General features: G+C 44.3%; 2 protein-coding genes and 3 non-coding genes across 5 annotated transcripts; 1 reads left to right on the top strand and 4 right to left on the bottom strand.

Annotated features, from left to right (window-relative positions):
- Positions 1–17,743: 17,743 nt before the first annotated feature.
- On the bottom strand, positions 17,744–27,728 carry LOC140486103 (large ribosomal subunit protein uL18m-like). The gene is made up of 4 exons (XM_072584758.1): positions 27,644–27,728; positions 27,368–27,542; positions 22,805–23,042; positions 17,744–17,916 (listed from the first exon to the last, which is right to left on the bottom strand). The coding sequence occupies exons 1-4, from the start codon at positions 27,711–27,713 to the stop codon at positions 17,752–17,754; spliced, it is 648 nt and encodes a 215-aa protein (XP_072440859.1). The 5' UTR covers positions 27,714–27,728; the 3' UTR covers positions 17,744–17,751.
- A 5,576-nt stretch (positions 27,729–33,304) lies between these two features.
- trnag-ucc (transfer RNA glycine (anticodon UCC)) lies at positions 33,305–33,376 on the bottom strand. Its single transcript has one exon. It is a non-coding gene; the product is annotated as a tRNA-Gly (tRNA).
- Positions 33,377–36,988: 3,612 nt separating this feature from the next.
- Positions 36,989–37,060, bottom strand: trnag-ucc (transfer RNA glycine (anticodon UCC)). Its single transcript has one exon. It is a non-coding gene; the product is annotated as a tRNA-Gly (tRNA).
- A 3,233-nt stretch (positions 37,061–40,293) lies between these two features.
- On the bottom strand, positions 40,294–40,365 carry trnag-ucc (transfer RNA glycine (anticodon UCC)). Its single transcript has one exon. It is a non-coding gene; the product is annotated as a tRNA-Gly (tRNA).
- A 5,956-nt stretch (positions 40,366–46,321) lies between these two features.
- LOC140486104 (large ribosomal subunit protein uL18m-like) lies at positions 46,322–56,297 on the top strand. The gene is made up of 4 exons (XM_072584759.1): positions 46,322–46,397; positions 46,499–46,673; positions 50,999–51,236; positions 56,125–56,297. Exons 1-4 carry the CDS (start codon positions 46,325–46,327, stop codon positions 56,287–56,289), a joined length of 651 nt encoding a protein of 216 aa, XP_072440860.1. The 5' UTR covers positions 46,322–46,324; the 3' UTR covers positions 56,290–56,297.
- Positions 56,298–72,089: the final 15,792 nt, after the last annotated feature.

Consider the following 72,089-nt stretch of genomic DNA (forward strand, 5'->3'; position numbering starts at 1 on the left):
TGGAAAGTAATGCTGAAATAATAGTAATGGGGAACAAAGAAATGGTGGAGGAATTGAACTAGTACTTTGCATAAGTCTTCACGGTGGAAGACTCTGAGAAAGTGAGGACGGCAGACGCTGGAGATCAAAGTCGAGAGTGTGGAGCTGTAAAAGCACAGGTCAGGCAGCATCCAAGGAACAGGAGAATTGACATTTCGGGTTTAAGTCCTTCATCAGGAATGAGGATTGTGGGCTGGGGGTGATGAGAGATAAATGGGCAGGGAGGCATTGGGGCTGGAGGAAAGGTAGCTGAGAATGTGCTAGGTAGTTGAAGGTGGATAGTAGGTGATAGGTCGGAGAGAGGAATGGAGCAGACAGATGGGAAAGGCAATGGACAGGTCAAGAGGGCGGTGCCAAGTTGGAGGCTTGGGACTGGGATAAAGTGGGGGGAGGGGGAATGTGGAAACTGGTGAAATCCACATTAATTCCATGTGGTTGCAGGATCCCAAGGCAGAAGATAAGGCATTCTTCCTCCAGGCAATGGGAGATTAGGATTTGGTGATGGAGGCAGCCCAGGACCTGCATGTCCTTGATGGAGTGGGAGGGGGAGTTAAAATATTCAGCCATAGGGCGGTGGGGTTGGTTGGTGCAGGTATCCCAGAGGTGTCCTCTGAAGCGATCTGCAAGTTGGTGTCCTGTCTCCCTGATGTAGAGGACACCACATCAGGTGCAACAGATACAGTATGTGACATTTATGGAAGTACAGGTAAATTTCTTTTAGATGTGGAAGGATCCTTTGGGGCCGAAGATGGAGGTGAGGTGGGAGGTGTGGGCGCAGGTTTTGCACTTCTTGTGGTGGCGGGGGAAGGTGCTGGTGGGAAGGGTGTGTGCTGCTGGGGGAGGTGTGGATCTGACAAGGGAGTCGGTTAAAGACACGAGTAACATCCCAAAGATTCAAGGGAGTTGGGGAGCAGAGCTGAATATCATGGCTATCACCAAGGAGAAAGTGCTAGAAAAACTTAAATGTCTGATGGTGGAAAAATCACATGGACCAGATGGACTCCACCCCAGGATTTTCAAGGAGAGAGCTTTTTTTTATTCATTTGTTGGACTTGGGCATCGATGCTGGCCAGCATTGATAGCCCATCCCTATTTGCCCTTGAGAAGGTGGTGGTGAGCTGCCTTCTTGAACCGCTGCAGTCCATTTGCAGTGGGTTGACCCACAATGCCAGGAGGGAGGGAATTCCAGGATTTTGATGTAACAACTGTAAAGCAACTGCAGTATATTTCCAAATCCAGGTGGTGAGTGGCTTGGAGGGGAACTTGTGGTGGTGTTCCCAAGTATCTGCTGCCCTTGTCCTTTTAGGTGGAAGTTGTCATAGGTTTGGAAAATGCTAAGGATCTTTGATGAATTTCTGCAGTGCACCTTGTAGATAGTACACACTGCTGCTACTGAGCATCGGTCGTAGAGGGATCAAATGTTTGTAATGCGGTGACAATGAAGTGGGTTGCTTTGTCATGGGTGGTGTTAAACTTCTTGAGTGTTGTTGGAGCTGCATCCATCCAGGCAAGTGGGGAATATTTCATCACACTCCTGACTTGTGTCTTGTAGATGATGGTCAGACTTTGGGGTGTCAGGAGGTGAGTCACCCACCACATTACCTCTAGTCTCTGACATGCTTTTGTAGCCACTGTGTTTATGTGGTGAGTCCAATTGAGTTTCTGGTCAATGGTAACCCAAGGTGGCGATTCAGTGATGCTAATACCGTTGAATGTCGAGGGGTGATGGTCATTGTCAGGCATTTGTGTGGCGCGAATGCTACTTGCCACTTGTTGGCTCAAGCCTGGAAATTGTCCAGATCTTGTTGCATTTGAGCACGGACTGCTTCGGTATCTGAGAAGTCACAAATGGTGCTGAACACTGTTCAATCATTGGTGAACATCCCCACTTCTGACCTTCTGACAGAGGGAATGTCATTCATGAAGCAGCTGAAGATTGTTGGAACTAGGACATTACCCCGAGGCACTCCTGCAGAGATGCCCTGGAGCTGAGATGACTGACCCTCCACAACCACAACCTTCTTCCTTTGTGCCAAGTATGACGCTAACCACTGGAGTGTTGCCCCCGATACCCATTGATTACAGTTTTGCCAGGGCTCCTTGATGTCATACTCGGTCAAATGTGGCCTTGATGTCAAGGGCTGTCACTCTCACATTCTCTCTGGAATTCAGCTCTTTTGTCCATGTTCGAACCAAGGATGTAATGAGATTAGGAGCTGAGTGACCCTGGTGGAACCCAAACTGGGAATCGCTGAGCAGATGCTGCTTGATAGCACTGTTGATGACCCCTTCCATCACTTTACTGATGATGGAGAGTAGACTGACTGGGCAGTAATTGGCCGTGTTGGATTTGTCCTGCGTTTTGTGTACAGACAGACCTAAGCAATTTTCCACATTGTAGGGTAGATGCCAGTGTTGTAACTGTACTGGAAGAGCTTGGCTAAGGGAGTGGCAAGTTCTGGAGCACAGGTCCTCAGCACTGTTGCTGGAATGTTATCAGGGCCCATTGCCTTTGCAGTATCCAGTGCCTCCACCTGTTTCTTGATATCACATGGAGTGAATCAAATTCGCTGGAGACTGGTATCTGTGATGCTGGGGACCACTGGAAGGTTGTTGCGAATCATCAGCCTTATCTTTTGCCCTGATGTGCTAGGCTCCTCCATCATTGAGGATGGGCATATTTGTTGAGCCTCCTCCTCCAGTGAGTTGTTTAATTGTTCACCACCATTCACAACTGGATGTGGAAGAACTGCAGAGCTTAGATCTAATTCGTTGGTCGTGGGATCACTTAGCTCTATCACTTGCTGTTTATGCCGTTTGGCACACAAGTAGTCCTGTTGGTATTTTCACTAGGTCGACACGTCATTTTTAGGTATGGCTGATGCTGCTGCTGGCATGCCCTCCTGCACTCACTGTTGAACCATGGTTGATCCCCTGGCGTGATGGTAATAGTTGAGTGGAGGATATACCAGGCCATGAGGTTATAGATTGAGCTGGTGTACAATTCTGCTGCTGTTGATGGCCCATAGCACCTCATGGATGCCCAGTCTTGAGCTGCTGAATTGGTTCGAAGTTTGTCCCATTTAGCATGGTGATCGTGCCAAGCAACACGATCGAGGTTATTCTCAATGTGAAGGCTGGATTTAGTCTCCACAAGGACAGTGGGCACTTGTACCTATACTGTCATGGACAGATGCTTCTGCAGCTGGCAGATTAGTAAGGATTTTTTTCCCTCTTGTTGGTTCTTTCACCACCTGCTGCAGACCCAATCTAGCAGTCATATCCTTTAGGACCCAACCAGTTTGATCGGTAATGCTGCTGCCAAGCCCCTCTTGGTGGTGGACATTGAAATCCCCCACCCAGAGTACATTTTGCATCCTTGCCACCCTCAGTGCTTCCTCCATTTGTTGTTCATCATGGAGCAGTACTGGTTTATCTGCCGAAGGAGGGCGGGACGTGGTAACCAGTAAGAGGTTTGCTTGCCCATGTTTAACCTGAAGCCAAGAGACATCATGGGGTTTGGAGTCGATGTCAAGGACTCCCAGGGCAACTCCTCCCGATTGTATCCTCCTGTGTCGCCACTGCTGCTGGGTCTGTCCTGCTGGTGGTGTCTGGGGTATTATCTGTAATGTATGATTCTGTAAGAATGACTATGTTCAGCTTTGAGACAGCTCTTCCAATTTTGGCACTAGCCCCCAGATGTTGGTAAGGAGGACTTTGCGTCGTCAACAGGACTGCTTGTGTTTTTGCCATTTCTTTTCCTGTTCCAAGGTTGATGCTAGGTGGTCCATCCAGTTTCATTTCTTTGTTGTGACTTTCTAGTGATTGATACAACTAAGTGGATTGCTAGACTCTCAACTGCACTCTGAAAGAATCAGTCTGTGACATTTCAGGGGGCAGTTGAGAGTCAACCACATGGCTGTGGGTCTGGAGTCACATGTAGGCCAGACCAGGCAAGGATGGTGAATTTCCTTCCCTGAAGGACATTACTGAACCAGATGGGTTTTTCCAACAATTGACAATGGTTTCATGGTCATCATTTTTAAAAAAATTGAATTCAAATTCCCCATGTGTTGATGCAGTATTCAAACCCAGGTGCCCAGAACATTATTCTGGGTTTCTGGGATTAATAGTCAATAGTCAAATGGCTACTAGGCCATTGCTTACCCTTGATCATAGTGCTATCAAAGATCCTTATGTTGAGGATCACACCTCTGCTCACTGTTAAAGTGAGTCACCAATGGATTTGAACCTAGGTAAGAATAAACTGGGAGATTCAGGATTGAAGCAATTGTTTGTAGTTATGAAGAATCAGGATTGTAAAATACAGACACTTGAATATCAGACTTTCTGAAAATGTTTATCATAATTGTTGTTCGAAATGACTACATTCATCATAAGTGGAATCGGTAGGTGTTTTTAATATACATTACAGTTTTAGTGTCAGTAATAAGGTTATTATTACAACTGCACATTATTTGTGTCATCAGTAGCGTTAATATTAAGCACTGTGCATTTTTAATAGTTCCTGCAATCACTTTTTTGACAAACACCAGGGGTTTCCTCTGATTCCTGTTACTTCTCGCTCTGATTCCCAGGCTGAAAGCTGTCAGGCTCTCAGTTTTCTGTGTCAAGGACTTCACCTCTGCCCTCGGAACTAACCAATCGCTGATGAATCTGAACCCGATGAATAATGTACTGGCGGATTCAGGAATGAAACTGGGGTCTGCAGTTCTGAGGAACATGGCTTGTAAAATACAGAAACTGGGGTCATCTGTGAAGTGGTGTTTTAAAAATGCTGTATATCATTATTATTATGCATAATACTGTCATCAATAAACACTTTTTAAAAAAACTCTGACTCCTGATATTTTTCTCTCTGAACCCCAGACGATGGGGTGTCAGTCTCTCAGATTCTAGTATTGATAATCTTGCCTCCAATTTCAGCACATACTGGTCACTAATAGTTCTGAACCTGGCATCATATACTGTCACAGACAAATCTGTCCCCACAAGCTGTCAGCTGATAATGGTCTGAGGAGTATGCAACAGATCTGAAAAGTTTTGGGTTAGTTTACGTAATAAATAAAATTGGATTAAGTCAAGGTTATGGTCAATGCTATGAAGTATTAGCATAATAACTCCAGTTTTCCTGTATTTTACTCTTGTTCACTCAGTTTATTATTTTAATCTGTTTCAGACTGCAGGAGAATCTGTTCAGTCCATCTAGAAAGAGAGGCTCAGTGTTGCAACAGGAACCAGACCTAGGTTGTGTGTGACAGTATGAGCATTTCACTTTATAAGCTGCTCTCACCATGTGAATGTTGTTGCCTTATTTCCTGCCCCTTCCCTTTAAGCAGCTGCACTCCAGATTGAAATCCTGCTGGTTATTTCTGGGAAGGAGCCAGGGTGATGCTGAGTCTGGCTGCAGTGGCATGCTGATAGTTGCAGTCGATATTCCGGGGTTCATGCTCATGCTTGATGTTCCTTCCAGGAAGGGAACCGGATTGGAGACAGGATCTGTAGGTGGACCCACCATCAGAAAGGGCCCACCAGCAAATACCCGGAGTAACTCAGAGATCGAGAGAGAGCAGCCTTGTTGGCAGGTTTCTGAGATTTATGTAGCCAGGATGGATCAGCAGACCGAAAGAAGAAATGGGGCATGTGCCAAATGGGCGTGCTGCTCCTTGGTATGAAGGAGCATTGGCACTGTTTAATGACTTGGTTTTATGCAAGGGAAATCATGTCTCATAAACTTGATTGAGATTTTTCAGAAAATAATCAAGAAGATTAATGAGAGACAGTGTGGTAGACATTGTTTACTTTGACTTTAATAAAGCTTTTGACAAGGATCCGCATGGTAGACTAATTAGTAAAGTTGGATCATATGGGATTCAGGGTGAATTTGCCAAACGGATACAAAATTGGCTTCACAACAGGAGACCGAGGGTGATAGTGGAGAGTTGTTTTTTCGGACTGGAGGCCAGTTACCAGCAGTGTTTCACAGGAATCGGTACTGGGTCCACTTTTGTTTGTCATTTAAATAAATGATTGTGATGAGAATATAGAAGGCATGATTAGTACGTTTGCACGTGACAGTGGACACTGAGAAAGGTTATCCAAGGCTACAAAGAAATCTTGATCAAATGGGTCAATGCACTGTGGACTGGCAGACAGTTTAATTTGGATAAATGCATTTTGGTAAAACAAACATGGTCAGGAATTACACAATTAAAAGTAGGGTCTTAGGTAATCTTGTAGAACAGAGAGACCTAGGGATTCAAGCACATAACGTTTTGAAGTTTGCGTCCCATAGAGACAAGGTGGTTAAGCACCCTGTTTAGCACGCTTGCCTTCATTGCTCCTTTGAGTATAGGAGTTGGGATGTCATGTTAAGGTTATACAGGATGTTGGTGAGGCATCTTCTGGAGTACTGTGTCCATTTCTGGTTCCCTTGTAATAGGAAGAATATTATTAAACTTGGGACGATACAGAAAAGATGCACCAGGTTGTCGCTGGAATGGAGGGTTTGAGTTATATGGATAGGCTGCGACTTTTTCGACTGGATTGAGGGGTGACCTTACAAAGAGGTCTATAAAATCATGAGCGGTATAGATTGGGTGCCTTTTCCCTAGAGTGGGAATTTCAAAGACATGAGAGGCACGCTTTTAAGCTGAGAGGAGAAAGAGTTTTTTAAAAAAAGTTGCCTCTCATGTCTTTTTTTAGAGTGTTTCATTTGTGGAATGAACTTCCAGAGGAAGTGGTACATGCGGGACAGTTACAACATGTAAAAGACATTTGGGTAAGTACATGAATAATGAATGTTTAGAGGGATATGGGCCAAGCATATGGAATGTGGGACCAGTTTAGTTTAGAAACATGGTTAGCATGAACTAGTTGGGCTGAAGGGTCTGTTCCCTTGTTGAATGACTTTATGATTCCTCTGCCTATGGTTCTTGCATTAGCAAGGGAACCAGACTGGCATCATTGTGAAAATTAACATCTTGTACTTAGCAGACTTAATTTTGAAACAGATCGACCTGAGGATGCAAACCTGAGGAAGCAGGGACCAGTGAATAGATCTCATGTTTGCTGTACTCCTGTGGTATTGTGCAGTGACATGCACCTAGAAATGTTTCTGAACAGGATGTAATTTGTAATATAATGAATGATTTCTGATGCCATCAGAATAACTGAGCCATCGGTTTTTTCTCACTCATTGTGTTATTTTCTTCACAATTAATTGTGTTGTTTAAATCACAGTTATCCAGCAACTTTAACTTTTAAAATTAATTGTTGATATACTCAATATGTAATTTATTACAATTTCATAGAAACCCTACAGCATGGAAGCAGGCCATTCGGCCTATGGATTCCACACCAACCTTCTGAACAGAATCCCACCCATCCCTGTAATGCCTCATTTTCCATGGCTAATCCACCAAGCCGATGCATCCCTGGTCACCGTGGACAATTTAACATGGCCAATCCACCCAGCCTGCACATCTTTGGACTGTGGGAGGAAACCTACTTAGACATGGGGAGCATGTGCAAAGTCCATGCAGATAGTCACCGGAAGCAAGAATCGAACCCAGGTTCCTGGTGCTGTGAGGCAGCAATGCTCACTACTGAGCCACTGTGCTATCCATGCTCATTATGTTCGTGTGTTAATTAAATATTGCCAGTTGACAAGATGTTGTCTGACTTGTTTAAAACATTTGACAAGAAAGATTAAACAGATTTGTGTAGAAGCTTGTGGGGATTTGAATTGAGGATGGGTAAAGCTTACGTATATAATGCAGTCTTGATTTTTCACAAGATGATTCAACAGAACAATCTTAGACATTATTCACTTTTAGGTTGGGAGGAAAAGCACACAAAGTTCCATAGTGATGGTGTATCGTGAAGAGGTAAAGGTTAAATTAAGAAGGCGTCAAGTACAAGAACTGGCAAATCATGTTGCAGCTATATAAAACCCTTGTTTTATATATTCCAGATTTGGAGTATTGTGTGCATTTTTTACAGTCACTCTACCAGAAGGATGTGGAAGCTTTGGAAGGAGTGCAGAGAAGGTTCACAGGATGTTGCCTGGTCTCAAGGGCATTGGCTATGACAAAAGGTTAAAAAGACTAGGATTGTTTGCACTGGAAGGACGGTGGCGAAGAAGAGATCTGATCAAGGTCTACAAAATTATGAGAGGCATAAGTAGAGGCTTTTCCTCGGGTCGAAGTTTCAAGGTGAGAGGGGGAAATGTTTAAGGAAGATGTGCGAGGGAAGCCTTTCATGCCGAGAGTGGTAGGAGCCAGAAGAGGTGGTGGAAGCAGGGGCATTGGCAACATTTAAAAAGCATCTGGATAGTCACATGAATAGGGAGGGAATAGAGGGATATAGACAGAATAAGGGTAGAAGGTTTGTTTGTTAGCTTAGTTAGGGCATGATGATTGGCGCAGGCTTGGAGGGCTGAAAAGCCTGGTCCTGTGCTTTCCTTCTCTTTTGTTCTTTGTTCTAAATCTTCTCCCTTGCCATGTATTTGTTGGAACCTAACAGGATTTATAATACACAGTCCTCTGTTTCAGAAAGAAGTGTCACTGGTGAACCAAAACTAACATTGATATGAAATGTAAATCCATCTGCATGACTGAGCCATGTTACAGATATCAAGGAATGATCAGGTATGTAAGGATAATGTACAAAAAGATCTACAGGATATGGTCTGGACCAAGACTCCAGTTTCAGTCCTGGGAACTGACCCAGTATCTGGTGACACATTAAGTAGGACATGGTTGAACGGCAGGTGCCCAGCTACAAATCTAGGGCTCAGGCTCTCCAGCGAGGAGAAGAATACAGAAATAGAGAACATTTACAGCACAGAAGGAAGCCATTTGGCCCAAAGCATCAGTGCAGATTGGAAAAGGGGTGGAGCCCCTGTCTCACTTTCCAGCTCTTGGTCTGTAGGTTGTGATCTCTCAGGTGTGTATCTGAGGTTTTATATAACTGTGATAAGAATTACCACACTTTCAAATAGTGTTCCTAACACCCACTGCCCTCTGAGTATAACACACCCTGGTAGCATGGTGGCTCAATGGCTCGCACTGCTTCCTCACAGCACCAGGGACCCAGATTCAATCCTAGGCTCAGGCGACTGTCTGTGTGGAGTTTGCATGTCCTCCCTGTGTCTGTGTGGGTTTCTGCCCACAACCCAAAGATATGCAGACCAGGTGAATTGGCCATGCTAAATTGCCCGTAGTGTTCAGTGAAGTGTAGGTTAGGTGCATTAGAGTGATGGGGAATGGGTTTGAGTGGGATACTATTCAGAGGGTCAGTGGTAGACTTATTGGGACAAAGGGCCTGTTTCCATACTGTCAGGATTCTAATTCTAATTCGTAAAGAATCATCTGTGCCTGTCCTCTAATTTTGTACATTATTGTCCCTGATTATCAACCTCTCTGATAACAGAATAGGTCTTTCCTATAGACTGCAGCCAGACCTGAATAATTATTTACACTTCAGTGTCCTCTATTCACAAGAACACAACTTCAGCCTGTCAACCAAGACAAGGCAAGTAGAGGAGGAGATCTCCAAGCACATCTCATTTACAACTTGTGATGGTACTGTGACTTTAAGATGAATTTATATAGTGAATGGCAGAACCCTTAGGAGTATTGATATGCAGACGGATTTCCGTGTGCAGGTCCATAGATCACTAAAGATGACAATGCAGCTGGATAAGATAGTAATAAAGGCCTATGGCATGCTTGCCTTCATTGGAATGGGCACTGAATATAAGGACAGGAAAGTTATGCTGCAGCTTTATAGAACTTTAGTTAGGTTGCATTGGAAATTTTGCGTTCAGTTCTGGGCACCATACTACCAGAAGGATGTGGATGCTTTGGAAAGAGTACAGAAAAGTTTTACAGGATATTGCTTGGTATGGGGCATTTTAACTATGAAGAAAGGTTGGATAGACTAGAATGCAGGAGGTTGAGAGGCAACCTGACTGAAGTTTATAAGATTGTGAATGGCATGAATAGAGTGCAAAGTACGAGGCTTTTTCACAGGGTGAAGGAGTCAATTTCTAGCGGACACAGGTTCAAGGTATGGGATGAGGGAGGAATTTAAAACAGATATGCGAGGCAAATTGTTCACACAAAGGGTAGTGAGTGCCCGGAACACACTGCCAGAGGAGGTGGTGGAAACAGACACATTAGCAGCATTCAAGAAGCACCTGGATGAAGACATGAATAAGAAGGGAATTGTAGGATACTGATCCTTAAATGAAGACAGTTTTAGTATGGAAGGGCAAAATGTGTTGGTAGGCCGAAGGGCCTGTTCCTGTGCAGACTTGTTCAGTTGGCATTTAGAGTTGCCTAGTGAAGCTGGTGTAGATACAGCTCCCTCTACGCTACAGCAAAAAGCCCAAGGTCTGTCTCTGCTGCTCGATTGTTCTGGTGTTCCTTTCTCCTGGTCTGGAAGGGAGATATTCCATGAGAAAAATCTGTTGCATTGAATTTGCCCTCGCCTAGAGTGTGTTTATGAGATGCTGCTATATTGGAATAGTCGATGATTAGTAATTAAACATATTATTTTATCAGGTTTTACAATGGAGTTATGCCAATTCTTCTTTTGTATCATTTTATTTAACTGTATTATAACAATAAACATGTTTTGCTTAAAGCCCTATGTGGACCAATTGAATCACATCTGGAATGCAGTACCTTATACTTGCCTTCAAATAAGGTAGAAATTCGGGTCGAGGCTATCTCTTTGATATATTTTGAGGGGGTTTGGTCTGGTTCATAACAAATCGATATTCAGTCCTGAATACTAGGGAGAATGATGGTGCAACAGGGGGTGCAGCCGGAGATGATGCCTCAGTTGAGTTATCACTAGACTATTATCCCGGCTCAGTCTGGCCTGCCGACGGACACAGACATTTATGCTCAGTGTTCCTGGGTTTGGGTGTAAAGTATCCCAGATTCCCACTCAGTATCAGTGCAATGACTATACCTTGAATCCATTTATGGCAAAGATAAATAATACAGGACTTATTCAACTGGAGCAGGTCCCACCATCTGATCGAGCCAAGTACCCACTATCTGTGTCTCAGAGAATTCTCCGCTCAGACTAGTGGGGTCATTACACAAGTGAAAATGCACAAACTGATCGTGAGAATGCTACTGTTCTACATTCGTGATTGGTTCATCAACAAGTCACAAACATTCTGCGTTTCTGGTATCAACAGGAGAATATATAATGGAAATTAAAGTCTATGTACTTGTTACAGATTTGAGCATTAAATAAAATCACTTCTGTGACCTCTAAATAGGAGTTAAAAATCACACAACACTAGGTTATAGTCCAACAGGTTTATTTAGAAGCACTAGGTTGTGGAGAATAAGGTTGTAAGACACAGTTTATAGCAAAAGTTTACAGTGTGATGTAACTGAAATTATATATTGAAAAAGACCCAGACGTTTGTTAAGTCTGTCATCTGTTAGAATGACCATGTTAGTTTCACTTATTTCATATGTAAATTGCAAAACCTTTTTTAAAAAGTTACATTCTCAAGTGCACTTTAACAACTGGTGTCATGTCGGCCCAGATAAGGTCTTGAAGGTGTTAACTCCCTGTGAGGCTGTCTGTGCCACAATGGTCAAACTGATTCTAATCTAAAAAACATATTTACAGAATCTTACATGGATTCACGCAGTGTTTGAGAAAAGTAAAATGTAATTCTGCAAGTACAACTTCACCCCACAAACTTATATGTGTATGTGTTCATGTGGTGGGTGGGGGGGGGGGGGCGGGTTATGAGTGTCTGTGGGAGGGTGTGTGTATCCAAATCACTCTAAACATGAGATTATGAAAGCACTAAACATGCTGAAGAATATAGAGACTGATGAATGCATTTGTTGTTAGCTGTAGTCATGTGCGTTTGTTCCTGTGATTTATGCTTGGGAATGTCTCCGAATTGTTAACACTTTGAACCATCACACACCATTGTTGCCTGCATTTCCCTTTGCTGGGCACTTGCACAAAACACACACACACACAGTCTCATGTGTATTTCCCTTTGTGTGAATATCACACTGACCATAGTGTATTTCTGTCCCACGTCTCTTCAAATACAACAGAGCTCCTAACACTAATGAGAGCCTGATATTTCATTTCTTGAACAAATTTGTGCTGATTTGTCTTATAAACTTGCTTTCTGCTGCTTTAAGTTTGAAGCTGCAGCTTTTTGCCTGGTATGACATCCAGCTTTCTGATTCTTGTTGGAGGAGGATTCATCTGACGTAAGTGAAGTATTCCATCACTGCGTTGACTTACACCTTGTAGATGTGGGAAAGAGTTTGTGGATTTAAGAGGCAAATACTTACTCACACACAAATATCTGAAGGATTCTATCAAAAATAAGAAATCTACATACTAAAAATTAAAATAAAAAGCCTTATAATAAGATATTGAATCACAGATTAAAAGTAATGTCCCAGAATCCGGCATTTCTATTCTTGAGCATGTTGTTTCACAACAGCAGTGCGGGCAGTATTGTTCAATATGGAGATGTGAGGAAATGATGGTATATTGATATTCTCACCACATCAATACTCTCGAACCCTACATTAATGCTTTGGGGACATGGGTTCAAATCCCACCATGGTAGATGGCATAATATAAATTCAGTAAAAATCTGGAATAAAAAGCAAGTCCAAAATCAACCATGTAAATAATGCTGATTGTCATATAAATCAAACACGTCTGGTTCACTAATGTTTATTTAGTAATGATTTGGAAATGCCAGTGTTGGACTGGGGTGTATAAAATTAAAAATCACACAACACCAGGTTATAGTCCAACAGGTTTAACTGGAAGCACTAGTTTTCGGAGCACTGCTCCTTCATCAGGTTTATTTCATAGTCATCCTTATCTAGCCTGGCCTACAAGTCACTAAAGACCCACTGCAATGTAGCTGACTCATAACTACCCTATGGGCCTAGTCAGTAACATTTACACTCCCTGTAAAGGAATATAAATCTTATACCTCCTAGCTTCTGGAGTAGAGTCAATGAGGGGCCACTTGTGGTGCAGTGTGAGTGTCCTACCTCAAAGGCAGAAAACCCAAGTTTAAGTCCTCACTACTCCAGAGCTATGTCATAACATTACATTACCTACAGGGTGGAAACAAGCTATTTGGCCCAACAAGTCCACACCGACCCACCGAAGCGCAACCCACCCAGACCCATTCCCCTACATTTACCCCTTCACCTAACACTACGAGCAATTTAGCAAGGCCAATTCACCTAACCCGCACATTTTTGGATTGCGGGAGGAAACTGGAGCATCCGGAGGAAACCCACGCAGACACGGGGAGAATGTACAAACTCCACACAGAGAGTCACCTGAGACGGGAATCGAACCCAGGTCTGCTGGCGCTGTGAGGCAGCAGTGCTAACCACTGTGCCACCCATTTTCTGTGTTCTTCCCACTTGATATTTGTGTGTTTGCTGAGGTAGGTGGTAACATTTCTGGTAATGTTTCTTAGTGGTTGGAATATGGGATCTGACTCGAAATGTTTGTTAATGGAATGCCAGGTTGAGTGCCAGACCTTCAGGAATTTCTGTGCATTTCTTTGCCATACGTCAAGGACATTTCTGAAACAAACACCAGACTACTCTGACCCCTAGGTATTATGGTAGCCCACAAATCAGCAATTACGCTACAACAGCTACTGATGAGCATAAAGGATCCCATACCTGCAACTAACACAATCAACATTATATACAAAATACCATGGAAAGATTGCCACAAAAGGCACACTGGAAAAAAAAACTAGCCATCAGGATACATGAACACCAACTAGCCACCAAGATATATGATCAACTATCACTTGTGTCCATACACATGGACAAAGAAGGAGACCAATTTGACTGGGACACACGTACCTATCCACGGACAAGCTAAAGACATGCATGGGAATCCCTGGAGGCCTGGCACCCAACCTAGAACTCCATGAACAAACATGTAGAATTATACCCCATACACCAACAACTAAGAAACAAAACCAGATATGAAACCACCCACCTCAGCAAACCGGGAGACATAAATAACAACCAGGACAGAACACCAACGCTTCACGGGAGATGGACTGATTATGTTACCTAATACGGTGTTGAAAAGTCTGCAAACAAACTTTCCAACAAGCAAGTCAACAACCTCTGATCCAAATCGTTTTGATGAACAGCAGTGGACCCAGCACCGAAACTTGCTGAACACCACTGGTTACCGGCCTCCAGTCTAAAAACAACTCTACAATCTTCCTCTGTTTTCTATTGTCAAGCTAATTTTGTATCCAATTGTATCCCATGTGATCTAACTATACTAATTAGTCTACCATGTAGAACATTATCAAAGGTTTTACTAAAGTCTATGTCAACAACATCTAATGCTCTACCTTTATTAATCCTTTTAATTACGTCCTCAAAAACCTCAATCAAATTGATGGGACACAATTTCCCAATCACAAAGCTATGCTGACTATCCTTAATCTGTCTTTACCTCTCCAAATGCAATGTATTTTATAATTTTATTTTTATAAATATGATATTTTATAATCTCTTCAACAACTGGCTCGAAGGTAGAAGATAGTGTGCTGACGCATGATTGCCTTCAGATTGGGGGCCTGTGACCAGCAGTGTGCCACAAGGATCGGTGCTGGGTTCATTGCTTTGTGTCATTTATATAAATAATATGGATGTGAAGTGTCGTTAGTCAGTTTGCAGATGACCACAGAATTGGAGATGTAGTGGACAGCGAAGAAGGTTACCTCAGATTACAACAGGATCTTCACCAGATGGGCCAATGGGCTTAGGAGTGGCAGATGGAGTTTAATTTAGATAAATGTGAGGTGCAGCATTTAGGAAAGGCAAATCAGGGCAGGACTTGTATACTTAACACTAAGGTCCTGGGGAGTGCTGCTAAACAAACAGACCTTGGAGTGAAGGTTCATAGTTCTTTGAAAGTGGAGTCGCAGGTAGATAGGATAGTGAAGGTGGTGTTTGGTCAGAGCATTGAGTAAAGGAGTTGGGAGATCATGTTGCGGCTGTACAGGACCTTGGTTAGGCCACTTTTGGGATACGGTGTGCAATTTTGCTCTTCCTGCTATAAGATGGATGTTGTGAAACTTGAAAGGGTTCTGAAAAGACTTACAAGGATTTTGCTAGGGTTAGAGAGTTTGAGCAAAAGGGAAAGGCTGAATGGGTGGGGCAATTTTCATTGGAGTATCTGAGGCTGAGGGGTGACCTTATAGAGGTTTATAAAATCATGCAGGGGCATGGATAGGACAAATAGACAAGGTTTTTTCCCTGAGATGGGGGAGCTCCAGAATTAGAGGGCATAGGTTGAGGGTGAGAGGGGAGATATTTAAAAGGGACCTAAGAGGCAACTTTTCCACATAGAGGGTGGTGCATGTATGGAATATGCTGCCAGAGGAAGTGGTGGAAGCTGGTACAATTACAACATTAAAAGGCACAGGATGAGCACAGGAATAGGAGGCATTTAGATGGATCTGGGCCAAGTGCTGGCAAATAGAACTAGATTAGTTTAGGATATCTGGTCAGCATGGATGAGTTGGACCGAAGGGTCTGTTTCTGTGCAGTACATCTCTATGACTCTATAACTCCATGTGGCACCGATGACAGATTCACTGGTCTATAGTTCCCTGGCTTCTCCTTAGAGCCTTTCTTTAAATAAAGGCACATTAATCGACCTGCAGTCCTCTAGTGCCCCATAGATATCTATGGTAGGGGCCCACAATTTCTTCTCTGTCTATCCACAACGTCCTGGGATACACTTGATCAGGTCCCAGAGATTTATCCACCTTTATGTGTTTTTAAGATCTCCAGCACCTCCTCTTCTGTAATGTGGATTGTTTTCAAAACATCAATATTTATTCTCAGTTCTCTCGCCTTCATGTTTCTCCACAGTAAAAACTGGCACAAAATTTAGTATGCCTGCCATCATCTGTGGTTCCACACAAAGATAACCTCATCCATCTTTAAGGTGCCTTATTTTTTCCTTAGCTGCTCTTAACATATGTGTTGAATCTCTGGATTATTGTTAACCTTATCTGCCATGGCTATCGCATCTCCTTTTGTCCCCCGATTTCCCTCTTAATAATGGACCTATCTATCTCTCTTGAAATACTCTTCAAAGGATTCACTTGATCCCAGTTGTCTATACCTAACATATGCCTCCTTATACTTGTTCAAACAGAGCCTCAATGAAGGCAGCATTTGGTATACATGCCGTTATTGCATAGTGCATTGAGTATAGACTTTGGGAGGTCATGTTGCAGCTGTACAGGATATTTGTTAGGCCATTATTAAAATACTGTGCGCAATTCTGGCCTCCCTGCTATGAGAAGGATGTTGTGAAATTTGTAAGGGTTTAGGAAAGTTTTACAAGGATGTTGCCAGGATTGGAAGATTTGAGCTATAAGGAGAGGTGGAATACACTGGGGCTATTTTCCCTGGAGGCTGAGGGGTGACCTTACAGAGGTTTATAAAATCATGAGGGGCATGAATAGGGTAAATACACAAGGTACTTTCCTCGGGTTGGGCGAGTCAAAAGCTTGAGGGCACAGGTTTAGTATGAGAGGGGAAAGATTTAAAAGGGGCAGTTTTTTCACGCAGAGGGTGGTGCATGTATGGAATGAGCTGCCTGAGAAATTGTTGGAGGCTAGTACAATTACAACACTTAAAAGGCCTCTGGATGGGTATATGAATAGGAAGGGTTTAGAGGGATATGGGCCAAGTGCTGGTGAATGGGACAAGATTAATTTAGGGTATCTGGTTGGCATAGACGAGTTGGACCGAAGTCTGTGCTGTATGTCTCTGCGACTTTATGTCTTCACCCACTGTACCGGCATTTACCAGCTTTACTCTAACAGGAACATAATGGTGTCCAGAAAGAAAATCACTGCCAAGGTGCTGCAGGGATTAAAATCCCAAATTTGTGATGATTTTTGCATCCCCAGGATTAAGAGGCGATTGGTGAAATCTCTCATTTTCTGGAACAGTCTCAGTGGAATGGAATTTTTTTTAGTCACTTGTGGGACATGAGCATCACTAGCTGGCCAGCATTTATCACCAGTGCCCAGTGGCTCTTGAGAAGTTGGTGATGAGCTGCCTTCCTGAATTGCTGTAGTCCATGAGATATAGGTAGACCCCTCAGGGAGGGAATTCCATGATTTTGAACCAGCGACGGTGTAGGAATGGCAATATATTTCCAAGTCAGGATGGCGAGTGTCTTGGAGTGGAACTTGAGGGGTTGGGGTTCCATGTATCTGCTGCCCTTGTCCTTCTAAATGGAAATGGTCATGGATGCTTAGCTATCTACTAATCTGTCTCTTCACCTTCAGGGATCTGTGGGCAAGACCCCTGTTCCTCTGAGTTTCCTAGTGTCCTATCATTCACTGAGTACTCCCCTTGTCTTGTAACACAGGAACAGGAGATCATTCAGTTCCTCAATCCTGTTACACAGGAATAGGAAGGATACCAGTCAGTCCCCCAGCAGATAAGATCAGTGAGCTCAGAATAAACCTTGGCTGATGGTAGGGAGATGGAGCAATCTGGGATCATCTTGCTGTGTGTGAAGCCTGCACCCTCACCCCGCATCCCTTATGACAACCCGTGAAAAGAATGAGTTCTGAAGTCAGACAGAATCTTTTGCTTTATTTAGGAATCGAAAGGAACTTGTTGCGATGCCTTTGCCCCATCTCACCTTCGGTCCCAAATTCCCATGCATCGACTGGTACACTCTCCGTGGTTCGCTGAGGATCAGCCCACTGTCTTTTTGCGCAGAGCGGAATCGCTGGACCTACAGAGCACAGAGAGTTGGAGATGAGGTGAGCTTGTTCGCTGATAGCCCCTTGCTGCCCTCCCTCTCTCTACCCCACAGGGTAGCTGTCCCTTCTCAGCCCAATCCTGAGGCAGTGATTCTTCTCCTCCAATCAAATCTACCCTCTTCTTCTGTAATACCTCTCCCAGACAACTATCCCTATGGGATTGTGATTCCTACCTCAATCGATGAGCCTAAAAAAATTCTGATTGTTTCCTCCTCCCCCACAAACTTTCTTTCATTATTCCAGGGTTTTGTGATTGCTATTTGGACTGACAAACCCCCATTTTTATCCCAGGTTAAAACTCAGTTTAGAAGATTGCGATACTGCAGACTTGAACTGTTTCCTGAGATGTAAGGGACAAGGAGAAGTTGTTATGAAGGAATTAAAGGCAACATTCCAATTAACCATCCCTGGGAGAAAAAGGAGTCAAAGCAACATAAATAACCCGTTTCCAGGGTTAGCAAAGTTAATTGTTTGACAACCAGCTGTCTTGTGACTAATAGGTAATTAATATTCCCTGCATGAGGGATGTACTGAAGTGAAGGGGTTACTGGCACAACATGCAATGTTTTGAATAGAAAGTTGGCATCAAGTGTAACAAGGAACAGAAAAGCTACTCCCAATAAGAAGGCAATCCAAAGACTTGAATACTCCCGAATCAATATTGTGGATGAACAAATCTAAAGGAGCATCAATCATGTCACATCACAAGGCAGAAAATTCTAGAAGATTTCAGATTCAGGATTCCTCAGCAGCAGAACTCTGAAGAACGGCACTGTACAAGGATGATACCCTGGACATCCAAAGACAGACATTGTAGGTCGTAATCGTAGCTAAATTCCACCATGAATCAGGTAATACCCAAGCTGGGTTGTGAGGCCTAACTCGCTGACCGGAGGTCCTTATTTTGGCTGCCACGTGCAATAAAGATTAAGTACAGACTAACCTCAATTATCTGTATTTTGGATTATCCGAACAAGGTCTCAAGTTCTAATAAAAATATTACATCAAAGAGGTAGGTGAATTTGGATTGCCTGTACTGAAGAACATGTGAAAACACTGGCAAAATCAAAGAAACACAATCACCTCAAGCAACAATGAGTGGAGTTTTTGGTTTCACGTAAGGATTAGTTACACAGTCCTTTTCAAACGTGTGCTTTATTTCCGTCACTTTACTGGGCATTTCTTGAAATAAATTGCCGAGAAAGTAAACATGCGCAAGGCAGTGCTTCTGATTTCCTACTGTGACACTGAGTTCACAGAAACTTGATAAATGCTCTTGTGATTGTAGAAGCTGTTCAGGACCTTGCTTAATGCAGGGATTTCATATATTTATGTGATGTTAAGGGTTTAAGTCCTTCTCAGTTTAACCTGCAATTTGCAGAATGCAAACATTAGTTTGTTCAAATAGCAGACTCATCAAAATTATTGATTGAAACAAACTGTCTGGTAGAGCACTGCGATCCGAACGAGAAGGTGCTCGCTCAACTCATTCAGATAATAGAGGTTCCTCTGTTTTAAGACTGGATTGTCTTGGAGATTCCTTAGTAAGTAGCCAAATTAAAGGTAGCTTGTGGTAATTCACCCACAAGATCTAATTGAAGTTTGTAAGATGCTAAAGGAGATTAACAAAGTAGACGCAGAGAAGATGTTTCCCCTTGTGGGGCAATGTAGGTTAAGAGGCTGAAAGATTTGGGAGGATGTACTGCAACATTGAGTCAAAGTTAAAATCAGATCGGCCATGACCTTATTGAACGGCAGAGTAAGCTGGAGGAGCTGAGTGGCTTCCTTACGGTCCTCATTCATATGAGAGGTCATCGTTTTAGGCTTAACATGTGGCACGTTTAATAACAGACATGACGAGGGTTGGTACCTGGGACTTCGATGTTGTGGCCATTACAGAGACGTGGGTAGAACAGGGACAGGAATGGCTGTTGCAGGTTCCAGGGTTTAAATGTTTTAGTAGGGTCAGAGATGGGGGTAAAAGAGGGGGAGGTGTGGCATTGCTTGTCAAGGATAATATTACAGCAGTAGAAAGGGTGATGGAGGAAGACTTGCCATCTGAGGTAGTGTTGGCGGAGGTTAGAAATAGGAAAGGTGAGGTCACCCTGTTCGGAGTTTTCTACAGGCCTCCTAATAGTCAGAGAGAAGTAGAGGAAAGTATTGCCAGGATGATTCAGGAGAAGAGTGAAAGTAGCAGGGTGGTTGTTATGGGGGACTTTAACTTCCCAGATATTGACTGGGAAAGCTATAGCTCAAGTTCGTTAGATGGGTCGGTGTTTGTCCAATGTGTGCAGGAGGGTTTCCTGACACAATATGTAGACAGGCCAACAAGAGGTGAGGCTATACTGGATTTGGTTCTAGGTAATGAACCAGGCCAGGTGTTAGACTTGGAGGTAGGTGAGCACTTCGGGGGCAGTGACCACAACTCGGTGACTTTTACTCTAGTGATGGAGAGGGATAAGTGTGCACTGCAGGCCAACAGTTATAGCTGGGGGCAGGGAAATTATGATGCGGTGAGGCATGACTTAGGATGCGTGGATTGGAAAAATAGGCTTCAAGGGAAGAACACAAATGATATGTGGAGATTGTTCAAGGAACAGCTAATGGGTGTCCTTGATAAGTATGTACCAGTCAGGCAGGGAGTAAAGGGTCTTGTGAAGGAGCCGTGGTTTAATAAGGAATTGGAATCCCTTGTGAAAGGGAAGAGGGCGGCCTATGTAAAGATGAGGCGTGAAGGTTCAGTTGGGGCAATTGAGAGTTATAAGGTAGCCAGGAAGGATCTAAAGACAGAGCTAAGAGCAGCGAGAAGGGGTACTGAAAAGTCCTTAGTTGGTAGGATTAGGGAAAATCCAAAGGCTTTCTACAGGTATGTCAGGAATAAAAGGATGACTAGGGTAGGTATCGGTCCAGTCAAGGATAGTAGGGGGAAGTTGTGTGTGTGGAGGTGGAGGAGATTGGTGAGACACTGAATCAAAACTTTTCGTCAGTATTCACTCAGGAACAGGACATTGTTGCCGATGTGAATATTGAGTCACAAGTGATTAGAATGGATGGCCTTGAGGTACGTAGGGAAGAGGTCTGGGGAATACTGGAAAGGATGAAAATAGATAAGTCCCCTGGACCTGATGACATTTATCCTAGGATCCTCTGGGAAGCTAGGGAGGAGATAGCGGATCCATTGGCCTTGATTTTTATGTCGTCATTGTCTACGGGAATAGTGCCAGAAGACTGGAGGATAGCAAATGTGGTCCCCTTGTTCAAGAAGGGGAGCAGGGATAGCCCGAGTAACTATAGGCCAGTGAGTCTCACTTCTGTTGTGGGCAAAGTCTTAGAGAGAATTGTAAGGGATAGGATTTAATGAACATCTGGATAGGAATAATGTGATCAAGGATAGTCAGCATGGTTTTGTGAAGGGCAGGTCGTGCCTCACAAACCTTATTGAATTCTTTGAGAAGGTGACCAAGGAAGTGGACGAGGGTAAAGCAGTAGATGTGGTGTATATGGATTTTAGCAAGGCGTTCGATAAAGTATCCCATGGCAGGCTAATGCAAAAACTACGGAGATATGGCATTAAGGGTGCATTAGAGGCTTGGATTAGGAATTGGCTGGCTGGAAGGAGACAGAGGGTAGTAGTTGATGGTATAGTTCATCTTGGAGCGCAGTTACTAGCGGTGTTCCAGAAGGATCTGTTTTGGGACCATTGCTGTTTGTCATTTTTATAAATGACCTGGAGGAGGGGCTTGAAGGCTGGGTGAGCAAGTTTGCGGATGACACAAAAGTCTGTGGAGTTGGGGACAGCGAAGAAGGATGTGGCAGGTTACAGCACGATATAGATAAGTTGCAGAGCTGGGCAGTAAGGTGGCAAATGGAATTCAATGTAGCTAAGTGTGAAGTCATTCACTTTGGTAGGAGTAACAAGAAGATGGATTACTGGGCTAATGGTAGACTACTTGGTAGTGTGGATGAGCAGAGGGATCTTGGTGTCCATGTACACAGATCTTTGAAAGTTGCCACCCAGGTAAATAGTGCTGTGATGAAGGCATATGGTGTACTGGGCTTTATTGGTAGAGGAATTGAGTTCCGGAGTCCTGAGGTCATGTTGCAGTTGTATAAGACTCTGGTGTGGCCTCATCTGGAGTATTGTGTGCAGTTTTGGTCGCCATACTATAGGAAGGATGTGGAGGCATTGGAACGAGTGCAGAGAAGGTTTACCAGGATGTTGCCTGGCATGGTAGGAAGATCATATGAGGAAAGGCTGAGGCACTTGGGACTTTTCTCATTGGAGAAAAGAAGGTTTAGGGGAGATTTGATAGAGGTGTACAAGATGATTAGGGGTTTAGATAGGGTTGACAGTGAGAACCTTTTTCCGCGTATGGAGTCAGCTGTTACTAGGGGACACAGCTTTAAATTAAGGGGTGGTAGGTATAGGACAGATGTTAGGGGTAGATTTTTTACTCAGCGGGTTGTGAATTCATGGAATGCCCTGCCAGTAGCAGTGGTGGACTCTCCCTCTTTATGGTCATTTAAGCGGGCATTGGACAAGCATATGGAGGTTATTGGGCTAGTGTAGGTTAGGTAGGCTTCGGTCGGCGCAACATCGAGGGCCGAAGGGCCTGTACTGCGCTGTATTTTTCTATGTTCTATGTTCTCATAAGGGGATTTGCTTCTCCAGAGTGTGATAGTCACTGAATAAATTTGAGGTGGTAGACAATTTTTTAGTCAGTAATGGTTTCAAGACAGTGGGCAGGACTGTGGAGTTGAGGCCGGATGCAATCAGCCACAATCCTGTTTAAGTGAGTCACCCATCTTTCCTCCTAAACTAATCAGGACCCTCATTCTCTTAAAGTTCTCGGGACTTACCGACTCTGCCCGGTATTCCCAAGGGATAGCCCGGAATTGGAGGTAGCCGATCCCGGCCTCAAGGCAGCGTTGAGCGAGCACACGGCCCACAGTCTCGGCTGCAGTGACGTCCCGGGTGCTGTATAGGTGCTTCTTGATGGACCACTCTTGGGTCGAAGCTGAGATGACCACCTCGCCCTGACTGCTTGCTGCCTCCACACAGGCTGTGACGTGCCTCTGGCTCTTCCTGAAACGCAACCTGGCATCAAGCAGTAGAGAGACAGAAAAATCAATGACAAAGGAAATGAGAGATATCAGCAGCAAATCATCCTGTGAGGCACCAACTTACCACAACTGCACTCCCCTGCCTTCTTCAATCGTCTTTGTCACTTCATCAAAAACTCAATTAAGTTGGTGAGATACCATTTCTCATGCACAAAACCATGTTGACTATCCCTAATAAGTCCTTGGCTTTCCAAATGCACATAGATCCTATCCCTCACAATCCCCTCCAACAACTTACCCACCACTGACATCAGTTCCCTGGCTTTTGCTTACTACCTTTCTTAAATAATCACACCACATTAGCCACCCTCCAATCTACTGGCACTTCATTCGTGGCTATCGATGATACAAATATATCAGCAAGGGACCCAAAAATCACTTCCCATACTTCTGAGGCGTTAGATAAAGTCCTTGGGATTACAGGAATGAAATGGGATCAGGGAACCGAGTTGGCTGATCAGCCATGATCACATGGATTGTTAAAAGGGGTAAACAGCCTCCTCCTTTGCTTATACTGTATGTTTCTATGAGCCCTGTGTGACCTTATTTCTAAGTCAATGAATGCGAACATGGCGCTACAGCTCGCAATTTGGAAAACAAGTAGTCCTTTGGCCTTTTTATGAGTAGTAGTGAGTCCAGCCGTTAAACTGTCTTCCATTTTCTTCCACGCAATTTTGGTGAGATGGAATATTCCATCTAGTTTTGACATTCCTGATAAAGGGCTTACCCCCGGAACGTCGACTCTCCTGCTCCTCGGATGCTGCATGACCTGCCATGTTTTTCCAGTGCCACACTTTTCGACTCTAGTTTTGAGGCACAGTCTCAGAATAAAAGGGAAGCATGAGGAGGAATTTCTTCTCTCAGAGGGGAGTGAATCTGCGGAACTCTTGACCACAGAGGGCGGTCGAGGCTGAGTCATTAATTATATTGAAGGCTGCGATGAGATTTTTAATCTGGAAGGGATCAAAGATTATAAAGAAAGACAGGAGAGTGGAGTTGATAATTGCCAAATCAGCCATGACCCCATCGGACAAAAGAGTACATTCAATTGGCTGACCTCTGTTCCAACATCATATGGACTGTCAGGTAGATACTGCGGTTACTCAGGGAACACAGCAACTAACGTGCAGACAGCAAGAACTGACTAACAGCACTGTGATATCGGGCTGATTGCCTGTTTTCACCAACTGGACACAAGTTTTAAAGATTCAGATTGGCATTCACAGTGCTTCTTCCAAGGAGGTCACGAAATCTTTAATATGGACTTCAGACAGCAGTCAGCCAGTTAGATGTCACAGAGGGACACAGTCTGGCACTCCCTCAGCACTGACCCTCCAACAGTGTGCTACTCCAGTACAACAGTTCTCACATCAGCCCAGATACCAGTGGTTAGATTTCTGCTCTCCCATCTAACCCAGAATCTCGGAAGTCTGAGACAAGAGGACTATTCACTGAAGAATTTTCACATTCACTCGGCCAGAGGCAGAACTCAGGGACAAAGAGCTGACAGCCACTGGCAATGGAAACGGGAAATTGGCAGAAACTGACACGGCAGTGAACCTGCACAGTTACTGCCTTTGCTGTTTGAATTCGTGAATCACTGGACATTGGAATACATCTGGGAAAACAAACAAGTGAAATTCACAACTAATCTTGGAGGAACCTGTTTGGGAGAGGGGACAGCACAGAAACAGGTAAGTGGATATTTTAAGCATGGCCTTACAGTAAATCTGCAGTTGTGAGTAGAGTTGGTGTTTTATTATTTTTTTTGAGATATGCCTCTTGATTAAACTTAAAATATAAGCCACAAGTATTAATTTAACCTGGAGCAGTGTTTTGTAGAGGAATAAGACAGTGCTATTTTCTGTGTCTGTAGACTAAAAGCAAAAATGGCCTTTAGTAGAGTGATATGCTCTTCTTGTCGGATGTAGGAGTTCAGGGAGAGTTTAAGGGTTACTGAGGACTATATCTGCAATATATGCCGTTGATTAAGAATCCTTTCAAATTGAATGGAACAGTTGGAGAGACAGTTCGAGGTAATGAGGAATTTACAAGAGCAGGGAGACATGAAGGATGGCAGTTATAGGAAGAGGGAAAAGATGCAGATACAGTCACATAGATTGGTTAACTCCAGGAAAGGTAAGAGAGGTAGACAGTTCGTGCAGGAGTCTTCTGTGGCTATCCCCATTTCAAATAAGTATGCTGTTTTGGAACATGTGGGGTTGATGATTCTCAGGGAAACGTAGCAAACAGCCAAGATTCTGGTACTGAGACCAGTTCTAATGCAATGACAGGTACATCAGGTTCCAAGAGATCGATTGAATTTGAGGACTGTCTAGAATTTGAGGACAGATGGTCCTGTGGCCAGCAGCATAAAATCAGAATGGTGTGTTGCATTCCTGGTGCCAGAGTCAAGGATGTCTCAGAGGGGATGCAGAATGTTCTCAAGTGAAAGAGGGGCCAGCAGGAGGTCATTGGAACCAATGACATAGGAAGGGAAAAGGTTGAGATTCTGAAAGGAGATTACAGGGAGTTAGGCAGGAATTTAAAAAGGAGGCCCATGAGAGTACTAATATCTGGATTACTCCTGGTGCTATGAGCTAGTGAGGGCAGGAATAGGAGGATAGAGCAGATGAATGCATGGCTGAGGAGCAGGTGCACGGGAGAAGGATTAAAAATTTTGGATCATTGGAAGCTCTTTTGGGGTAGAGGTGACCTGCACAAGAAGGATGGATTGTACCTAAATTGGAAAAGGACTAATATACTGGCAGGGAGATTTGTTAGAGCTGCTTGGGAGGATTTAAACTAGTATGATGGGGGTGTGGGACCCAGGGAGATAGTGAGGAAAGAGATCAATCTGAGACTGGTACAGTTGAGAACAAAGGCGAGTCAAACAGTAAGGGCAGGCAGGAACAAAGCAGAGAACAGAGTAGGACTGATAAATTAAACTGCATTTATTTCAATGCAAGAGGCCTCACAGGGAAGGCAGATGAACTGAGGGCATGGTTAGGAACATGGGACTGGGATATCATAACAATTAGAGAAACATAGCTCAGGGATGGACAGAACTGGCAGCTTAATGTTCCAGGATACAAATGCGAGGAAGGATAGAAAGGGAGGCAACAGAGGAGGGGGAGTGGTGTTTTTGTTAAGGGATAGCATTACTGCTGTACTGAGGGAAGATATTCTCGAAAATACATCCAGGGAAGTTATTTGGGTGGAACTGAAATAAGAAAGGGCTTGTTGGGCTTGTATTATAGACTCCCTCATAGCCAGAGAGAAATTGAGAAACAAATTTGTAAGGAGATCTCAGAACTAGAGCAATAAGCTTAGGGTGAGAGGGGAAGACATAAAAGAGACCTAAGGGGCAACTTTTTCACACAGAGGGTGGTGCGTGTATGAAATGAGCTGCCAGAGGAAGTGGTGGAGGCTGGTACAATTACAACATTTAAAAGGCAATGAATGCGTATACGAATAGGAATGGTTTGGAGGGATATGGGCCAGGTGCTGGGAGGTGCCAGACTGGGTTGAGATATCTGGTCGGTATGGACAAGTTGGACTGTTCCCATGCTGTACATCTCTATGACTCTTTGACTTGCTATCTGAATGCTCATCATTTGGAGATGCCACTGCTGGACTGAGGTGTACAAAGTTAAAAATCACACAACACCAGGTTATAGTCCAACGGGTTTAATTGGAAGCACACTAGCTTTCGGAGTGCCGCTCCTTCATCACAACCACCTGAAGAAGGACGAGCGGCACTCCGAAAGATAGTGCTCCCAATTAAACCTGTTGGGACTATAACCGGGTGTTGTGTGATTTTTAACTTTGTATCGGAATGCTGTTGACAAACTGAGGGCAGAAGCTGGAAGAGGGGGAAGCAGACAGATACAGTCAAGAGCAAAGCGAAGGAAGATGGAGTGGATTTTTCCCGATAGAGGTGTACAAGTTAATGAGAGGCTTAGATAGAGTAGGTAGCCAGAGACTTCCCCACCCCCCACCCCCGGGCAGAAATGGGTGACACAAGAGGTCATAATTTTAAGGTGACTGCAGAAAGGAAAAGGGGCGATGTGAGAGGTAGGTTCTTTATTCAGAGAGCGGTGGGTGTGTGGAATGCACTGCCAGCGGTGGTAGAAAAGTCAGAGACATTAGGGACATTTAAGCAACTGCTGGACAAGCACATGGACGGCAGTAATTTGCAGGGGGTGTAGATGTGGTTGATGTTAGATAAATGCTCAGCACAACATGGTGGGCCGAAGGGCCTGTACTGTTCTGTCCCATGTGGTGTCCGGTGCTCACCGGTGCCAGTAGCTGCCCCTCGGCCAGGTGCTCTGCCAGCCGTTGTCCTTCCTCGCCAGCGCCAGACGCTCCAGGTTCCGGGGGTTGCGGTTCACAAATCGCGGCGAGACCGTCTCGTTCTCTCGCGTGTCCGGGGCTATCGAGGCTTCAGCCGAGGCCGACATCAACCGCCAACCTTCAGGCCCAGAGAGAGAGACGGGGTTAATGCAGGTGCACATGGGTCATCACTGCTGACAATGGCCGGGTGATAGGGGCATGACTCTGCCCACCCCGTACCTGTTCGAGCGGGAGCCGCCACCGCCGCTCGCTCCAGCTGCAACCCGAGAGCGACCACCACCGCCGCCATTGCGCTGAGAACCCCGCCCCCTGACGTGACGACGGGACACGTAGCCCCGCCCCTCGACCTCACTCCCAGACACTCAGCACTGTCCCCTGAAACCTCGCCCTCCGCCCATGGACACCAAGCCCCGCCCACTTATTCCCCGCCCTGGCAACTAAGCCCCCCCCCGGCAATTAAGCCCCGCCCCCTAACGCCTCACCCGGTTTGCCAACCCACGCCCCCTGGCAACCAAGCCCCGCCCCCCTGGACATCCTCCCCGGACACCTCGCCTGGCCTCCGACGCCTCTCCTGGATACCGCGCCCCGCCCACTGACGTCATATTCCCCAATATCAAGCCCCGCCCCACCCGGAGACCCATCCCCGTCGTCCCGTGACACCACATACTAGTCACTAGCCCCGCCCCCTGAACGCTCAGCCGGAAACTGGCCTTCACGGCAGTGACGGAACCGTCGCAGTGGGCGGGGCTTCCGTTCGTATCCTTCATTTGATTGGCGTTTGGATGAAGTCCCATCTCCAATCCACACACCATCCCCTTCCCTCACAACTATCCTCCAATTTGTCCCCATTCCACACATCATCCTCAATCTCTCAGAACTGGCCTCATTACCTGCTGTTATTAGACTGCTGCAAGGACCCCTCTCAGTTAAAATAATGTTGATATTGCTGTTGTTGAAACTGCTTTGTGCACCTTCTGTGCAGTGTAACGTGTATGCCTGGCTCTGCCCAGACACCCTCTGATCTATATGTCCTTGCTTGTTATGATCTCCATGTACTGCTCACAAAACAAAGCTGCACTTAGATTACGACAAAAAATACTGCAGGAGGCTGGAGGACACAGCAAGCAAGGCAGCATCAGGAGGTCTTGAATAAGAGTTATACCCGAAACATCGACATCTCCACCTCCTGATGCTGCCTGGCTTGCTGTGTTCTTCCAGCCTCCTGCCTGTTTATTTCACTCTACTTGGGTACACGTGTCTACAATAAATCAAGATGTGGAGGCACATTCTCTCCCAGTCAGGGAACACTTCAGCAGTCAGGGACATCCGGCCTCAGATCTTCAGGGGACTGTCCTCCAAGGCCGACTTCGGGATACGCAACATTGCACTGTGGCCGGGCAGAGGCTCATATAAGTTTGGTACCCATGAGGATAGCTTCAACCAGGATTTTGGGTTCATGCCACACTACAGGGGACCGCACTACACAATACCCACACACTGTTACATACTCACATTGACCCTATCATACACACACATACACCACCCACACTCACACCCATGTACACACTCTCTCACAGGCTTATTCTCCGTCATACTCATGCACACACTCTACCAAGAATGCACACACGCAAACACACCCTCTCACAAGCATGAACACTTACATGCACACACTCACAGTCTTTACCACACACCCACATAAAATCACTCAGAGTCTCTGAGACTTACATGCACGCACACACTCATGTAAGTCTATGGGGTGATTTTGCGTTTACAGTATTGTAATTGCAGGTAGATTCTATTTTGTTCAAAAAGCACACAATTTGCAAGCAGTCAATGCAAGCAAGTCAATCCATGTAACATTTTACAAATTCCTACTTTGGAAATAGAACCAGTCTGGCTCAAGATTAAGATACAGACAGGCTCTAACTTCACACAGTTAATGCATTGTCTGAGCTGAAATGTCATCTCTTTTCTAATAAAGCCTGAAGTTATCTCAAGCATGTGACTTGAAAGAAGTTCTGGGATTTACATATTAATGAACTGAAACCTGCAGCCCATTCTAAAAGATGAAAGACTTAACAGCAATCTAGGTTTGTTCAACATATCATTTCAGTTGCATGACACTGTGATCTTTTTCTATAAAGTCTGTGTCTTATAGTCCTGCTCCACAGCTCCCTCATGAAGGAGCAGTGCTGTGAATGCTGGTACTTCCAAATAAACCTGTTGGACTACAACCTGGTGCCGTGTGATTTGTAACAATCTCCATCCCCTGTCTTCATCCTCCACACTATCACATATCTCATATCATCCCCATCCCTACACTGTTCCAAAACTCCACACCATCCTCATTCCACACACCATGTCCATCATTACTCTCACTTTCCCACACCATTTCTCTCATCCCATTGGACAATCTCCACGTCAAGCAACACATTCATCCCAACTATTAGCCCCCATCGAATTGGCCATTCCCCTCATCCAAGGTAACTGTCTATAATTTTCAGTGAGGCCCCACATCATCTATCTACTCAGCCTTGTGTTCTGGCTCAGATTCCTCAACTTCTCCTCATATGACAACCCAGAACCATTCTTGTAGACCTTCTCTGTCACTTCCTTGGGTAACACATCCCTCCTTTGACACAGGGCTCATAGCTGCTCACAATGTAGAAAATGCCGTCTGACCAGAACTTTGTACAGCCTCAACAGTTCACTTCTGCTCTTGTATTCTAGTCCATTCAAAACAAATGCAAACATTGCATTTGCCTTCCTAACTGTTCACTGAATCCACTTGATACCTCAAAAGATTTCTGAATTAAAACTCTGAAATACAGTATCCACGTCCTTCATCCTGTGTCCTACTGCCCACCTCACCATCACTGCTATGTTATTGGCGAGTTTCCATGTTCATCACCAAACCTCCTCTGCACTATCTCCCACATCCTATTGGCCATTCCCAGAATCCAACATTACTGGCATCCCAATGGTCAGTTACCATGGCCATCATAGCACTCCATACCTAACCCACCATCACTCTAAACCCAGCATGCACATCTCCATGTCCAGTCTCCATGTACATTATCACTCTCTTTCTCACATATACCTCACCAACATTCCCATCCTATTGGCATTCATGCCATCATTCCTCTGCCTGACCGCCCACATCATCACACCAACACCAATGGCCAATCACCATGTCAATTATTACTCTGACAGCTCACCATTGTCGCAAGCCCAGTCACTCATCTCCGGAGGCAGCATCATTCTGTCTTCTGTGATGATACTATGGCTTTATGTATTGTAGTATGACACGGTGGTGAACTCCTCTGTTAATTAAACGAAACACCCAAAAAGGTTCACCTCACCTCATAATCTGTTAAAATATGAGTAATAGAGAACATCCAAATTCCACTATTTAGAGAAAATAACATTGATTTATTCCATAACTCTAAAAGTGAACATTAAACAACAAATCACAACTCTAAGCTCCTTCCTCCCTCTCTTAACTGCTTATTGTCTGCCTACAATTCTATAACAATGAACTCTTCCAATTAAAAAAATATATTAATATTACATCAATTTAGTTTCAAAACCATATAGTGGCTGTCGTCTCCGGTGTCTGTCTTCTTTTGGCTGAAGATCTCTCTGGGTTGCTTTCTGCCTTTTAATGTGAAGATATTTCATATGAAGATGATACCTCTGACAGAGAGTGTTTTTGAATGGCAGTCTTTCTTGATAGCAGTTACTCTCTCAATAACAGTTGCTCTGTCAGACTTTCTAAATGCCGGCTTTTTTTTTAATACCCCAACATCAGATCGTCTCACTGGTTGTATGTTTGCAAAAACAATAAATACAAACGCGATTGGGTTTAGGTATCCTGGGGCATAATTCAAAATGATTGGTTAAGTTTGAATTCTTGTCAAAGCAGCAACCAACTCATGTATCCATTTCACAGCCAAATTATACATATTTTCAAATTTCCAATACTCTCTGAAACTGCCATCTAGTCACCACAGGTGCGTGTCAGCTCTCAGTTCAGAACAGCATTTACTCTCTCTTAAACTTCAACTTCATAACAGTTCCCCCCCGGTTAAGAAAAAGATGGACCATCATAATGAAACAACTGCTTCATCTTTTTTCTAATTCTTAAATCCCATTACAATAAAATACATAAGACATTAATTTAAGATCATATTAAATTTCTGCACACATATACATAACATAAGGTATCTGTTCAATCTTAGTTGTAATTTATCTGTTGAATTCACAATAACACGTGCTGTCAGATGAAATTCCTTGATGGCCTTTGTCTTTGCGATCCTTGAGGTCAACCTTCCATGACAGATTTTATGCCCCAAAAGCATCACCTCGGTTTTCGCAAATTCTGTTTTCTTTACATTTATTACGGTTTTATTTCTCTTAATTGTTCAAAGAGCTCTGCCAACTGTACCATGTGATCTTTCCATGACTTGCTAAACATCAATATATCATCCAGATAAACTGCACAGTTTGTTAACTCAGCCACGACTCTGTTCATAAATCTTTGGGATGTGGCTGGTGTGTTCTTCATTCGACTTTGAATTGATATAGTCCACTTGGAATGACAAATGCAGAAACCTCTTTCACTTTCTCTGATAAAGGTACCTGTCAATAACCACACAGTAAGTCCAACTTTCTGATGTAACTAGTTTATCCAACCTTCACCCTACACTCCTCCAATCTTGTATGAGTCTGATTTTGTTACGGCATTGATCTTCCAATAGTCCACACAAAACCATTGAGTCTTGTCAGGTTTGGGAACTATCACAATCGGGGAACTCCACTTGCTCTGACTCAGTTCGAAGTTATCTCCGTTAAGCATCACATCCACTTCCTTCTGGACCTGTGTGGCTTTGAAATGAAGAAGTCTGCAGGGGTGTTATTTTATGCATCAGCATTCCCGACAACGTAGCTTTAAAGAGGTTCTGAGGTTCTTATATTAAAGAACGGAAACTGGCAAACCCATTATCCAAGATGAAAGGCTTAACCTAAATGTGTTTAATATATCATTTCAGCTGCATTAAACTGTAATCCTTTTGCTATAAATACTGCGTCTTATGGTCCTTCTTATCATCAGGTTGATCTACATCGGATACACTCCATCCATTCTTTATCCTTCAAAGAAAATCAGTCACCTTCATCAGACACTACCTTCCCTTAACAAATCCATGATGACTATATCGGATGATGACGTGGAGGAGCCTGTGGTGGACTGGGGAGGACAAAGTTCAAAATCACACAATACCAGGTTATCGTCCAAGGAGCTTTCGGAGCACTCCTAAAACTAGTGCTTCCAAGTAAAGCTGTTGGACTGTAATCTGGCGTTGTGTGATTTTTAACTTTATCCTGGATTAAACTTTCACTCACTGTGTGGTCACTTCTATCATCTCTCAGAGTTTTATCGAATCATTTTCTCATACTGGAAATATAAAAGCAGCTGGTGTCCACTCCTCCTATTTCTGACCTGCACCTAAAACAATAACATTACCGATTCGATATGAGAAATAACGTTGTTTGGATATTTGTGAACTGTCCACCCACATTTCACTTGATATTAGGCTGTAGTTCACAAAAAACAAAATGAGAGTAATGTTGAAATGAGTGAAATCCGGAAACATTTCTTTCGAAATAAGATGGAAAACCAAGGAATTCTGCCATGACTCGTGTTTCTTTGAACCGTGCTCGACTTGACTCCTTAATCCTCCTGGGGACATCCTCAACTTCAAAGTTGTGTCTGCACTCCAGAGGTCTGGCAGACTCAATGCGATGTGCAGACGGAGGTGTTTCATTCCCACTGAATCGATGGGCTCTTTTGGTTGTGGAGTGGTGTTAAAATGCACTGCTTGCGATGGGCGGGAATCGAACCCGGATCAACTGCTTGGAAGGCAGCTAAGCTCACCACTATACCACCATCGCTACAGGCTGAAGTGCTCTAGAAATCAGCTGATGTGCCATAATAGTTCTTGACTCGAAATTTCGTTGTTGTTTTGTTGGAAATTTTGCAGTGAAATATTAGAATTGAGAAGTCATCAAAGACCGAGTTTTACTGAGTGGGTCGGTCTCCTGATGCCCCGCCTCACTTTTTAATACACACAAAGCAGCATTTCGGATTTCTCATCATCTGAAATCAATCAATAAGAGAAATAGCACGAAAATCCCAGGGCAACCCTGGAACGATCACACAATTAAAACTTGTCAAGTTCTCAGAAAGGTTCACCGGACCGAAACGTGAACTCTGATTTCTCTTCATACAGCTTTACCACCGACTTCGGGTTTGGTTTCTGATTTACAGCGTAGACATAGTCATCGAGATAGAGATGTACAGCTCGGAAACAGACCCTTCGGTCCAACCTGCCCATGCCGACCAGATATCCCAACCCAATCTAGTCCCACCTGCCAGCACCCGGCCCATATCCTTCCAAACCCTTCCTATTCATATACCCATCCAAATGCCTGGAAAATGTTGCAATTGTACCAGCCTCCGCCACTTCCTCTGGCAGCTCATTCCACACACGTACCACCCTCTGGATGAAAGCGTTGACCCTTTGGTCGCTTTTATATCTTTCGCCTCTCACACTAAACCTATGCCCTCTAGTTCTGGACTCCCCGACCCCAGGGAAAAGACTTTGTCTATTTATCCTATCCATGCCCCACATAATTCTGCAGTTCTTTCAGTTTCTAAAACTTCTCAAGAGTTTTCTTAGAAAACAAAAACGGCAAAAACAGAGGAACCATTAGACTAAGGCCACGCTGCAGTAATTGTGGAGAGGAGGGAATTCCGGTTAACAGTTCGGGAAGCAGAACCCTCTCGAGGAATATGTATTAATTTGAAGTTCGATCCCGTTGATAGATTTGCAGGTTTCTCTTTTACTTTGTAGAAGAGGGGGAGGTGTCAGTCAGCAGTAAGGGGTTTTCACAGGAGGGCATGATTTGGAGATGCCAGTGTTGGACTGGGGTATAGAAATTTAAAAATCACACAACACCAGGTTATAGACCAACAGGTTTAATTGGAAGCACTAGCTTTCGGAGCGCTGCTCCTTCATCAGGTGGTTGTCCGAAATCTAGAGCTTCCAATTAAATCTGTTGGACTATAACCTCGTGTTGTGTGATGTTTAACTTCACAGCAAGGGGTAGTCATGGGCAGCTGTTTAGTGAAGGTCGCTTCCACTGATGTGGGAAGGCAGTGCACGCAAAACCCTCCCTGCCCTAGATAGGTAACCTGAACCAAGATGGGCTTTCCAAGGTCAGGGGGTGCAGAGTGCTGAGGCCGCTGTCATCATTTAGTTCCCATGGGTCCCAAGTCCTTGGGATGCCGTGGCGCCTTAATGATGAATGGGATTGTGTGCAACCGAGACAGGGTCGTGGCAGAACAGTGTCGAGAGTGTGTTGCTGGAAACGCACAGCAGGGAAATCGATGTTTCGGGCTCCAGCATCTGCAGACCTCCCTGTCTCCGAGCAGAACAGTGTTATCCGCTCAGGTTTAAGCAGAACGTCCGCAGCTACTCCTGCGGGTCCAACGAAACACAAAGCGCTATCCGGGAAGGCAAACGTAGGGGGTGGGGTCAGCAAGCACAGCGTAGGGTGATCCCGGTTCGTGAGGGGAAAAAGAAAACGTAGTGCGGTGAAATTGACATAGGAAGTGAAATTGACAAAGGACGTGAAATTGACATTGTCAGAGCAAACCTGCGCAGGAAGGAGGTAGAGCGTCATGGAGGGGCGGTGGGCAAGATGGAAAGGACGGGGTCAAGGGAGGGCACAGACGGCTGTGTAAGGGCATGAGCAAGTGTTACCCTTCATGGTGTCGTGGGGGGATGAAGGTCGGGTCTGCAGGCAATGATAGTCTCCAGCTGAGAGTCGTGAGAACCCGGAATCAGTGTGTGTGGGGGGGGCGGTGGGGACTGTGTGTGTGTGTGTGTGTGTGTATATGTGTGTGTGTGTGTGTCTGCGTGTGTGGGTGCATGCGTGTGTGTGTGGCTGCATGTGTGTGTGTGTGGGTGCATGTGTGGGTGTGTGTGGCTGTGTGTGTGTGTGTCTGTGTGTGTGTGTATGCATGTAGGGATATGCGGGTGTGTGAGAGTGTGTGTAGGTGCATGTGTGTGAGTGTACTGGGGTATCAATTTGTGAGAATGTGCGTGAGTGGCTGTGAATGTGGAAGTGTTTGAGTGAGTTTATGAGAGAGAGCTTGTGTTTGAGAGAGGGTATGCATGTGTGTGTGGGTCGGTAGGAGTGTGCTTTTGTGTGTGTGCGTGTACTTGTGTAGTGTCCGTGAAATAGTATACAGTGCAGTGTTGTCACGTGTCGTGTGACATGAACCAAAGTGCCCAGTTAAAGTCATCCCCATGGGTACCGAACTTGACTATCAGCCTCTGCTTGGCCACTTTGCATTGTTGGCTGTCCCATAGTGTGCCTTGGAGGATTGTCACCCAGGGGTCCGAGACCGAAAGGCACAGAGCGCTGAAGTGCTCTCCGACTGGGAGGCTAGAACCAGTCTGACTCAAGATTGGGACACAGACAGACTTTAACCTCACACCTTTAATGCATTGTCTGAGCTGAGATGGCATCTCTTGTTAGACAACCTGAAGTTATCTCGACAACGTAACTTTGAAAAGGTTCTGAGGTTCTTATATTAAAGAACGGAAACTAGTAAACCCATTATAAAAGATGAAAGGCTTAACCTAAATGTGTTTAATATATCATTTCAGCTGCATTAAACTGTAATCCTTTTGCTATAAATACTGCGTCTTATGGTCCTTCTTATCATCAGGTTGATCTACATCGGATACACTCCATCCATTCTTTATCCTTCAAAGAAAATCAGTCACCTTCATCAGACACTACCTTCCCTTAACAAATCCATGATGACTATATCGGATGATGACGTGGAGGAGCCTGTGGTGGACTGGGGAGGACAAAGTCCAAAATCACACAATACCAGGTTATCGTCCAAGTAGCTTTCGGAGCACTCCTAAAACTAGTGCTTCCAAATAAAGCTGTTGGACTGTAATCTAGTGTTGTGTGATTTTTAACTTTATCCTGGATTAAACTTTCACTCACTGTGTGGTCATTTCTATCATCTCTCAGAGTTTTATCGAATCATTTTCTCATACTGGAAATATAAAAGCAGCTGGTGTCCACTCCTATTTCTGACCTGCACCTAAAACAATAACATTACCGATTCGATTAGAGAAATAACGTTGTTTGGATATTTGTGAACTGTCCACCCACATTTCACTTGATATTAGGCTGTCGTTCACAAAAAACAAAATGAGAGTAATGTTGAAATGAGTGAAATCCGGAAACATTTCTTTCGAAATAAGATGGAAAACCAAGGAATTCTGCCATGACTCTACTTTCTTCGAACCGTGATCGACTTGACTCCTTAATCCTCCTGGGGACATCCTCAACTTCAAAGTTGTGTCTGCACTCCAGAGGTCTGGCAGACTCAATGTGATGTGCAGACGGAGGTGTTTCATTCCCACTGAATCGATCGGCTCTTTTGGTTGTGGAGTGGTGTTAAAATGCACGGCTTGCGATGGCCGGGAATCGAACCCGGGACAACTGCTTGGAAGGCAGCTATGCTCACCACTATACCACCATCGCGACAGCCAGACGTGTTCTAGAAATCAGCTGATGTGCCATAATAGTTCTTGACTCGAAATTTCGTTGTTGTTTTGTTGGAAATTTTGCAGTGAAATATTAGAATTGAGAAGTCATCAAAGACCGAGTTTTACTGAGTGGATCGGTCTCCTAATGCCCTGCCTCACTTTTTAATACACACAAAGCAGCATTTCGGATTTCTCATCATCTGAAATCAATCAATAAGAGAAATAGCACGAAAATCCCAGGGCAACCCTGGAACGATCACACAATTAAAACTTGTCAAGTTCTCAGAAAGGTTCACCGGACCGAAACGTGAACTCTGATTTCTCTTCATACAGCTTTACCACCGACTTCGGGTTTGGTTTCTGATTTACAGCGTAGACATAGTCATCGAGATAGAGATGTACAGCTCGGAAACAGACCCTTCGGTCCAACCTGCCCATGCCGACCAGATATCCCAACCCAATCTAGTCCCACCTGCCAGCTCCCGGCCCATATCCTTCCAAACCCTTCCTATTCATATACCCATCCAAATGCCTGGAAAATGTTGCAATTGTACCAGCCTCCGCCACTTCCTCTGGCAGCTCGTTCCACACACGTACCACCCTCTGGATGAAAGCGTTGACCCTTTGGTCGCTTTTATATCTTTCGCCTCTCACACTAAACCTATGCCCTCTAGTTCTGGACTCCCCGACCCCAGGGAAAAGACTTTGTCTATTTATCCTATCCATGCCCCACATAATTCTGCAGTTCTTTCAGTTTCTAAAACTTCTCAAGAGTTTTCTTAGAAAACAAAAACGGCAAAAACAGAGGAACCATTAGACTGAGGCCACGCTGCAGTAATTGTGGAGAGGAGGGAATTCCGGGTAACAGTTCGGGAAGCAGAACCCTCTCGAGGAATATGTATTAATTTGAAGTTCGATCCCGTTGATAGATTTGCAGGTTTCTCTTTTACTTTGTTGAAGAGGGGGAGGTGTCAGTCAGCAGTAAGGAGTTTTCACAGGAGGGCATGATTTGGAGATGCCAGTGTTGGACTGGGGTATAGAAAGTTAAAAATCACACAACACCAGGTTAAAGAGCAACAGGTTTAATTGGAAGCACTAGCTTTCGGAGCGCAGCTCCTTCATCAGGTGGTTGTCCGAAATCTAGAGCTTCCAATTAAATCTGTTGGACTATAACCTGGTGTTGTGTGATGTTTAACTTCACAGCAAGGGCTAGTCATGGGCAGCTGTTTAGTGAAGGTCGCTTCCACTGATGTGGGAAGGCAGTGCACGCAAAATCCTCCCTGCCCTAGAAAGGACGGGGTCAAGGGAGGGCACAGACGGCTGTGTAAGGGCATGAACAAGTGTTACCCTTCATGGTGTCGTGGGGGGATGAAGGTCGGGTCTGCAGGCAATGATAGTCTCCAGCTGAGAGTCATGAGAACCCGGAATCAGTGTGTGTGTGGGGGGGGGACCGTGTGTGTGTGTATGTGTGGGTGCATGCGTGTGTGTGTGGATGCATGTGTGTGTGTGTGGGTGCATGTGTGGGTGTGTGTCCTGTGTGTGTGTGTGTGTCTGCGTGTGTGGGTGCATTCATGTGTGTGTGAGTATGTGTGTGTGTGTGTCTGCGTGTGTGGGTGCATGCGTGTGTGTGTGGCTGCATGTGTGTGTGTGTGTGTGCATGTGTGGGTGTGTGTCCTGTGTGTGTGTGTGTCTGCGTGTGTGGGTGCATGCATGTGTGTGTGTGGCTGTGTGTGTGTGTCTGTGTGTGTGTGCATGTAGGGATATGCGGGTCTGTGAGAGTGTGTGTAGGTGCATGTGTGTGAGTGTACTGGGGTATCAATTTGTGAGCATGTGCGTGAGTTGCTGTGAATGTGGAAGTGTTTGAGTGAGTTTATGAGAGAGAGCTTGTGTTTGAGAGAGGGTATGCATGTGTGTGTGGGTCGGTAGGAGTGTGCTTTTGTGTGTGTGCGTGTACTTGTGAGTGTCGGTGAAATAGTATACAGTGCAGTGTTGTCACGTGTCGTGTGACATGAACCAAAGTGCCCAGTTAAAGTCATCCGCAAGCGTACCGAACTTGACAATCAGCCTCTGGTGGCCACTTTGCATTGTTGGCTGTCCCATAGTCTGCCTTGGAGGATTGTCACCCAGGGGTCCGAGACCGAAAGGCAAAGAGCGCTGAAGTGCTCTCCGACTGGGAGTCTAGAACCAGTCTGACTCAAGATTGGGACACAGACAGACTTTAACCTCACACCTTTAATGCATTGTCTGAGTTGAGATATCATCTCTTGTAAGACAACCTGAAGTTATCTCGACAACGTTTCTTTGAAAAGGTTCTGAGGTTCTTATATTAAAGAACGGAAACTAGTAAACCCATTATAAAAGATGAAAGGCTTAACCTAAATGTGTTTAATATATCATTTCAGCTGCATTAAACTGTAATCCTTTTGCTATAAATACTGCGTCTTATGGTCCTTCTTATCATCAGGTTGATCTACATCGGATACACTCCATCCATTCTTTATCCTTCAAAGAAAATCAGTCACCTTCATCAGACACTACCTTCCCTTAACAAATCCATGATGACTATTTCGGATGATGACGTGGAGGAGCCTGTGGTGGACTGGGGAGGACAAAGTTCAAAATCACACAATACCAGATTATCGTCCAAGTAGCTTTCGGAGCACTCCTAAAACTAGTGCTTCCAAATAAAGCTGTTGGACTGTAATCTGGTGTTGTGGGATTTTTAACTTTATCCTGGATTAAACTTTCACTCACTCTGTGGTCACTTCTATCATCTCTCAGAGTTTTATCGAATCATTTTCTCATACTGGAAATATAAAAGCAGCTGGTGTCCACTCCTATTTCTGACCTGCACCTAAAACAATAACATTACCGATTCGATATGAGAAATAACGTTGTTTCGATATTTGTGAACTGTCCACCCACATTTCACTTGATATTAGGCTATAGTTCACAAAAAACAAAATGAGTGTAATGTTGAAATGAGTGAAATCCGGAAACATTTCTTTCGAAATAAGATGGAAAACCAAGGAATTCTGCCATGACTCTACTTTCTTTGAACCGTGATCGACTTGACTCCTTCATCCTCCTGGGCACATCCTCAACTTCAAAGTTGTGTCTGCACTCCAGAGGTCTGGCAGACTCAATGTGATGTGCAGACGGAGGTGTTTCATTCCCACTGAATCGATCGGTTCTTTTGGTTGTGGAGTGGTGTTAAAATGCACTGCTTGCGATGGCCGGGAATCGAACCCGGATCAACTGCTTGGAAGGCAGCTATGCTCACCACTATACCACCATCGCTACAGCAAGAAACCTTCTAGAAATCAGCTGATGTGCCATAATAGTTCTTGACTCGAAATTTCGTTGTTGTTTTGTTGGAAATTTTGCAGTGAAATATTAGAATTGAGAAGTCATCAAAGACCGAGTTTTCCTGAGTGGATCGGTCTCCTGATGCCCCGCCTCACTTTTTAATACACACAAAGCAGCATTTCGGATTTCTCATCATCTGAAATCAATCAATAACAGAAATAGCACGAAAATCCCAGGGCAACCCTGGAACGATCACACAATTAAAACTTGTCAAGTTCTCAGAAAGGTTCACCGGACCGAAACGTGAACTCTGATTTCTCTTCATACAGCTTTACCACCGACATCGGGTTTGGTTTCTGATTTACAGCGTAGACATAGTCATCGAGATAGAGATGTACAGCTCGGAAACAGACCCTTCGGTCCAACCTGCCCATGCCGACCAGATATCCCAACCCAATCTAGTCCCACCTGCCAGCACCCGGCCCATATCCTTCCAAACCCTTCCTATTCATATACCCATCCAAATGCCTGGAAAATGTTGCAATTGTACCAGCCTCCGCCACTTCCTCTGGCAGCTCATTCCACACAGGTACCACCCTCTGGATGAAAGCGTTGACCCTTTGGTCGCTTTTATATCTTTCGCCTCTCACACTAAACCTATGCCCTCTAGTTCTGGACTCCCCGACCCCAGGGAAAAGACTTTGTCTATTTATCCTATCCATGCCCCACATAATTCTGCAGTTCTTTCAGTTTCTAAAACTTCTCAAGAGTTTTCTTAGAAAACAAAAACGGCAAAAACAGAGGAACCATTAGACTGGGAGGAAGTCGTAGCCAGGCGCAGTGATGTCGGGACAGGAATACCGATCAATGCAGGGGACACAGAGAGCAGGGTCACTGGACAAGGGATTATTGGATCACAGCCCCTCTTGTAGCAGTCCACCCATGCACTACCCTCAGGTACTCAGCGAAACGGTGCCCATCCACAGAGAGAGCATCCGCAGGCCTCCTATATTATGATTGAGCCATTTCCCCAACACGCGAGACCCTTGGGCTACTGCAGGAGCAAGGTTTTGCAGGCTGTCTCTAAACGCTCCTCACACTCCCCGTCTGCGAATCCAATCCACGTGGAGGTAGGGGGGACATTTCATTGTCTCAGTGAGGAAGTCCTTGAGGAGTGGGATAGGTTAATGAACTCTCTGTCTCAGGAGCAAAGAATCCAGTTGAAATGATTGGTGCAGCAGCATGACAACATATGCAGGAATAAGATGAGGAGGACTAATACTGTTGTGCATGTGCTGGAAGTTGGGAATGCTGATGCATAAAATAACACCCCTGCAGACCTCTTCATTTCAAAGCCACACAGGTCCAGAAGGAAGTGGATGTGATGCTTAACGGAGATATCTTCGAACTGAGTCAGAGCAAGTGGAGTTCGCCGATCGTGATAGTTCCCAAACCTGACAAGACTGAATGGTTTTGTGTGGACTATTGGAAGATCAATGCCGTAACAAAATCAGACTCATACAAGATTGGAGGACTGTAGGGTGAAGGTTGGATAAACTAGTTACATCAGAAAGTTGGACTTACTGTGTGGTTATTGACAGGTACCTTTATCAGAGAAAGTGAAAGAGGTTTCTGCATTTGTCATTCCAAATGGGCTATATCAATTCAAAGTCGAATGAAGAACACACCAGCCACATCCCAAAGATTTATGAACAGAGTCGTGGCTGAGTTAACAAACTGTGCAGTTTATCTGGATGATATATTGATGTTTAGCAAGTCATGGAAAGATCACATGGTACAGTTGGCAGAGCTCTTTGAACAATTAAGAGAAATAAAACCGTAATAAATGTAAAGAAAACAGAATTTGCGAAAACCGAGGTGATGCTTTTGGGGCATAAAATCTGTCATGGAAGGTTGACCTCAAGGATCGCAAAGACAAAGGCCATCAAGGAATTTCATCTGACAGCACGTGTTATTGTGAATTCAACAGATAAATTACAACTAAGATTGGACAGATACCTTATGTTATGTATATGTGTGCAGAAATTTAATATGATCTTAAATTAATGTCTTATGTATTTTATTGTAATGGGATTTAAGAATTAGAAAAAAGATGAAGCAGTTGTTTCATTATGATGGTCCATCTTTTTCTTAACCGGGGGGGAGGTGTTATGAAGTTGAAGTTTAAGAGAGAGTAAATGCTGTTCTGAACTGAGAGCTGACACGCACCTGTGGTGACTAGATGGCAGTTTCAGAGAGTATTGGAAATTTGAAAATATGTATAATTTGGCTGTGAAATGGATACATGAGTTGGTTGCTGCTTTGACAAGAATTCAAACTTAACCAATCATTTTGAATTATGCCCCAGGATACCTAAACCCAATCGCGTTTGTATTTATTGTTTTTGCAAACATACAACCAGTGAGACGATCTGATGTTGGGGTATTAAAAAAAAAGCCGGCATTTAGAAAGTCTGACAGAGCAACTGTTATTGAGAGAGTAACTGCTATCAAGAAAGACTGCCATTCAAATACACTCTCTGTCAGAGGTATCTTCTTCATATGAAATATCTTCACATTAAAAGGCAGAAAGCAACCCAGAGAGATCTTCAGCCAAAAGAAGACAGACACCGGAGACGACAGCCACTATATGGTTTTGAAACTAAATTGATGTAATATTAATATATTTTTTTTATTGGAAGAGTTCATTGTTATAGAATTGTAGGCAGACAATAAGCAGTTAAGAGAGGGAGGAAGGAGCTTAGAGTTGTGATTTGTTGTTTAATGTTCACTTTTAGAGTTAAGGAATAAATTAATGTTATTTTCTCGAAATAGTGGAATTTGGATGTTCTCTATTACTCATATTTTAACAGATTATGAGGTGAGGTGAACTTTTTGGGTGTTTCGTTTAATTAACAGAGGAGTTCACCACCGTGTCATAATACAATACATAAAGCCATAGTATCATCACAGAAGACAGAATGATGCTGCCTCCGGAGATGAGTGACTGGGCTTGCAACAATGGTGAGCTGTCAGAGTAATAATGGACATGGTGATTGGCCATTGGTGTTGGTGTGATGATGTGGGCGGTCAGGCAGAGGAATGATGGCATGAATGCCAATAGGATGGGAATGTTGGTGAGGTATATGTGAGAAAGAGAGTGATAATGTACATGGAGACTGGACATGGAGATGTGCATGCTGGGTTTAGAGTGATGGTGGGTTAGGTATGGAGTGCTATGATGGCCATGGTAACTGACCATTGGGATGCCAGTAATGTTGGATTCTGGGAATGGCCAATAGGATGTGGGAGATAGTGCAGAGGAGGTTTGGTGATGAACATGGAAACTCGCCAATAACATAGCAGTGATGGTGAGGTGGGCAGTAGGACACAGGATGAAGGATGTGGATACTGTATTTCAGAGTTTTAATTCAGAAATCTTTTGAGGTATCAAGTGGATTCAGTGAACAGTTAGGAAGGCAAATGCAATGTTTGCATTTGTTTTGAATGGACTAGAATACAAGAGCAGAAGTGAACTGTTGAGGCTGTACAAAGTTCTGGTCAGATGGCATTTTCTACATTGTGAGCAGCTATGAGCCCTGTGTCAAAGGAGGGATGTGTTACCCAAGGAAGTGACAGAGAAGGTCTACAAGAATGGTTCTGGGTTGTCATATGAGGAGAAGTTGAGGAATCTGAGCCAGAACACAAGGCTGAGTAGATAGATGATGTGGGGCCTCACTGAAAATTATAGACAGTTACCTTGGATGAGGGGAATGGCCAATTCGATGGGGGCTAATAGTTGGGATGAATGTGTTGCTTGACGTGGAGATTGTCCAATGGGATGAGAGAAATGGTGTGGGAAAGTGAGAGTAATGATGGACATGGTGTGTGGAATGAGGATGGTGTGGAGGTTTGGAACAGTGTAGGGATGGGGATGATATGAGTTATGTGATAGTGTGGAAGATGAAGACAGGGGATGGAGATTGTTAAAAATCACACGGCACCAGGTTGTAGTCCAACAGGTTTATTTGGAAGTACCAGCATTCACAGCACTGCTCCTTCATGAGGGAGCTGTGGAGCAGGACTATAAGACACAGACTTTATAGAAAAAGATCACAGTGTCATGCAACTGAAATGATATGTTGAACAAACCTAGATTGCTGTTAAGTCTTTCATCTTTTAGAATGGGCTGCAGGTTTCAGTTCATTAATATGTAAATCCCAGAACTTCTTTCAAGTCACATGCTTGAGATAACTTCAGGCTTTATTCGAAAAGAGATGACATTTCAGCTCAGACAATGCATTAACTGTGTGAAGTTAGAGCCTGTCTGTATCTTAATCTTGAGCCAGACTGGTTCTATTTCCAAAGTAGGAATTTGTAAAATGTTACATGGATTGACTTGCTTGCATTGACTGCTTGCAAATTGTGTGCTTTTTGAACAAAATAGAATCTATCTGCAATTACAATACTGTAAACGCAAAATCACCCCATAGACTTACATGAGTGTGTGCGTGCATGTAAGTCTCAGAGACTCTGAGTGATTTTATGTGGGTGTGTGGTAAAGACTGTGAGTGTGTGCATGTAAGTGTTAATGCTTGTGAGAGGGTGTGTTTGCGTGTGTGCATTCTTGGTAGAGTGTGTGCATGAGTATGACGGAGAATAAGCCTGTGAGAGAGTGTGTACATGGGTGTGAGTGTGGGTGGTGTATGTGTGTGTATGATAGGGTCCATGTGAGTATGTAACAGTGTGTGGGTATTGTGTAGTGCGGTCCCCTGTAGTGTGGCATGAACCCAAAATCCTGGTTGAAGCTATCCTCATGGGTACCAAACTTATATGAGCCTCTGCCCGGCCACAGTGCAATGTTGCGTATCCCGAAGTCGGCCTTGGAGGACAGTCCCCTGAAGATCTGAGGCCGGATGTCCCTGACTGCTGAAGTGTTCCCTGACTGGGAGAGAATGTGCCTCCACATCTTGATTTATTGTAGTCACGTGTACCCAAGTAGAGTGAAATAAACAGGCAGGAGGCTGGAAGAACACAGCAAGCCAGGCAGCATCAGGAGGTGGAGATGTCGATGTTTCGGGTATAACTCTTCTTCAAGACCTCCTGATGCTGCCTGGCTTGCTGTGTCCTCCAGCCTCCTGCAGTATTTTTTGTCGTAATCTAAGTGCAGCTTTGTTTTGTGAGCAGTACATGGAGATCATAACAAGCAAGGACATATAGATCAGAGGGTGTCTGGGCAGAGCCAGGCATACACGTTACACTGCACAGAAGGTGCACAAAGCAGTTTCAACAACAGCAATATCAACATTATTTTAACAGAGAGGGATCCTTGCAGCAGTCTAATAACAGCAGGTAATGAGGCCAGTTATGAGAGATTGAGGATGATGTGTGGAATGGGGACAGATTGGAGGATAGTTGTGAGGGAAGGGGATGGTGTGTGGATTGGAGATGGGACTTCATCCAAACGCCAATCAAATGAAGGATACGAACGGAAGCCCCGCCCACTGCGACGGTTCCGTCACTGCCGTGAGGGCCAGCTTCCGGCTGAGCGGTCAGGGGGCGGGGCTAGTGACTAGTCAATGGTGTCAGGGGACGACGGGGATGGGTCTCCGGGTGGGGCGGGGCTTGATATTGGGGAAGAGACGTCATGGGCGGGGCGCGGTATCCAGGAGAGGCGTCGGAGGCCAGGCGAGGTGTCCGGGGAGGATGTCCAGGGGGGCGGGGCTTGGTTGCCAGGGGGCGTGGGTTGCCAAACCGGGTGAGGCGTAAGGGGGCGGGGCTTAGTTGCCGGGGCGGGGCTTAGTTGCCAGGGCGGGGAATAAGTGGGCGGGGCTTGGTGTCCATGGGCGGAGGGCGAGGCTTCAGGGGACAGTGCTGAGTGTCTGGGAGTGAGGTCGAGGGGCGGGGCTACGTGTCCCGTCGTAACGTCAGGGGGCGGGGTTCTCAGCGCAATGGCGGCGGCGGTGGTGGCCGCTCTCGGGTTGCAGCTGGAGCGAGCGGCGGTGGTGGCTCCCGCTCGAACAGGTACGGGGTGGGCAGAGTCATGCCCCTATCACCCGGCCATTGTCAGCAGTGATGACCCATGTGCACCTGCATTAACCCCGTCTCTCTCTCTGGGCCTGAAGGTTGGCGGTTGATGTCGGCCTCGGCTGAAGCCTCGATAGCCCCGGACACGCGAGAGAACGAGACGGTCTCGCCGCGATTTGTGAACCGCAACCCCCGGAACCTGGAGCGTCTGGCGCTGGCGAGGAAGGACAACGGCTGGCAGAGCACCTGGCCGAGGGGCAGCTACTGGCACCGGTGAGCACCGGACACCACATGGGACAGAACAGTACAGGCCCTTCGGCCCACCATGTTGTGCTGAGCATTTATCTAACATCAACCACATCTACACACCCTGCAAATTACTGCCGTCCATGTGCTTGTCCAGCAGTTGCTTAAATGTCCCCAATGTCTCTGACTTTTCTACCACCGCTGGCAGTGCATTCCACACACCCACCGCTCTCTGAAGAAAGAACCTACCTCTGACATCGCCCCGATACCTTCCTGCAGTCACCTTAAAATTATGACTTCTTGTGTCACCCATTTCTGCCCGGGGGTGGGGGGTGGGGAAGTCTCTGGCTACCTACTCTATCTAAGCCTCTCATTAACTTGTACACCTGTAGCGGGAAAAATCCACTCCATCTTCCTTCGCTTTGCCCTTGAATGTATCTGTCTTCTTCCCCCTCTTCCAGCTTCTGCCCTCAGTTTGTCAACAGCATTCCGATACAAAGTTAAAAATCACACAACACCCGGTTATAGTTCCAACAGGTTTAATTGGGAGCACTATCTTTCGGAGTGCCGCTCGTCCTTCTTCAGGTGGTTGTGATGATGGAGCAGCACTCCGAAAGCTAGTGTGCTTCCAATTAAACCTGTTGGACTATAACCTGGTGTTATGTGATTTTTAACTTTGTACACCTCAGTCCAGCAGTGGCATCTCCAAATGATGAGCATTCAGATAGCAAGTCAAAGAGTCATAGAGATGTACAGCATGGGAACAGTCCAACTTGTCCATACCGACCAGATATCTCAACCCAGTCTGGCACCTCTCAGCACCTGGCCCATATCCCTCCAAACCATTCCTATTCGTATACCCATTCATTGCCTTTTAAATGTTGTAATTGTACCAGCCTCCACCACTTCCTCTGGCAGCTCATTTCATACACGCACCACCCTCTGTGTGAAAAAGTTGCCCCTTAGGTCTCTTTTATGTCTTCCCCTCTCACCCTAAGCTTATTGCTCTAGTTCTGAGATCTCCTTACAAATTTGTTTCTCAATTTCTCTCTGGCTATGAGGGAGTCTATAATACAAGCCCAACAAGCCCTTTCTTATTTCAGTTCCACCCAAATAACTTCCCTGGATGTATTTTCGAGAATATCCTCCTTCAGTACAGCAGTAATGCTATCCCTTATCAAAAACGCCACTCCCCCTCCTCTGTTGCCTCTCTTTCTATCCTTCCTAGCATTTGTATCCTGGAACATTAAGCTGCCAGTTCTGTCCATCCCTGAGCTATGTTTCTCTAATTGTTATGATATCCCAGTCCCATGTTCCTAACCATGCCCTCAGTTCATCTGCCTTCCCTGTTAGGCCTCTTGCATTGAAATAAATGCAGTTTAATTTATCAGTCCTACTCTGTTCTCTGCTTTGTTCCTGCCTGCCCTTACTGTTTGACTCGCCTTTGTTCTCAACTGTACCAGTCTCAGATTGATCTCTTTCCTCACTATCTCCCTGGGTCCCACACCCCCATCATACTAGTTTAAATCCTCCCAAGCAGCTCTAACAAATCTCCCTGCCAGTATATTAGTCCTCTTCCAATTTAGGTACAATCCATCCTTCTTGTGCAGGTCACCTCTACCCCAAAAGAGCTTCCAATGATCAAAAATTTTGAATCCTTCTCCCGTGCACCTGCTCCTCAGCCATGCATTCATCTGCTCTATCCTCCTATTCCTGCCCTCACTAGCTGATAGCACCAGGAGTAATCCAGATATTAGTACTCTCATGGGCCTCCTTTTTAAATTCCTGCCTAACTCCCTGTAATCTCCTTTCAGAATCTCAATCTTTTCCCTTCCTATGTCATTGGTTCCAATGACCTCCTGCTGGCCCCTCTTCCACTTGAGAACATTCTGCATCCCCTCTGAGACATCCTTGACTCTGGCACCAGGAATGCAACACACCATTCTGATTTTATGCCGCTGGCCACAGGACCATCTGTCCTCAAATTCTAGACAGTCCTCAAATTCAATCGATCTCTTGGAACCTGATGTACCTGTCATTGCATTAGAACTGGTCTCAGTACCAGAATCTTGGCTGTTTGCTACGTTTCCCTGAGAATCATCAACCCCACATGTTCCAAAACAGCATACTTATTTGAAATGGGGATAGCCACAGAAGACTCCTGCACCAACTGTCTACCTCTCTTACCTTTCCTGGAGTTAACCAATCCATGTGACTGGATCTGCATCTTTTCCCTCTTCCTATAACTGCCATCCTTCATGTCTCCCTGCTCTTGTAAATTCCTCATTACCTCGAACTGTCTCTCCAACTGTTCCATTCAATTTGAAAGGATTCTTAATCAACGGCATATATTGCAGATATAGTCCTCAGTAACCCTTAAACTCTCCCTGAACTCCTACATCCGACAAGAAGAGCATATCACTCTACTAAAGGCCATTTTTGCTTTTAGTCTACAGACACAGAAAATAGCACTGTCTTATTCCTCTACAAAACACTGCTCCAGGTTAAATTAATACTTGTGGCGTATATTTTAAGTTTAATCAAGAGGCATATCTCAAAAAAACATAATAAAACACCAACTCTACTCACAACTGCAGATTTACTGTAAGGCCATGCTTAAAATATCCACTTACCTGTTTCTGTGCTGTCCCCTCTCCCAAACAGGTTCCTCCAAGATTAGTTGTGAATTTCACTTGTTTGTTTTCCCAGATGTATTCCAATGTCCAGTGATTCACGAATTCAAACAGCAAAGGCAGTAACTGTGCAGGTTCACTGCTGTGTCAGTTTCTGCCAATTTCCCGTTTCCATTGCCAGTGGCTGTCAGCTCTTTGTCCCTGAGTTCTGCCTCTGGCCGAGTGAATGTGAAAATTCTTCAGTGAATAGTCCTCTTGTCTCAGACTTCCGAGATTCTGGGTTAGATGGGAGAGCAGAAATCTAACCACTGGTATCTGGGCTGATGTGAGAACTGTTGTACTGGAGTAGCACACTGTTGGAGGGTCAGTGCTGAGGGAGTGCCAGACTGTGTCCCTCTGTGACATCTAACTGGCTGACTGCTGTCTGAAGTCCATATTAAAGATTTCGTGACCTCCTTGGAAGAAGCACTGTGAATGCCAATCTGAATCTTTAAAACTTGTGTCCAGTTGGTGAAAACAGGCAATCAGCCCGATATCACAGTGCTGTTAGTCAGTTCTTGCTGTCTGCACGTTAGTTGCTGTGTTCCCTGAGTAACCGCAGTATCTACCTGACAGTCCATATGATGTTGGAACAGAGGTCAGCCAATTGAATGTACTCTTTTGTCCGATGGGGTCATGGCTGATTTGGCAATTATCACCTCCACTCTCCTGTCTTTCTTTATAATCTTTGATCCCTTCCAGATTAAAAATCTCATCGCAGCCTTCAATATAATTAATGACTCAGCCTCGACCGCCCTCTGTGGTCAAGAGTTCCGCAGATTCACTCCCCTCTGAGAGAAGAAATTCCTCCTCATGCTTCCCTTTTATTCTGAGACTGTGCCTCAAAACTAGAGTCGAAAAGTGTGGCGCTGGAAAAACATGGCAGGTCATGCAGCATCCGAGGAGCAGGAGAGTCGACGTTCCGGGGGTAAGCCCTTTATCAGGAATGTCAAAACTAGATGGAATATTCCATCTCACCAAAATTGCGTGGAAGAAAATGGACGACAGTTTAACGGCTGGACTCACTACTACTCATAAAAAGGCCAAAGGACTACTTGTTTTCCAAACTGCTAGCTGTAGCGCCATGTTCGCATTCATTGACTTAGAAATAAGGTCACACAGGGCTCATAGAAACATACAGTATAAGCAAAGGAGGAGGCTGTTTACCCCTTTTAACAATCCATGTGATCATGGCTGATCAGCCAACTCGGTTCCCTGATCCCATTTCATTCCTGTAATCCCAAGGACTTTATCTAACGCCTCAGAAGTATGGGAAGTGATTTTTGGGTCCCTTGCTGATATATTTGTATCATCGATAGCCACGAATGAAGTGCCAGTAGATTGGAGGGTGGCTAATGTGGTGTGATTATTTAAGAAAGGTGGTAAGCAAAAGCCAGGGAACTGATGTCAGTGGTGGGTAAGTTGTTGGAGGGGATTGTGAGGGATAGGATCTATGTGCATTTGGAAAGCCAAGGACTTATTAGGGATAGTCAACATGGTTTTGTGCATGAGAAATGGTATCTCACCAACTTAATTGAGTTTTTGATGAAGTGACAAAGACAATTGAAGAAGGCAGGGGAGTGCAGTTGTGGTAAGTGGTGCCTCAGAGGATGATTTGCTGCTGATATCTCTCATTTCCTTTGTCATTGATTTTTCTGTCTCTCTACTGCTTGATGCCAGGTTGCGTTTCAGGAAGAGCCAGAGGCACGTCACAGCCTGTGTGGAGGCAGCAAGCAGTCAGGGCGAGGTGGTCATCTCAGCTTCGACCCAAGAGTGGTCCATCAAGAAGCACCTATACAGCACCCGGGACGTCACTGCAGCCGAGACTGTGGGCCGTGTGCTAGCTCAACGCTGCCTTGAGGCCGGGATCGGCTACCTCCAATTCCGGGCTATCCCTTGGGAATACCGGGCAGAGTCGGTAAGTCCCGAGAACTTTAAGAGAATGAGGGTCCTGATTAGTTTAGGAGGAAAGATGGGTGACTCACTTAAACAGGATTGTGGCTGATTGCATCCGGCCTCAACTCCACAGTCCTGCCCACTGTCTTGAAACCATTACTGACTAAAGAATTGTCTACCACCTCAAATTTATTCAGTGACTATCACACTCTGGAGAAGCAAATCCCCTTATGAGAACATAGAACATAGAAAAATACAGCGCAGTACAGGCCCTTCGGCCCTCGATGTTGCGCCGACCGAAGCCTACCTAACCTACACTAGCCCAATAACCTCCATATGTTTGTCCAATGCCCGCTTAAATGACCATAAAGAGGGAGAGTCCACCACTGCTACTGGCAGGGCATTCCATGAATTCACAACCCGCTGAGTAAAAAATCTACCCCTAACATCTGTCCTATACCTACCACCCCTTAATTTAAAGCTGTGTCCCCTAGTAACAGCTGACTCCATACACGGAAAAAGGTTCTCACTGTCAACCCTATCTAAACCCCTAATCATCTTGTACACCTCTATCAAATCTCCCCTAAACCTTCTTTTCTCCAATGAGAAAAGTCCCAAGTGCCTCAGCCTTTCCTCATATGATCTTCCTACCATGCCAGGCAACATCCTGGTTAACCTTCTCTGCACTCGTTCCAATGCCTCCACATCCTTCCTATAGTATGGCGACCAAAACTGCACACAATACTCCAGATGAGGCCACACCAGAGTCTTATACAACTGCAACATGACCTCAGGACTCCGGAACTCAATTCCTCTACCAATAAAGCCCAGTACACCATATGCCTTCATCACAGCACTATTTACCTGGGTGGCAACTTTCAAAGATCTGTGTACATGGACACCAAGATCCCTCTGCTCATCCACACTACCAAGTAGTCTACCATTAGCCCAGTAATCCATCTTCTTGTTACTCCTACCAAAGTGAATGACTTCACGCTTAGCTACATTGAATTCCATTTGCCACCTTACTGCCCAGCTCTGTAACTTATCTATATCGCGCTGTAACCTGCCACATCCTTCTTCGCTGTCCCCAACTCCACAGACTTTTGTGTCATCCGCAAACTTGCTCACCCAGCCTTCAAGCCCCTCCTCCAGGTCATTTATAAAAATGACAAACAGCAATGGTCCCAAAACAGATCCTTCTGGAACACCGCTAGTAACTGCGCTCCAAGATGAACTATACCATCAACTACTACCCTCTGTCTCCTTCCAGCCAGCCAATTCCTAATCCAAGCCTCTAATGTACCCTTAATGCCATATCTCCGTAGTTTTTGCATTAGCCTGCCATGGGATACTTTATCGAACGCCTTGCTAAAATCCATATACACCACATCTACTGCTTTACCCTCGTCCACTTCCTTGGTCACCTTCTCAAAGAATTCAATAAGGTTTGTGAGGCACGACCTGCCCTTCACAAAACCATGCTGACTATCCTTGATCACATTATTCCTATCCAGATGTTCATTAAATCCTATCCCTTACAATTCTCTCTAAGACTTTGCCCACAACAGAAGTGAGACTCACTGGCCTATAGTTACTCGGGCTATCCCTGCTCCCCTTCTTGAACAAGGGGACCACATTTGCTATCCTCCAGTCTTCTGGCACTATTCCCGTAGACAACGACGACATAAAAATCAAGGCCAATGGATCCGCTATCTCCTCCCTAGCTTCCCAGAGGATCCTAGGATAAATGTCATCAGGCCCAGGGGACTTATCTATTTTCATCCTTTCCAGTATTCCCCAGACCTCTTCCCTACGTACCTCAAGGCCATCCATTCTAATCACTTGTGACTCAATATTCACATCGGCAAAAATGTCCTGTTCCTGAGTGAAAACTGACGAAAAGTTTTGATTCAGTGTCTCACCAATCTCCTCCACCTCCACACACACAACTTCCCACTACTATCCTTGACTGGACCGATACCTACCCTAGTCATCCTTTTATTCCTGACATACCTGTAGAAAGCCTTTGGATTTTCCCTAATCCTACCAACTAAGGACTTTTCATTACCCCTTCTCGCTGCTCTTAGCTCTGTCTTTAGATCCTTCTTGGCTACCTTATAACTCTCAATCGCCCCAACTGAACCTTCACGCCTCATCTTTACATAGGCCGCCCTCTTCCCTTTCACAAGGGATTCCAATTCCTTATTAAACCACGGCTCCCTCACAAGACCCTTTCCTCCCTGCCTGACTGGTACATACTTATCAAGGACACCCATTAGCTGTTCCTTGAACAATCTCCACATATCATTTGTGTTCTTCCCTTGAAGCCTATTTTTCCAATCCACGCATCCTAAGTCATGCCTCACCGCATCATAATTTCCCTGCCCCCAGCTATAACTGTTGGCCTGCAGTGCACACTTATCCCTCTCCATCACTAGAGTAAAAGTCACCGAGTTGTGGTCACTGCCCCCAAAGTGCTCACCTACCTCCAAGTCTAACACCTGGCCTGGTTCATTACCTAGAACCAAATCCAGTATAGCCTCACCTCTTGTTGGCCTGTCTACATATTGTGTCAGGAAACCCTCCTGCACACATTGGACAAACACCGACCCATCTAACGAACTCGAGCTATAGCTTTCCCAGTCAATATCTGGGAAGTTAAAGTCCCCCATAACAACCACCCTGCTACTTTCACTCTTCTCCTGAATCATCCTGGCAATACTTTCCTCTACTTCTCTCGGACTATTAGGAGGCCTGTAGAAAACTCCGAACAGGGTGACCTCACCTTTCCTATTTCTAACCTCCGCCCACACTACCTCAGATGGCAAGTCTTCCTCCATCACCCTTTCTACTGCTGTAATATTATCCTTGACAAGCAATGCCACACCTCCCCCTCTTTTACCCCCATCTCTGACCCTACTAAAACATTTAAACCCTGGAACCTGCAACAGCCATTTCTGTCCCTGTTCTACCCACGTCTCTGTAATGGCCACAACATCGAAGTCCCAGGTACCAACCCTCGTCATGTCTGTTATTAAACGTGCCACATGTTAAGCCTAAAACGATGACCTCTCATATGAACGAGGACCGTAAGGAAGCCACTCAGCTCCTCCAGCTTACTCTGCCGTTCAATAAGGTCATGGCCGATCTGATTTTAACTTTGACTCAATGTTGCAGTGCATCCTCCCAAATCTTTCAGCCTCTTAACCTACATTGCCCCACAAGGGGAAACATCTTCTCTGCGTCTACTTTGTTAATCTCCTTTAGCATCTTACAAACTTCAATTAGATCTTGTGGGTGAATTACCACAAGCTACCTTTAATTTGGCTACTTACTCAGGAATCTCCAAGACAATCCAGTCTTAAAACAGAGGAACCTCTATTATCTGAATGAGTTGGGCGAGCACCTTTTCGTCCGGAACGCAGTGCTCTACCAGACAGTTTGTTTAAATCAATAATTTTGATGAGTCTGCTATTTGAACAAACTAATCTTTGCATTCTGCAAATTGCAGGTTAAACTGAGAAGGACTTAAACCCTTAACATCACATAAATATATGAAATCCCTGCATTAAGCAAGGTCCTGAACAGCTTCTACAATCACAAGAGCATTTATCAAGTTTCTGTGAACTCAGTGTCACAGTAGGAAATCAGAAGCACTGCCTTGCGCATGTTTACTTTCTCGGCAATTTATTTCAAGAACTGCCCAGTAAAGTGACGGAAATAAAGCACACGTTTGAAAAGGACTGTGTAACTAATCCTTACGTGAAACCAAAAACTCCACTCATTGTTGCTTGAGGTGATTGTGTTTCTTTGATTTTGCCAGTGTTTTCACATGTTCTTCAGTACAGGCAATCCAAATTCACCTACCTCTTTGATGTAATATTTTTATTAGACCTTGAGACCTTGTTCGGATAATCCAAAATACGGATAATTGAGGTTAGTCTGTACTTAATCTTTATTGCACGTGGCAGCCAAAATAAGGACCTCCGGTCAGCGAGTTAGGCCTCACAATCCAGCTTGGGTATTACCTGATTCATGGTGGAATTTAGCTACGATTACGACCTACAATGTCTGGCTTTGGATGTCCAGGGTATCATCCTTGTACAATACCGTTCTTCAGAGTTCTGCTGCTGAGGAATCCTGAATCTGAAATCTTCTAGAATTTTCTGCCTTGTGATGTGACATGATTGATGCTCCTTTAGATTTGTTCATCCACAATATTGATTCTGGAGTATTCAAGTCTTTGGATTGCCTTCTTATTGGGAGTAGCTTTTCTGTTCCTTGTTACACTTGATGCCAACTTTCTATTCAAAACATTGCATGTTGTGCCAGTAACCCCTTCACTTCAGTACATCCCTCATGCAGGGAATATTAATTACCTATTAGTCACAAGACAGCTGGTTGTCAAACAATTAACTTTGCTAACCCTGGAAACGGGTTATTTATGTTGCTTTGACTCCTTTTTCTCCCAGGTATAGTTAATTGGAATGTTGCCTTTAATTCCTTCATAACAACTTCTCCTTGTCCCTTACATCTCAGGAAACAGTTCAAGTCTGCAGTATCGCAATCTTCTAAACTGAGTTTTAACCTGGGATAAAAATGGGAGTTTGTCAGTCCAAATAGCAATCACAAAACCCTGGAATAATGAAAGAAAGTTTGTGGGGGAGGAGGAAACAATCAGAATTTTTTTAGGCTCATCGATTGAGGTAGGAATCACAATCCCATAGGGATAGTTGTCTGGGAGAGGTATTACAGAAGAAGAGGGTAGATTTGACTGGAGGAGAAGAATCACTGCCTCAGGATTGGGCAGAGAAGGGACAGTTACCCTGTGGGATAGAGAGAGGGAGGGCAGCAAGGGGCTATCAGCAAACAAACTCATCTCATCTCCATCTCTCTGTGCTCTGTAGGTCCAGCGATTCCGCTCTGCGCTAAAAGACAGTGGGCTGATCCTCAGCGAACCACGGAGAGTGTACCAGTCGATGCATGGGAATTTGGGACCGAAGGTGAGATGGGGCAAAGGCATCGCAACAAGTTCCTTTCGATTCCTAAATAAAGCAAAAGATTCTGTCTGACTTCAGAACTCATTCTTTTCACGGGTTGTCATAAGGGATGCGGGGTGAAGGTGCAGGCTTCACACACAGCAAGATGGTCCCAGATTGCTCCATCTCCCTCCCATCAGCCAAGGTTTATTCTGAGCTCACTGATCTTATCTGCTGGGGGACTGACTGGTCTCCTTCCTGTTCCTGTGTAACAGGATTGAGGAACTGAATGATCTCCTGTTCCTGTGTTACAAGACAAGGGGAGTACTCAGTGAATGATAGGACACTAGGAAACTCAGAGGAACAGGGGTCTTGCCCACAGATCCCTGAAGGTGAAGAGACAGATTAGTAGATAGCTAAGCATCCATGACCATTTCCATTTAGAAGGACAAGGGCAGCAGATACATGGAACCCCAACCCCTCAAGTTCCACTCCAAGACACTCGCCATCCTGACTTGGAAATATATTGCCATTCCTACACCGTCGCTGGTTCAAAATCATGGAATTCCCTCCCTGAGGGGTCAACCTATATCTCATGGACTACAGCAATTCAGGAAGGCAGCTCATCACCAACTTCTCAAGAGCCACTGGGCACTGGTGATAAATGCTGGCCAGCTAGTGATGCTCATGTCCCACAAGTGACTAAAAAAAATTCCATTCCACTGAGACTGTTCCAGAAAATGAGAGATTTCACTAATCGCCTCTTAATCCTGGGGATGCAAAAATCATCACAAATTTGGGATTTTAATCCCTGCAGCACCTTGGCAGTGATTTTCTTTCTGGACACCATTATGTTCCTGTTAGAGTAAAGCTGGTAAATGCGAGTACAGTGGATGAAGACATAAAGTCGCAGAGACATACAGCACAGACTTCGGTCCAACTCGTCTATGCCAACCAGATACCCTAAATTAATCTAGTCCCATTCACCAGCACTTGGCCCATATCCCTCTAAACCCTTCTTATTCATATACCCATCCAGAGGCCTTTTAAGTGTTGTAATTGTACTAGCCTCCAACAATTTCTCAGGCAGCTCATTCCATACATGCACCACCCTCTGCGTGAAAAAACTGCCCCTTTTAAATCTTTCCCCTCTCATACTAAACCTGTGCCCTCAAGCTTTTGACTCGCCCAACCCGAGGAAAGTACCTTGTGTATTTACCCTATTCATGCCCCTCATGATTTTATAAACCTCTGTAAGGTCACCCCTCAGCCTCCAGGGAAAATAGCCCCAGTGTATTCCACCTCTCCTTATAGCTCAAATCTTCCAATCCTGGCAACATCCTTGTAAAACTTTCCTAAACCCTTACAAATTTCACAACATCCTTCTCATAGCAGGGAGGCCAGAATTGCGCACAGTATTTTAATAATGGCCTAACAAATGTCCTGTACAGCTGCAACATGACCTCCCAAAGTCTATACTCAATGCACTATGTAATAACGGCATGTGTACCAAATGCTGCCTTCATTGAGGCTCTGTTTGAACAAGTATAAGGAGGCATATGTTAGGTATAGACAACTGGGATCAAGTGAATCCTTTGAAGAGTATTTCAAGAGAGATAGATAGGTCCATTATTAAGAGGGAAATCGGGGGACAAAAGGAGATGAGATAGCCATGGCAGATAAGGTTAACAATAATCCAGAGATTCAACACATATGTTAAGACCAGCTAAGGAAAAAATAAGGCACCTTAAAGATGGATGAGGTTATCTTTGTGTGGAACCACAGATGATGGCAGGCATACTAAATTTTGTGCCAGTTTTTACTGTGGAGAAACATGAAGGCGAGAGAACTGAGAATAAATATTGATGTTTTGAAAACAATCCACATTACAGAAGAGGAGGTGCTGGAGATCTTAAAAACACATAAAGGTGGATAAATCTCTGGGACCTGATCAACTGTATCCCAGGACGTTGTGGATAGACAGAGAAGAAATTGTGGGCCCCCTACCATAGATATCTATGGGGCACTAGAGGACTGCAGGTCGATTAATGTGCCTTTATTTAAAGAAAGGCTCTAAGGAGAAGCCAGGGAACTATAGACCAGTGAATCTGTCATCGGTGCCACATGGAGTTATAGAGTCATAGAGATGTACAGCACAGAAACCGACCCTTCGGTCCAACTCATCCATGCTGACCAGATATCCTAAACTAATCTAGTTCTATTTGCCAGCACTTGGCCCAGATCCATCTAGATGCCTCCTATTCCTGTGCTCATCCTGTGCCTTTTAATGTTGTAATCGTACCAGCTTCCACCACTTCCTCTGGCAGCATATTCCATACATGCACCACCCTCTATGTGGAAAAGTTGCCTCTTAGGTCCCTTTTAAATATCTCCCCTCTCACCCTCAACCTATGCCCTCTAATTCTGGAGCTCCCCCATCTCAGGGAAAAGACCTTGTCTATTTGTCCTATCCATGCCCCTGCATGATTTTATAAACCTCTATAAGGTCACCCCTCAGCCTCAGATACTCCAATGAAAATTGCCCCACCCATTCAGCCTTTCCCTTTTGCTCAAACTCTCTAACCCTAGCAAAATCCTTGTAAGTCTTTTCAGAACCCTTTCAAGTTTCACAACATCCATCTTATAGCAGGAAGAGCAAAATTGCACACCGTATCCCAAAAGTGGCCTAACCAAGGTCCTGTACAGCCACAACATGATCTCCCAACTCCTTTACTCAATGCTCTGACCAAACACCACCTTCACTATCCTATCTACCTGCGACTCCACTTTCAAAGAACTATGAACCTTCACTCCAAGGTCTGTTTGTTCAGCAGCACTCCCCAGGACCTTAGTGTTAAGTATACAAGTCCTGCCCTGATTTGCCTTTCCTAAATGCTGCACCTCACATTTATCTAAATTAAACTCCATCTGCCACTCCTAAGCCCATTGGCCCATCTGGTCAAGATCCTGTTGTAATCTGAGGTAACCTTCTTCGCTGTCCACTACACCTCCAATTCAGTGGTCATCTGCAAACTGACTAACGACACTTCACATCCATATTATTTATATAAATGACACAAAGCAATGAACCCAGCACCGATCCTTGTGGCACACTGCTGGTCACAGGCCCCCAATCTGAAGGCAATCATGCGTCAGCACACTATCTTCTACCTTCGAGCCAGTTGTTGAAGAGATTATAAAATATCATATTTATAAAAATAAAATTATAAAATACATTTCATTTGGAGAGGTAAAGACAGATTAAGGATAGTCAGTATGGTTTTGTGATTGGGAAATTGTGTCCCATCAATTTGATTGAGGTTTTTTAGGACGTAATTAAAAGGATTAATAAAGGTAGAGCATTAGATGTTGTTGACATAGACTTTAGTAAAACCTTTGATAATGTTCTACATGGTAGACTAATTAGTATAGTTAGATCACATGGGATACAATTGGATACAAAATTAGCTTGACAATAGAAAACAGAGGAAGATTGTAGAGTTGTTTTTAGACTGGAGGCCGGTAACCAGTGGTGTTCAGCAAGTTTCAGTGCTGGGTCCACTGCTGTTCATCAAAACGATTTGGATCAGAGGTTGTTGACTTGCTTGTTGGAAAGTTTGTTTGCAGACTTTTCAACACCGCATTAGGTAACATAATCAGTCCATCTCCCGTGAAGCGTTGGTGTTCTGTCCTGGTTGTTATTTATGTCTTCCGGTTTGCTGAGGTGGGTTGTTTCATATCTGGTTTTGTTTCTTAGTTGTTGGTGTATGGGGTATAATTCTACATGTTTGTTCATGGAGTTCTAGGTTTGGTGCCAGGCCTCCAGGGATTCCCATGCATGTCTTTAGCTTGTCCGTGGATAGGTACGTGTGTCCCAGTCAAATTGGTCTCCTTCTTTGTCCATGTGTATGGACACAAGTGATAGTTGATAATATATCTTGGTGGCTAGTTGGTGTTCATGTATCCTGATGGCTAGGTTTTTTCCAGTGTGCCTTTTGTGGCAATCTTTCCATGGTATTTTGTATATAATGTTGATTCTGTTAGTTGCAGGTATGGGATCCTTTATGCTCATCAGTAGCTGTTGTAGCGTAATTGCTGATTTGTGGGCTACCATAATACCTAGGGGTCAGAGTAGTCTGGTGTTTGTTTCAGAAATGTCCTTGACGTATGGCAAAGAAATGCACAGAAATTCCTGAAGGTCTGGCACTCAACCTGGCATTCCATTAACAAACATTTCGAGTCAGATCCCATATTCCAACCACGAAGAAACATTACCAGAAATGTTACCACCTACCTCAGCAAACACACAAATATCAAGTGGGAAGGACACAGAAAATGGGTGGCACAGTGGTTAGCACTGCTGCCTCACAGCGCCAGCAGACCTGGGTTCGATTCCCGTCTCAGGTGACTCTCTGTGTGGAGTTTGCACATTCTCCCCGTGTCTGCGTGGGTTTCCTCCGGATGCTCCAGTTTCCTCCCGCAATCCAAAAATGTGCAGGTTAGGTGAATTGGCCATGCTAAATTGCCCGTAGTGTTAGGTGAAGGGGTAAATGTAGGGGAATGGGTCTGGGTGGGTTGTGCTTCGGTGGGTCGGTGTGGACTTGTTGGGCCAAATAGCTTGTTTCCACCCTGTAGGTAATGTAATGTTATGACATAGCTTTGGAGTAGTGAGGACTTAAACTTGGGTTTTCTGCCTTTGAGGGAGGACACTCACACTGCACCACAAGTGGCCCCTCATTGACTCTACTCCAGAAGCTAGGAGGTATAAGATTTATATTCCTTTACAGGGAGTGTAAATGTTACTGACTAGGCCCATAGGGTAGTTATGAGTCAGCTACATTGCAGTGGGTCGTTAGTGACTTGTAGGCCAGGCTAGATAAGGATGACTATGAAATAAACCTGATGAAGGAGCAGTGCTCCGAAAGCTAGTGCTTCCAGTTAAACCTGTTGGACTATAACCTGGTGTTGTGTGATTTTTAATTTTATACACCCCAGTCCAACACTGGCATTTCCAAATCATTACTAAATAAGTGAACCAGACGTGTTTGATTTATATGACAATCAGCATTATTTACATGGTTGATTTTGGACTTGCTTTTTATTCCAGATTTTTACTGAATTTATATTATGCCATCTACCATGGTGGGATTTGAACCCATGTCCCCAAAGCATTAATGTAGGGTTCGAGAGTATTGATGTGGTGAGAATATCAATATACCATCATTTCCTCACATCTCCATATTGAACAATACTGCCCTCACTGCTGTTGTGAAACAACATGCTCAAGAATAGAAATGCTGGATTCTGGGACATTACTTTTAATCTGTGATTCAATATCTTATTATAAGGCTTTTTATTTTAATTTTTAGTATGTAGATTTCTTATTTTTGATAGAATCCTTCAGATATTTGTGTGTGAGTAAGTATTTGCCTCTTAAATCCACAAACTCTTTCCCACATCTACAAGGTGTAAGTCAACACAGTGATGGAATACTTCACTTACTTCAGATGAATCCTCCTCCAACAAGAATCAGAAAGCTGGATGTCATACCAGGCAAAAAGCTGCAGCTTCAAACTTAAAGCAGCAGAAAGCAAGTTTATAAGACAAATCAGCACAAATTTGTTCAAGAAATGAAATATCAGGCTCTCATTAGTGTTAGGAGCTCTGTTGTATTTGAAGAGACGTGGGACAGAAATACACTATGGTCATGGTGATATTCACACAAAGGGAAATACACATGAGACTGTGTGTGTGTGTGTTTTGTGCAAGTGCCCAGCAAAGGGAAATGCAGGCAACAATGGTATGTGATGGTTCAAAGTGTTAACAATTCGGAGACATTCCCAAGCATAAATCACAGGAACAAACGCACATGACTACAGCTAACAACAAATGCATTCATCAGTCTCTATATTCTTCAGCATGTTTAGTGCTTTCATAATCTCATGTTTAGAGTGATTTGGATACACACACCCTCCCAGAGACACTCATAACCCGCCCCCCACCCCACCCACCACATGCACACATACACATATAAGTTTGTGGGGTGAAGTTGTACTTGTAGAATTACATTTTACTTTTCTCAAACACTGCGTGAATCCATGTAAGATTCTGTAAATATGTTTTTTAGATTAGAATCAGTTTGACCATTGTGGCACAGACAGCCTCACAGGGAGTTAACACCTTCAAGACCTTATCTGGGCCGACATGACACCAGTTGTTAAAGTGCACTTGAGAATGTAACTTTTTAAAAAAGGTTTTGCAATTTACATATGAAATAAGTGAAACTAACATGGTCAATCTAACAGATGACAGACTTAACAAACGTCTGGGTCTTTTTCAATATATAATTTCAGTTACATCACACTGTAAACTTTTGCTATAAACTGTGTCTTACAACCTTATTCTCCGCAACCTAGTGCTTCTAAATAAACCTGTTGGACTATAACCTAGTGTTGTGTGATTTTTAACTCCTATTTAGAGGTCACAGAAGTGATTTTATTTAATGCTCAAATCTGTAACAAGTACATAGACTTTAATTTCCATTATATATTCTCCTGTTGATACCAGAAACGCAGAATGTTTGTGACTTGTTGATGAACCAATCACCAATGTAGAACAGTAGCATTCTCACTATCAGTTTGTGCATCTTCACTTGTGTAATGACCCCACTAGTCTGAGCGGAGAATTCTCTGAGACACAGATAGTGGGTACTTGGCTCGATCAGATGGTGGGACCTGCTCCAGTTGAATAAGTCCTGTATTATTTATCTTTGCCATAAATGGATTCAAGGTATAGTCATTGCACTGATACTGAGTGGGAATCTGGGATACTTTACACCCAAACCCAGGAACACTGAGCATAAATGTCTGTGTCCGTCGGCAGGCCAGACTGAGCTGGGATAATAGTCTAGTGATAACTCAACTGAGGCATCATCTCCGGCTGCACCCCCTGTTGCACCATCATTCTCCCTAGTATTCAGGACTGAATATCGATTTGTTATGAACCAGACCAAACCCCCTCAAAATATATCAAAGAGATAGCCTAGACCCGAATTTCTACCTTATTTGAAGGCAAGTATAAGGTACTGCATTCCAGATGTGATTCAATTGGTCCACATAGGGCTTTAAGCAAAACATGTTTATTGTTATAATACAGTTAAATAAAATGATACAAAAGAAGAATTGGCATAACTCTATTGTAAAACCTGATAAAATAATATGTTTAATTACTAATCATCGACTATTCCAATATAGCAGCATCTCATAAACACACCCTAGGCGAGGGCAAATTCAATGCAACAGATTTTTCTCATGGAATATCTCTCTTCCAGACCAGGAGAAAGGAACACCAGAACAATTGAGCAGCAGAGACAGACCTTGGGCTTTTTGCTGTAGCGTAGAGGGAGCTGTATCTACACCAGCTTCACTAGGCAACTCTAAATGCCAACTGAACAAGTCTGCACAGGAACAGGCCCTTCGGCCTACCAACACATTTTGCCCTTCCATACTAAAACTGTCTTCATTTAAGGATCAGTATCCTACAATTCCCTTCTTATTCATGTCTTCATCCAGGTGCTTCTTGAATGCTGCTAATGTGTCTGTTTCCACCACCTCCTCTGGCAGTGTGTTCCGGGCACTCACTACCCTTTGTGTGAACAATTTGCCTCGCATATCTGTTTTAAATTCCTCCCTCATCCCATACCTTGAACCTGTGTCCGCTAGAAATTGACTCCTTCACCCTGTGAAAAAGCCTCGTACTTTGCACTCTATTCATGCCATTCACAATCTTATAAACTTCAGTCAGGTTGCCTCTCAACCTCCTGCATTCTAGTCTATCCAACCTTTCTTCATAGTTAAAATGCCCCATACCAAGCAATATCCTGTAAAACTTTTCTGTACTCTTTCCAAAGCATCCACATCCTTCTGGTAGTATGGTGCCCAGAACTGCACGCAAAATTTCCAATGCAACCTAACTAAAGTTCTATAAAGCTGCAGCATAACTTTCCTGTCCTTATATTCAGTGCCCCTTCCAATGAAGGCAAGCATGCCATAGGCCTTTATTACTATCTTATCCAGCTGCATTGTCATCTTTAGTGATCTATGGACCTGCACACGGAAATCCGTCTGCATATCAATACTCCTAAGGGTTCTGCCATTCACTATATAAATTCATCTTAAAGTCACAGTACCATCACAAGTTGTAAATGAGATGTGCTTGGAGATCTCCTCCTCTACTTGCCTTGTCTTGGTTGACAGGCTGAAGTTGTGTTCTTGTGAATAGAGGACACTGAAGTGTAAATAATTATTCAGGTCTGGCTGCAGTCTATAGGAAAGACCTATTCTGTTATCAGAGAGGTTGATAATCAGGGACAATAATGTACAAAATTAGAGGACAGGCACAGATGATTCTTTACGAATTAGAATTAGAATCCTGACAGTATGGAAACAGGCCCTTTGTCCCAATAAGTCTACCACTGACCCTCTGAATAGTATCCCACTCAAACCCATTCCCCATCACTCTAATGCACCTAACCTACACTTCACTGAACACTACGGGCAATTTAGCATGGCCAATTCACCTGGTCTGCATATCTTTGGGTTGTGGGCAGAAACCCACACAGACACAGGGAGGACATGCAAACTCCACACAGACAGTCGCCTGAGCCTAGGATTGAACCTGGGTCCCTGGTGCTGTGAGGAAGCAGTGCGAGCCATTGAGCCACCATGCTACCAGGGTGTGTTATACTCAGAGGGCAGTGGGTGTTAGGAACACTATTTGAAAGTGTGGTAATTCTTATCACAGTTATGTAAAACCTCAGATACACACCTGAGAGATCACAACCTACAGACCAAGAGCTGGAAAGTGAGACAGGGGCTCCACCCCTTTTCCAATCTGCACTGATGCTTTGGGCCAAATGGCTTCCTTCTGTGCTGTAAATGTTCTCTATTTCTGTGTTCTTCTCCTCGCTGGAGAGCCTGAGCCCTAGATTTGTAGCTGGGCACCTGCCGTTCAACCATGTCCTACTTAATATGTCACCAGATACTGGGTCAGTTCCCAGGACTGAAACTGGAGTCTTGGTCCAGACCATATCCTGTAGATCTTTTTGTACATTATCCTTACATACCTGATCATTCCTTGATATCTGTAACATGGCTCAGTCATGCAGATGGATTTACATTTCATATCAATGTTAGTTTTGGTTCACCAGTGACACTTCTTTCTGAAACAGAGGACTGTGTATTATAAATCCTGTTAGGTTCCAACAAATACATGGCAAGGGAGAAGATTTAGAACAAAGAACAAAAGAGAAGGAAAGCACAGGACCAGGCTTTTCAGCCCTCCAAGCCTGCGCCAATCATCATGCCCTAACTAAGCTAACAAACAAACCTTCTACCCTTATTCTGTCTATATCCCTCTATTCCCTCCCTATTCATGTGACTATCCAGATGCTTTTTAAATGTTGCCAATGCCCCTGCTTCCACCACCTCTTCTGGCTCCTACCACTCTCGGCATGAAAGGCTTCCCTCGCACATCTTCCTTAAACATTTCCCCCTCTCACCTTGAAACTTCGACCCGAGGAAAAGCCTCTACTTATGCCTCTCATAATTTTGTAGACCTTGATCAGATCTCTTCTTCGCCACCGTCCTTCCAGTGCAAACAATCCTAGTCTTTTTAACCTTTTGTCATAGCCAATGCCCTTGAGACCAGGCAACATCCTGTGAACCTTCTCTGCACTCCTTCCAAAGCTTCCACATCCTTCTGGTAGAGTGACTGTAAAAAATGCACACAATACTCCAAATCTGGAAAATATAAAACAAGGGTTTTATATTGCTGCAACATGATTTGCCAGTTCTTGTACTTGACGCCTTCTTAATTTAACCTTTACCTCTTCACGATGCACCATCACTATGGAACTTTGTGTGCTTTTCCTCCCAACCTAAAAGTGAATAATGTCTAAGATTGTTCTGTTGAATCATCTTGTGAAAAATCAAAACTGCATTATATACGTAAGCTTTACCCATCCTCAATTCAAATCCCCACAAGCTTCTATACAAATCTGTTTAATCTTTCTTGTCAAATGTTTTAAACAAGTCAGACAACATCTTGTCAACTGGCAATATTTAATTAACATACGAACATAATGAGCATGGATAGCACAGTGGCTCAGTAGTGAGCACTGCTGCCTCACAGCACCAGGAACCTGGGTTCGATTCTTGCTTCCGGTGACTATCTGCATGGACTTTGCACATGCTCCCCATGTCTAAGTAGGTTTCCTCCCACAGTCCAAAGATGTGCAGGCTGGGTGGATTGGCCATGTTAAATTGTCCACGGTGACCAGGGATGCATCGGCTTGGTGGATTAGCCATGGAAAATGAGGCATTACAGGGATGGGTGGGATTCTGTTCAGAAGGTTGGTGTGGAATCCATAGGCCGGATGGCCTGCTTCCATGCTGTAGGGTTTCTATGAAATTGTAATAAATTACATATTGAGTATATCAACAATTAATTTTAAAAGTTAAAGTTGCTGGATAACTGTGATTTAAACAACACAATTAATTGTGAAGAAAATAACACAATGAGTGAGAAAAAACCGATGGCTCAGTTATTCTGATGGCATCAGAAATCATTCATTATATTACAAATTACATCCTGTTCAGAAACATTTCTAGGTGCGTGTCACTGCACAATACCACAGGAGTACAGCAAACATGAGATCTATTCACTGGTCCCTGCTTCCTCAGGTTTGCATCCTCAGGTCGATCTGTTTCAAAATTAAGTCTGCTAAGTACAAGATGTTAATTTTCACAATGATGCCAGTCTGGTTCCCTTGCTAATGCAAGAACCATAGGCAGAGGAATCATAAAGTCATTCAACAAGGGAACAGACCCTTCAGCCCAACTAGTTCATGCTAACCATGTTTCTAAACTAAACTGGTCCCACATTCCATATGCTTGGCCCATATCCCTCTAAACATTCATTATTCATGTACTTACCCAAATGTCTTTTACATGTTGTAACCGTCCCGCATGTACCACTTCCTCTGGAAGTTCATTCCACAAATGAAACACTCTAAAAAAAGACATGAGAGGCAACTTTTTAAAAAAAACTCTTTCTCCTCTCAGCTTAAAAGCGTGCCTCTCATGTCTTTGAAATTCCCACCCTAGGGAAAAGGCACCCAATCTATACCGCTCATGATTTTATAGACCTCTTTGTAAGGTCACCCCTCAATCCAGTCGAAAAAGTCGCAGCCTATCCATATAACTCAAACCCTCCATTCCAGCGACAACCTGGTGCATCTTTTCTGTATCGTCCCAAGTTTAATAATATTCTTCCTATTACAAGGGAACCAGAAATGGACACAGTACTCCAGAAGATGCCTCACCAACATCCTGTATAACCTTAACATGACATCCCAACTCCTATACTCAAAGGAGCAATGAAGGCAAGCGTGCTAAACAGGGTGCTTAACCACCTTGTCTCTATGGGACGCAAACTTCAAAACGTTATGTGCTTGAATCCCTAGGTCTCTCTGTTCTACAAGATTACCTAAGACCCTACTTTTAATTGTGTAATTCCTGACCATGTTTGTTTTACCAAAATGCATTTATCCAAATTAAACTGTCTGCCAGTCCACAGTGCATTGACCCATTTGATCAAGATTTCTTTGTAGCCTTGGATAACCTTTCTCAGTGTCCACTGTCACGTGCAAACGTACTAATCATGCCTTCTATATTCTCATCACAATCATTTATTTAAATGACAAACAAAAGTGGACCCAGTACCGATTCCTGTGAAACACTGCTGGTAACTGGCCTCCAGTCCGAAAAAACAACTCTCCACTATCACCCTCGGTCTCCTGTTGTGAAGCCAATTTTGTATCCGTTTGGCAAATTCACCCTGAATCCCATATGATCCAACTTTACTAATTAGTCTACCATGCGGATCCTTGTCAAAAGCTTTATTAAAGTCAAAGTAAACAATGTCTACCACACTGTCTCTCATTAATCTTCTTGATTATTTTCTGAAAAATCTCAATCAAGTTTATGAGACATGATTTCCCTTGCATAAAACCAAGTCATTAAACAGTGCCAATGCTCCTTCATACCAAGGAGCAGCACGCCCATTCGGCACATGCCCCATTTCTTCTTTCGGTCTGCTGATCCATCCTGGCTACATAAATCTCAGAAACCTGCCAACAAGGCTGCTCTCTCTCGATCTCTGAGTAACTCCGGGTATTTGCTGGTGGGCCCTTTCTGATGGTGGGTCCACCTACAGATCCTGTCTCCAATCCGGTTCCCTTCCTGGAAGGAACATCAAGCATGAGCATGAACCCCGGAATATCGAGTGCAACTATCAGCATGCCACTGCAGCCAGACTCAGCATCATCCTGGCTCCTTCCCAGAAATAACCAGCAGGATTTCAATCTGGAGTGCAGCTGCTTAAAGGGAAGGGGCAGGAAATAAGGCAACAACATTCACATGGTGAGAGCAGCTTATAAAGTGAAATGCTCATACTGTCACACACAACCTAGGTCTGGTTCCTGTTGCAACACTGAGCCTCTCTTTCTAGATGGACTGAACAGATTCTCCTGCAGTCTGAAACAGATTAAAATAATAAACTGAGTGAACAAGAGTAAAATACAGGAAAACTGGAGTTATTATGCTAATACTTCATAGCATTGACCATAACCTTGACTTAATCCAATTTTATTTATTACGTAAACTAACCCAAAACTTTTCAGATCTGTTGCATACTCCTCAGACCATTATCAGCTGACAGCTTGTGGGGACAGATTTGTCTGTGACAGTATATGATGCCAGGTTCAGAACTATTAGTGACCAGTATGTGCTGAAATTGGAGGCAAGATTATCAATACTAGAATCTGAGAGACTGACACCCCATCGTCTGGGGTTCAGAGAGAAAAATATCAGGAGTCAGAGTTTTTTAAAAAAGTGTTTATTGATGACAGTATTATGCATAATAATAATGATATACAGCATTTTTAAAACACCACTTCACAGATGACCCCAGTTTCTGTATTTTACAAGCCATGTTCCTCAGAACTGCAGACCCCAGTTTCATTCCTGAATCCGCCAGTACATTATTCATCGGGTTCAGATTCATCAGCGATTGGTTAGTTCCGAGGGTAGAGGTGAAGTCCTTGACACAGAAAACTGAGAGCCTGACAGCTTTCAGCCTGGGAATCAGAGCGAGAAGTAACAGGAATCAGAGGAAACCCCTGGTGTTTGTCAAAAAAGTGATTGCAGGAACTATTAAAAATGCACAGTGCTTAATATTAACGCTACTGATGACACAAATAATGTGCAGTTGTAATAATAACCTTATTACTGACACTAAAACTGTAATGTTTATTAAAAACACCTACCAATTCCACTTATGATTAATGTAGTCATTTCGAACAACAATTATTATAAACATTTTCAGAAAGTCTGATATTCAAGTGTCTGTATTTTACAATCCTGATTCTTCATAACTACAAACAATTGCTTCAATCCTGAATCTCCCAGTTTATTCTTACCTAGGTTCAAATCCTTTGGTGACTCACTTTAACAGTGAGCAGAGGTGTGATCCTCAACATAAGGATCTTTGATAGCACTATGATCAAGGGTAAGCAATGGCCTAGTGGCCATTTGACTATTGACTATTAATCCCAGAAACCCAGAATAATGTTCTGGGCACCTGGGTTTGAATACTGCATCAACACATGGGGAATTTGAATTCAATTTTTTTAAAAATGATGACCATGAAACCATTGTCAATTGTTGGAAAAACCCATCTGGTTCAGTAATGTCCTTCAGGGAAGGAAATTCACCATCCTTGTCTGGTCTGGCCTACATGTGACTCCAGACCCACAGCCATGTGGTTGACTCTCAACTGCCCCCTGAAATGTCACAGACTGATGCTTTCAGAGTGCAGTTGAGAGTCTAGCAATCCACTTAGTTGTATCAATCACTAGAAAGTCACAACAAAGAAATGAAACTGGATGGACCACCTAGCATCAACCTTGGAACAGGAAAAGAAATGGCAAAAACACAAGCAGTCCTGTTGACGACGCAAAGTCCTCCTTACCAACATCTGGGGGCTAGTGCCAAAATTGGAAGAGCTGTCTCAAAGCTTAACATAGTCATTCTTACAGAATCATACATTACAGATAATACCCCAGACACCACCAGCAGGACAGACCCAGCAGCAGTGGCGACACAGGAGGATACAATCGGGAGGAGTTGCCCTGGGAGTCCTTGACATCGACTCCAAACCCCATGATGTCTCTTGGCTTCAGGTTAAACATGGGCAAGCAAACCTCTTACTGGTTACCACGTCCCGCCCTCCTTCAGCAGATAAACCAGTACTGCTCCATGATGAACAACAAATGGAGGAAGCACTGAGGGTGGCAAGGATGCAAAATGTACTCTGGGTGGGGGATTTCAATGTCCACCACCAAGAGGGGCTTGGCAGCAGCATTACCGATCAAACTGGTTGGGTCCTAAAGGATATGACTGCTAGATTGGGTCTGCAGCAGGTGGTGAAAGAACCAACAAGAGGGAAAAAAATCCTTACTAATCTGCCAGCTGCAGAAGCATCTGTCCATGACAGTATAGGTACAAGTGCCCACTGTCCTTGTGGAGACTAAATCCCGCCTTCACATTGAGAATAACCTCGATCGTGTTGCTTGGCACGATCACCATGCTAAATGGGACAAACTTCGAACCAATTCAGCAGCTCAAGACTGGGCATCCATGAGGTGCTATGGGCCATCAACAGCAGCAGAATTGTACACCAGCTCAATCTATAACCTCATGGCCTGGTATATCCTCCACTCAACTATTACCATCAAGCCAGGGGATCAACCATGGTTCAACAGAGAGTGCAGGAGGGCATGCCAGCAGCAGCATCAGCCATACCTAAAAATGACGTGTCGACCTAGTGAAAATACCAACAGGACTACTTGTGTGCCAAACGGCATAAACAGCAAGTGATAGAGCTAAGTGATCCCACGACCAACGAATTAGATCTAAGCTCTGCAGTTCTTCCACATCCAGTTGTGAATGGTGGTGAACAATTAAACAACTCACTGGAGGAGGAGGCTCAACAAATATGCCCATCCTCAATGATGGAGGAGCCTAGCACATCAGGGCAAAAGATAAGGCTGATGATTCGCAACAACCTTCCAGTGGTCCCCAGCATCACAGATACCAGTCTCCAGCGAATTTGATTCACTCCATGTGATATCAAGAAACAGGTGGAGGCACTGGATACTGCAAAGGCAATGGGCCCTGATAACATTCCAGCAACAGTGCTGAGGACCTGTGCTCCAGAACTTGCCACTCCCTTAGCCAAGCTCTTCCAGTACAGTTACAACACTGGCATCTACCCTACAATGTGGAAAATTGCTTAGGTCTGTCTGTACACAAAACGCAGGACAAATCCAACACGGCCAATTACTGCCCAGTCAGTCTACTCTCCATCATCAGTAAAGTGATGGAAGGGGTCATCAACAGTGCTATCAAGCAGCATCTGCTCAGTGATTCCCAGTTTGGGTTCCACCAGGGTCACTCAGCTCCTAATCTCATTACATCCTTGGTTCGAACATGGACAAAAGAGCTGAATTCCAGAGAGAATGTGAGAGTGACAGCCCTTGACATCAAGGCCACATTTGACCGAGTATGACATCAAGGAGCCCTGGCAAAACTGTAATCAATGGGTATCGGGGGCAACACTCCAGTGGTTAGAGTCATACTTGGCACAAAGGAAGAAGGTTGTGGTTGTGGAGGGTCAGTCATCTCAGCTCCAGGGCATCTCTGCAGGAGTGCCTCGGGGTAATGTCCTAGGTCCAACAATCTTCAGCTGCTTCATGAATGACATTCCCTCTG

This window comes from Chiloscyllium punctatum, chromosome 15 (genome assembly GCF_047496795.1).
Source record: "Chiloscyllium punctatum isolate Juve2018m chromosome 15, sChiPun1.3, whole genome shotgun sequence".
Taxonomy (NCBI): Eukaryota; Metazoa; Chordata; class Chondrichthyes; order Orectolobiformes; family Hemiscylliidae; genus Chiloscyllium; species Chiloscyllium punctatum.

Excerpts from the sequence above, each read along its gene's own strand:
- LOC140486103 (XM_072584758.1), bottom strand. The coding sequence starts at position 27,713 with ATGGCGGCGGTGGTGGTCGCTCTCGGGTTGCAGCTGGAGCGAGCGGCG. Across the intron at positions 27,543-27,643 it reads GGCGGCTCCCGCTCGAACAG|GTTGGCGGTTGATGTCGGCC; the intron begins GTACGGGGTGGG and ends CTGGGCCTGAAG. Across the intron at positions 17,917-22,804 it reads GGGAATACCGGGCAGAGTCG|GTCCAGCGATTCCGCTCTGC; the intron begins GTAAGTCCCGAG and ends TGTGCTCTGTAG.
- LOC140486104 (XM_072584759.1), top strand. The coding sequence starts at position 46,325 with ATGGCGGCGGCGGTGGTGGCCGCTCTCGGGTTGCAGCTGGAGCGAGCG. Across the intron at positions 46,398-46,498 it reads GGTGGCTCCCGCTCGAACAG|GTTGGCGGTTGATGTCGGCC; the intron begins GTACGGGGTGGG and ends CTGGGCCTGAAG. Across the intron at positions 46,674-50,998 it reads AGGGGCAGCTACTGGCACCG|GTTGCGTTTCAGGAAGAGCC; the intron begins GTGAGCACCGGA and ends GCTTGATGCCAG.